The 72,089-nt window shown below is 37.8% G+C and overlaps 1 protein-coding gene across 1 annotated transcript; it reads right to left on the bottom strand.

The window, feature by feature from the left end:
* Nucleotides 1-17,455: 17,455 nt before the first annotated feature.
* On the bottom strand, nt 17,456-68,669 carry HECTD2 (HECT domain E3 ubiquitin protein ligase 2). The gene is made up of 20 exons (XM_058188076.1): nt 67,625-68,669; nt 55,904-56,033; nt 52,478-52,613; nt 46,402-46,405; nt 45,794-45,858; nt 45,069-45,114; nt 42,555-42,664; nt 41,888-42,036; nt 40,824-40,947; nt 38,930-39,026; nt 37,863-37,970; nt 36,815-36,947; nt 36,009-36,097; nt 26,593-26,751; nt 22,445-22,519; nt 20,771-20,858; nt 20,493-20,599; nt 19,610-19,725; nt 19,380-19,523; nt 17,456-18,558 (listed from the first exon to the last, which is right to left on the bottom strand). Exons 1-20 carry the CDS (start codon nt 67,883-67,885, stop codon nt 18,438-18,440), a joined length of 2,262 nt encoding a protein of 753 aa, XP_058044059.1. The 5' UTR covers nt 67,886-68,669; the 3' UTR covers nt 17,456-18,437.
* Nucleotides 68,670-72,089: the final 3,420 nt, after the last annotated feature.

The raw sequence follows: 72,089 nt of genomic DNA, 5'->3' as shown, positions 1-72,089 counted from the left end.
TTAATTTCATTCTTTATGTTTTCTGTGAAAGCAAACTCAAAATTTTCTCCTGCCCCATCAATCAGAAGTAACTGAAATTAAGGGGTAATTATGATATTTATTATAATCTCACTGAACTCCTCAAAGCAGAGCAAGAAAAGCAGAGAGGACACTTTTAATTAGCAATATAGAAGATTTTTGTTAAATAAGAATGACATTGAGTAAATATTAAATAAGCAATTGATGAGGCTCCAGCTAGTCCAGAATGCGGCTGTGCGGGTGATAGAGGGAGCACCTTGTTGCTCCCACATAACACTTATCCTGCGTGGCCTGCACTGGCTGCCAGTAGCCTTCCGGGTGCAATTCAAGGTGTTGGTTACCACCTTTAAAGCGCTCCATGGCTTAGGACTGGACTATTTACGAGACCGCCTTCTGCCACCGATAGCCTCCCAACGACTTGTGTGCTCCCACAGGGTGGGCCTGCTCAGGGTGCCGTTGACCAAACAATGTTGTTTGGCGGCCCCCAGGGGGAGAGCCTTCTCTGTGGCAGCACTGGCCCTTTGGAATGAGCTGCCTCTGGGGTTACGCCAACTCCCCGACCTCCGGACCTTCAAACGTGAACTTAAGACTTTATTATTTCATCGTGCGGGACTGACCTAAGTGTAATTTTAATTGTAATTTTAAATGGGTTTTATGTCGGTCTATGACCGTTTTAGTTGATTCGGCCTATTAAATATTTGTTTTTAATTCTGTTTTAAACTTGTTGTTTGTATTTTGTGTTTTAAATATGGCTGTAAACCGCCCTGAGTCCTTCGGGAGAAGGGCGGTATAGAAATTAAATTATAAATAAAAAAATAAAAAAATGAGAGGAATTTTTTTTGCTGCTTAAAATTTCACTACACTGACCTTCGATGGAACTAATATTGTATTTTCAGTTCATGCTGACTATGGAAAGTATTTGCTTCATATTGCCAAAAGATCCCATTGGACTCATTACTTGGGAGTCCTATTTGTCCAGTGAAGCTGGACAATGAGTTAATTGGTTTTTTATGTAATATAGGATGTGGCAACAAGACACATTAAGAATAAAGCTAGTATTTCATAAACCAAACGCATGTAGTTACAAGTTCTTGAAACTAGGTTGCTTGGGATAAAGCAATTATGTCAAGCCAAATGTACTGGTATCTTTAAAATATCTACAATACCAAACCTGAACAAGAGAAAAGGGGGACTATATTGTAAATGAGCCAATAATTTCTGGCAGCTGCATGTTGCTAGTCTTCCAAAGAAAATAAGCAGAAATTGTAGGAGTTGCATTTTGCTTGAAGCAATTTTGCTGAAGCTCAGTGTATAGCTGTTTAAGATCGAAACCCAGACCTGGAATTATCTTAATTGGGCATCGCTTATCATTTCTTTGTTACGGTGCCCATGTACTTTCCAAACTGTTTCCATGCCAAGAATAACATTCCTTAAAACAAGAGATGGAAAGCTTCTCTGTCTTCAAGCAATATGGATAAAGAGAAAAAGCATGAATAGCACGAATCACGTAGTTTCCAAACCTCTTCAACTGAAGTGAATCGCTAGAAATTTGAACATGATTTGGATTTATACCGAATCAATGTATTGATTCATCTTAGTCCATGGAAGAGAACTTCAGTCTTATCAGAAGTGAATCGGTAGAAATTTGAACATCATTTGGATTTATACCTTTACCTTATCATGGTAAGGATAATTATCCAGATCTTGCTACAGTTTCCCTCCTTTCTTCAAAGTCCAAGAGATGGAAAACTTGACATGGTGGAAATCACTGGCTACAGAAGGGTAATGTTTTTCCATTTCAAAAATTCCTGCATTGTTTATATCAGTTGATTATCAGTCTTGGTCCAAACTACTTTTTGCAATTTTTGCAACTCTTTTCTCACCCCATTTTTAGCCCTCAGTTACCGTTCCTTGATTTTTAGTGAAATAATCAACAACAATTTGTTGATTCAGGACATCACTGAGCAAATGTCCCAAAAAGACTTCACAATAGATAATGTCTGGCCCAGAGGTGGGTTTCAGCAGGTTCTGACCAGTTCTGGAGAATCAGTAGCGGAAATTTTGAGTTGTTTGGAGAACCGGTAAATATCACTTCTGACTGGCCCCGCCCCCATCTATTCTCTGCCTCCTAAATCCCAGCTGATCTGGAGGAAATGGGGATTTTGCAGTAACCTTCCCCTGGAGTGGGGAGGGAATGGAGATTTTGCAATATTCTTCCCCTGCCACGCCCACCAAGCCACGTCCACCAAGCCACACCCACAGAATCGGTAGTAAAAAAATTTGAAACCCACCACTGGTCTGGCCACTGAGAAAGTGATGCTTTTCTCTGAAGCATAGGAAGAAACAGAAAAGTGGGATGAAGGATGGGCTCACTATTTTCCCATCATCCAGCTCACTTAGGCAGTTACCAGATGTGGCTGCAAGTCTACTTGGGACATGAATTGAGCCTTGTATAGATATGTCCATAGCAATCAAGATCTGAGATGATGGACAGCATCAGCATGATCATTTTTGATTGACTAGATGGACTGTTCCCATTTTATACTTAGAAAAGCAAGATACTGATTTTGGATTTCGAAGAAACAGCATAGGAAGATTACCATACCGATGCTTTTGAATTTTGGCATTGGAGAAGATGCCCGAGACCACGGTGGAGAGAAAACAAATAAAAAAGATCAGGAAACACATCAGTGCAAAGTACACACCTGAGGCACAAATGATTGAGCTTAAACTATCCTACTTTGAATACAGGTAGTCCTCGACTTACAACAGTTCATTTAGTGACCGCTTGAAGTTACAAAGGCACTGAAAAAAATTACGTATGACCATTTTTCACACTTATCACCGTTGTTGCGTTCCCTGTGGTCACATGATTTACATTCAGATACTTGACAGCTGACTCCCATTTATGGCAGTTGGTGTGTCCTAGAGTCATATGATCCTCTTTTGCAAACTTCTGACTGGCAAAGTCAACGGGGGAACCAGATTCGCTTAACAACCGCTTTACTCATTTAAGAACTGCAGTGATTCACTTAACGAATATGGTGAGAAAAGTCGTAAAATGGGGCAACGCTCGCTTAACAAATTTCCCACTTCACAACGTAAATTTTGTGCTCAGTTGTGGTTGTAAGCTGAGGACTACCTGTATATGATGCGAAGACCAAGCTCTTTGGTCTGGGAAATGCTAGGAAAGGTGAATGGAAAGGAAAGAGAACCAGAAGAAAGCTGAATGCACTGAGTTGCAGCGATGATGAGTCCACCATTAGAAGATCTGAAAAACCAGGTTAGGGACAGATTGACATGGAGAAAAATCTACGTATATGGCTGCTAAGAGTCGGCAGCAACTTATAGTATAGCCTTTATAGTCATTGTACATTATGTATATAACAAAATTGGTTTTAGCCATTGGTGCTAAATCCATGACAAAAAAATACTAACATCATAAACAGTGTAAAGCATAATCCCTGTGCAAGTAATTAGTTGCAGGGGTGGAGAAAGAAAAAGAAAAACTAGTCATATGTTTTTGCGTGTCTGTGGAGTGATTGTGGTTGTGTTTAAGAGTCTGACAGTCCAAGGATAGAAACCAGAGGTGGGTTTCAGCAGGTTCTGATCAGTTCCGGAGAACCAGTAGCGGACATTTTGAGTAGTTCATAGAACCGGTAGTAAAAATTCTGACTGGTCCAGCCCCCATCTATTCTCTGCCTCCCAAGTCCCAGCTGATCGGGAGGAAATGGGGATTTTGCAGTATCCTTCCCCTGGAGTGGGGTGGGAATAGAGATTTTAAAGTATCCTTCCCCTGCCATGCTCACCAAGCCACGCCCACAAAGCCATGCCATGCCCACAAAGCCACACCCATAGAATCAGTAGTAAAAAAATGTGAAACCCACCACTGGTAGAAACAATTTTTAAATCTATTTGTTTGGCTGGCTATGCTTCGATATCTTCTGCCTGATGATAGAAGTGCGAAGAGACACTGACCAGGGTGTGAATTATCTCTGAGTATCTTCCTTAGTCTGCTAAAGTAGCAAGACCTGGCAATGTCATCCGGTGGTGTTAGAGGGCAACCAACGGTTTCTTGTGCCGAATTGATCAATCTCTGTAGTGCCTTCCTGTCCGCAGCAGTTAAACCAGCGTACCATACTATAATGCAGTATGTGAGGACACTTTCTATCGTGGACCAATAGAAAGAGGTCATCAGCCGTTCTTCCACCTGATTTTTTTCCGCAGGACTCTTAGGAAATGAAGTCTCTGTTGGGCCTTGCCAATCACCAGGGATGTGTTGTTTTTCCAGGTGAGATCTTGACTAATAAGCACTCCCAAGAATTTAAAAGAGGAAACCCTCGATATACAGTGGGGCAGGTTGCTCTCTGTGCTTCCGGAAATCTAGCACCATCTCCTTTGTCTTATTAGTATTTAGATGTAAGTTGTTTTTTGAGCACCATGCGGATACCTTCTGGACTTCTTCCATGTATGTTGCTTTGTCCCCTCCAGTTTTGAGACCCAGCAACGTTGTGTCGTCTGCAAACTTTATTATGATGTTGGATGGATCAGAGGATATGCAGTCATGTGTATACAGCGAGTACAAGTAGGGGCTGAGCACACAGCCCTGAGGGGAGCCTGTGCTGAGCTTCAGGGTGGAAGGTGTAAAGGAACCAACCCTTACTGTTTGTGGGTGATCTGTCAGGGAGTCTTTGATCCAGTCACAAATGAGGGGAGGGAAATTCAGGTCAGTCAGCTTTTCAATGAGAATGGCGGTAAAATGGTATTAAAGGCCAAACTTGATGGCACATAATCTTTGAAATATGAATTTTCCATACCTATGGTCTTTTCACGGAATATTATTGGTTAAGTTTCTTTTTACTTACCATTGTGAAAGAATTATATAAAGTCACAAGATTAAAAAAATGAAATTTTTTAAAATTTCCTTATAAAACTTGGAAGACAATAAAGATGCTTGTGAAAAAAAGAAAGTACTGCAATAATTTCTATATTCAATTAAGTCTGTCAGCCTATTAAAGAATTCTCAAGTTGATTAATGTAATGGTTTTAACTGAATACGTGAATAATTAATTTATTGACTAAATGGGCAGGAATTTCAAGTTAGTTAAACTACAATGGAACACATTAAGGATTTGGCTTATGAATAAAAGGCATTCTATTCCCTGATAGTTGGAACAGCCATTACTTTTAGAATAGGAAAAAGAGGAATATTTTCTGAAGATTTATATTTTTTAAAAAAGTATAGAACGATCCTATTCAGCTGCTGGAGTATGCCACCCCAGAGGAGTGCACCATTGTCAATACCTTATTGGTTGAAAAACAATAGAGATGAAATAAAAATGAAGAGTTCTTTGCCCTTTTATTTTCCTTCTTTAGTGCTTTCTAAATTGCTTTGGTTTAATTTGGACTCAAATTCAGCTGGTTTGGGGCTATGAAGTGGAGCTGAAACACTGAGATGATTTTGATCCTTCGGCATCTCCCAACAAATTCTCTTCCCAATCTTTGAATTGCCAAGATTTTGGAAAAAAGAAGCCATGGAGCCTGGGGAGGAAGTTGACTATGTCAAAGTCATAGGTCATATTTTTATAGTGGATAGAGGGACTTTGACCAATGAATGCTATGGTTCCTGGAACATTGTCCCAGGGAATATGATAGAAATGTAAGGACGCTTTCTCATGGATGTGAGGATAGTCATCCTGTATGTAATAGTGCTCCCTGAGCTTGATTGTTTTCTTGCAGACATTTCATTACCAAACTAGATAACATAATCAGTGCTAATAGGGGATTGGGGTTTGCTCTCATTTTATATGCTAGAGGTTTGCTCTGTCAGTGTTGGTAAGAGTGGCCTTAGTGGTTCCTTGATTGGGCTGTTGTTTATGTTTGCTTGTTTGGCAGTTCCTTGATTGCGGTATTGTTTGCTTCTTGATTGTTGGTCTAATGTTAATCTTGGATCTAATCGTTTTATCATATTCTCTTATTCACATGTACATATGAACTTGTTCATGAGTCCAAACAAACATGCAAAGGAACCTTTTTGAGAAACGTGCCATGCTCATAACAGTGACCAAGGATACGAATTAATTAAAGGATACAAATTAATTCTATTGTAAATATTTTAAAGAAAGAAGACTGTTTATTTTGTACATCAACAGTTTGGAACGGAGAAAGGAGCACTGTGTTCCAAATGCAACAGTAAGAACTGAGTTGGGGGAAAAATAGACATGCAGTAGTTTTTTCTAAAGGACTAGAAAGGCCATTGTTCTCAGGCCAGTATGGAAAATGCCAAGGCAAGGCTTGGACTTTGTACATAGGAAAGCCAAGTGTTGGGGAGACAAGACCCAGAGAAATCAGAATAGAGATAATTGTGTCCTACCAAGGGGGATTATTTTATTTCCTTGTGGGATATAGAAATACTGGCATTTATGGTGAGCATAGGCCACCTTCTGGTATCTCATACTTTTTACCTCATATTTATTTTGAACCTTCTGGCTCTCATTCTTTTCACCTCAGACTTATTTTGTGAGTTGGTAATATGATGCCTGGTACTAACATCGAAAAGAATTGTTTTTCTATGGGTGATGATGGGGCCATTGAGTAGGAGTGAAGCACTATGAAGGATCCTGGAGCCAAAACAATTCGGTTGAAAAAAAATATTGAAGAGCCTGAAGAAAGAAGCAATGGAGGAAAATTAAATAAGGGTGTGCATATGGAGCTGACTGAACTTGACAAAGTACTCTGCTGACATTTTGATTAGGAAGCTAATGAAATGTGGGCTGAATGAAGTGACAATTCACTGAGTGACTTTCTGACTTGAAAACAGTATTCAGAGATTGAACGTCAGGAGTTCTTTATGTAATCCAAGGGAGATTTTGAATGGCATGCCACAAAATCTTGCTCTTGGTACAATCCTTTTTAATGTTTTTTATTAGTAACCAAAATAAGGACCTGAAGGGAATGCTTATTGGTAATCCTAGATCTATGACCACAATTGGGATTGGAACTTCCATTGCTAAGCAATGCGATCTTTAAGTGAATCATACCTTGTTTTATTACCTTTTTGTCATGGTTGTTAAGTAAATCATGTCAGTTGTTAAGTGAATTGCCTGGTTGACTGGGGAATTCTGGGAGCTGAAGTTGACAAGTTTTAAAGTTGCCAAAGTTAGACACCCCTGGTTTAGTTTCAAGATTGATGGTTCAAGATTTAGATTCAAAATTGGATAGTTCCATGATTCTGAGGCATTTCAGGTGCTGTTTTAATCAATTAATTTATTTTTGACCTTTCATAAATGAATCATGCTTTTTTTGCTAAGATCTAAACTGGCTAGTTTCTTGGAGCTTAGGATAGCATTTCCATATATTTTAAATTGTCTTGGGGAAGATTCTATTGTTTTTATCTGAAGAGCTCTTTGTTACCATGCAGGTTTTTGCTTTATTCTTTCTGCCATTCTTCTCAGAGCAAAATGGAGACTTTAGCCATGAAGATGTCAATAAACTATGAACAGCTAACTACACATGGATCTAAAATATTCAAAGGTAAATTGAAGTTTGCAATTTATACCTCAGTAGGAATTGGTGGTAACCAAATATGCTACTTTGGAGATCTTCTATCTAGTGGGAGTGCCTCTTTACTTTCTTGTGCCCTTGTTCCATCTGCCAATTTAGAGCAAGATCTATATTAGAGAAAGAATATGTTGCAAAATTCTATTAGTCTTAAGTGGAAACTGGAATTTCCCTTCATAACTCAATGAATTGAGGATAAACAGCATTTAATTTAATAAATAACATTTTGTTTAATAAAGAATAATCTCAATATTCTGAAAACTTGGATTATTTTACTATTATAATCTTTATTTGAGTTAAGATCTTTTAGTGGCCAAAATAGCAATATTCCCATATTTAGTATCCATAGGTTTGGAAAAGCTCTTGGTTCCACAAAGTCTTTAGGGGGAAAAAACCATCAAAATATCTAGGTAAGGAGTTAGCATGATTAGTGGATTAATTGTGTTGCCTGGTAGGGGAAGAGGAAAAGATTGGGACTGAAACAGAACGGTATAATCTGGAAAAAAAAAAACACGCCACAGCCAGTGGATTCTTAATAGAAGCACTCAGCAATTCAACCTTAAGTGGGATGGCAGAATTTCATTCTTGCAATTTTGGGCTAGTTTTCCACCATAATTTCATACTATATGTATTTGCTTGATTTGTGCAAGCAAGCATGTTGAGGGGGTTCATACATGATCATAACGCAGGGTGTTTTTTGTGGGGCTGCTTTCAAGTTAGGCACCAGATTACAAGTATCTGCCATTTTCTTGGCAAAATTTCAAAAGGGTTTGCCATTGCTTTTTTTTTTTTTTTTTTTTTTTAGGGCTGAGAGAGAATGAGCCTAAAATGGGATTAGAATTCATGGTCTTCTGGTTTCTACCCTGGTACTTTAAAACAAACTAATTCTCATAACATGGTTAGTGTGACCAATTGTAGTTTACACTGTGAATCTATTCCTTATTTGATAGTCTAAGAGTCAATTTTTCTTTCCCTTCTCCCCATGATTTTGCTACAGCTATTATTCAATTAACGTTAGCTAAATGCTGTTACTTGTCAGTACAAACATATCAAACCTATTGTGCACTGTTGCGGTTTGGCACTGTTTTTTTTTACTTCATTATGTTGGACTATATAGCAAGTAAAAGCATACATACAACAGTACAGAATTAACAATATAACACAACATCAAAATTATAAGAAAGGAAAGGGGGGGGCAGCAACTTCATTAGTCAGAGTTTGGTGACAAGAATATGTTCCATATTTTTTTAAAGGTAAACATTTTCATGCACTAAAACCCAATTTATCGTGTTCAATGCGTTTCTGTAAAAAGTGGCACAAAATTCTTTCTGTGTCATTGCAATAGACAAGCTCAGCTACTTTTCAAGAAATTGAGAATAAAGGAGCATTGAAGAAGTACCCCTAATCTGGAGCATATGGTGGTCTGAAATGACTTAGAGGATGGATTCCATGCCAATATTTTCTCTTTTCTTAGTTATGCCAAAGTGAGGCTTGGAGACAAGATCACAGACTTGTTAAGTTGCTCCAAGCAACCATCTCCCTCCACCCTACCTACACACCCGAAACTCTGAAACTGCCCTTGTTTGCTAGAGGAACTCAATATATTGTTCCTTTACATGTTGCTCCTTCTGGCAGTGGAACAAAGGCTCTGTGGAATGATAAATGTGCTATTAGACTGCTTGAAATTGTTAGGCTCTAATTGCAGCCTAACAATTTTGTATTGGTCTAGAACTCTGGATTTTGTTCATTAGATTGTCTATGTAGCCCTTCCACAGAATTTACCCGGTGATTTACAAAAGCAATACCGACTTTGATCTTTACATTTTGAAAAGACTCTTGAGAGAGCTGCACAGAGTTGGCCGCTGTCCAGAAAACACAGCCCAGCTCCCTTCTTACCCCTGTTCAACTGCTGGACGTCAAAGACAGAGTTGTCAGTGGAGGTAGACAGAAATATTAGTTTCATGCTCTTTGTAGAAAAGGGGAAACTAAGACAGGAATCCTGTTTTTAACGGTGCTCGCTCTCGCCTGCAGATATCCCTGCAGATTATTCGTATGGTGGTACAAATAAATATTAATAGAATTATTTATTCAGTGCTAGGCAGTCAGCCAGCTACTGTTAAGTTCAGCTGTGCCTCATTAATCAGGAAGATACAATCACTGCATAGATCAGAAGGTGTCATGTTTAATGCTCAGGAATTTTTTATTTTTTTAAAAAAACGAGGTCATACAATTCTTACAAAAATCCTGGGTGGGATGGCAGACAGGGGAGTGCTTTGGGCTCTTCGACATCTTGCAGTCATTTGAAGTCTTAGTGGCAGCTGGGAGAGTGCCAAGTTTTGACATTCCAAATCCTTTCATGACAGATAGAGGGCTTCATTGTGGGTCAAAGTGACCCAGCTTTGCAGCTAATGCTGGAAAGAATTAAATTTCATTGGCTTGAAGATCATAGTGGCAAAAATAAATACATGTATAAATCATGGCATGGTGGAAAAATGAAGCAATTAAAGTTTCTGGAGGGAAAAGATCCCCGTTGTACTTCTCTTGTGGGTGTCAGATGGTCGGTCCCTAAATCATCTTCAGCTCTCCTTGCAGGGAAGAGTTGGAAGTCATTTCTGACCAGTTATATTTGGACTTGCACCCTTTCAAATGAAATAAATATAGCACCTGATGAAAGTTTTTTATGGAATCACCATGCCTAAATATAACCAACAATTTCTACCAAAGATTGGAAAACAATCAAGAGAGGAATATTATGGATTGAAAGCGGACAACAATTGAAAGTTCCTAATATTATTTTTTTAGGCTAAATATTGTGATGAGTTTGGTCAAACAGTTAAGGCCCTGAGCAGAGGTCAGGGAGATCAGAGTTCTAAGCTTTCCTTTTGGCTTAGAAGCCAACTGGGTGATCTGGAGTCAGTCATACTAGGTAGAAGGCAATGGCAAACCACAATTGAAACTTCTCTTATAACACTACATAGAGGAAGAAAATATTTAACACTGCAGTGTCAGAGCTCTCTGAATATGGCTTGGGATTAATTGTTAAAAAAAATAAATTATGCACTTTTCAAATTTTGGTAGTGATGGAGAGAAAGGAAGGGAAAGGCAGAAAAGATAGAACTCATCTTTCATGCAGTTGCTCCTTGTTTGTTTGCTTGCTTATGAGCCATCAAGTTGGTGTTGACCAACATTAGAATTTCTCCAGGATTATCCATTCCTAAACTTGCCCTTCAGGCCTCTCAATGGGGGATTGAGTCCATCCATTTTGCTGCTGGTCATCCTTTTCTTTTCTTTCACCTGTCTGAACATTATAGACTATTCAACGGAATTGGGTCTGTTGCGTCATGTGTCTAAAATATTGTATTTTGAACCTGGTCATTTGTGTCTTGAGTGAGAACTCTGATTTATTTTATGATTTATGTCTTTGTAGTTTTGGTTATCCATGGTATTATTCTCAGAAGTCTTCTCCAACATCAAAATTCAAACGCATCAATACCTTTTCTAGCTATTTCTTCTTCTTCTGAGCCATGGTGGCACAGTGGTTAGAGTACAGTACTGCAGGCTACTTCTGCTGACTACCAGCTGCCTACAATTTGGCAGTTCAAGTCTCACTAGGCTCAAGGTTGACTCAGCTTTCCATCTTTCTGAGGTGAGTAAAATGAGGACCCAAATTGTTGGGGGCAAGATGCTAACTCTGTAAAGTTGCTTAGAGAGGGCTGTAAAGCACTGTAAGTGGTATATAAGTCTAAGTGCTATTGCTATTGAAAGCCCAACTGTAGGAGAAAGAGTGGCAGAGGGACAGAGTTAAAAAATGGATTAGCCTACAATCCCAACGTAGCCACAAGTGGACTGTGTCCAACCCCCTTGAATTCCTTAGGTGCTTATCAAATTCTAAGCAGATGCTGTTAGTAAAGAACTTATGTGCATAGGTTGCTTGATAATACAGCAGTTTAATTGGACCTTCATGTGTGGAACTGATCTTATGCACCTGGCACCAACTTTGGCATTGAAAGAGTGTCACAAAGAAATCCATTCCCTACAGCATTCTAGTTTTTGCAGGCATAGACGTCTCATAGCATCTGAATATTTTTTCCAAGGCCATTGTTGCTGTTTCATCAAGGGCTAGTTTTTGACATATTTATTGATTTTGGGTTCCTTTAGGGTTCACAGTTGCTCCTAAAAGGTGGAAACTATCCACCATTGTAGTGCCTTCATTATTATTTCTAAGGCTGGTTGATTCTAAGTGCAGGTGATTGATGTTTTTTCTCCTGATTTTAAAACAATTCTTGTCTTCTTCCAACCCAGCATTCCTCAATATATATTAAGCATTTAAATTGAATAAATTATGTGAGAGTATCTGGTAAACTTGTTTTTCTACTTGGAGTTAATTTGGTTTGCCACTTTGAATGTTCCTATCCAGTGTAGTTTTTTTCCTGAAGGCAATGAGATGTTCTGGGAATGACAGTTTCCTAAATATATTTCACAAATTGACATGGTTGACACAATGAATTACTTTCTCTATGTCAGTACATACTGACATATTTTTATTTCCTTATTTATCACATTTTGGAAATTGCCCATCTCCCTCACAGATTTATGGAATTGGGTTTTTCTTTCTTTTTCAATTAGCTAGTGTTTATCAGCAATAATGTGTTTTATTCCTTGGTCTTTTCTAAAAGCAGCCTGACCATCTGATATTTCTTTTTCTTTTGATCTAATCTGCCTTAGATGATCCTAAGCATTATTTTGGTAGCATTACTTATGCGATATTCAGCACTTGAACTCTTGCGCCTGCGAGGTGCCCCCGCCTCGCAGGAATGGCCCGCCGCACTATCAAGGGCCGGCCTCAATGACGGGTCTTGGGACCCACAGAGGTGGCATGCGAAAAAAAAGAGCCTTTGGGGGTTTTTAGATAGGGTTTTAAGGGGAGGGAGGGTTAGGGCGGGCGTCGGGGGTAGCCCGTCGGGTGGGGAGCCAGTCCCTGCGCGTGCTCGTGACGGTTTTTTAACGGGTTCGGAGGTTAGGGGGGGAGATTACGTTCCTGTTGGTGAGGGTGGTTCGATTTGCACGGTAAGTGGGAGGGGCAGATATGGCGGAAGGGGGGGATCATATCGTCCTAGGGGGGCGCGCGCTCGATGTTTGCAGGCGATCGCGCGCCCCGATCCCTCGTCCTTTTCCCGTTCCCCGGATGGTCAAGACCCTCAGAGCCTGGGCCTTCGGCTGATGTTATGCAACGCACGGTCCGTAGTCAATAAGGCCCCCCTAATCTACGATCTTATTCAGGGGGGCGCTGCGGACCTTATAGGCGTTACGGAAACCTGGCTGGGCACGGAAGGGGGAGTGCCCCTTGTCGAGATGTGCCCGCCGGGCTTCCGTGCATTCCATCAGCCGAGGGCTCAGGGTAGGGGTGGGGGGGTGGCGGTTGTGATTAGAGAGAGTCTAGAGCCGAGGGAGACCACTGTACCTCAGATTGCCGGGTGTGAATCCCTCCTTGTGAGATGGGGCCATAGGTGTCAGATGGGTTTGCTGATCACGTACCTGGCTCCTTGCTGCGTGTCAGCTGCCCTGCCCGAGCTCTTGGAGGTGCTGGCTGGAGTGGCAGTTGAGACCCCCAGACTTTTAGTCATGGGGGATTTTAACTTGCCATCTTCCGGCTCGTCATCAACGGCAGCTCGGGAGTTCATGGCTCCATGACGGCCTTGGACCTGACCCAAGTAGTGGATGGCCCTACTCACATCGGGGTGGCACTCTGGACTTGGTTTTGTCTCTGGTCAGTGGTTGAGAGATCTGGACTTAAAGGAAATAGTCATTGAACCTTTGTCATGGTCAGATCACTCTCTTCTTCGCCTGGTTGATTCTAAGTGCAGGTGATTGATGTTTTTTCTCCTGATTTTAAAACAATTCTTGTCTTCTTCCAACCCAGCATTCCTCAATATATATTAAGCATTTAAATTGAATAAATTATGTGAGAGTATCTGGTAAACTTGTTTTTCTACTTGGAGTTAATTGGTTTGCCACTTTGAATGTTCCTATCCAGTGTAGTTTTTCCTTGAGAAAGAAGGTGTTTTGCTTCTCATCCAAGAAGCTTCATCAATTCTGGCTGAATGGTGAAGGTTGGATTAGTTCTGAAGGATGGTGTGGAATGGAATGATTAGCTCTGATAGGATGTTGTGAAAGCTTGCAGACTCCTTTCTTTGATAGTGGTATGCAGTTTGAGCTTTTCCAAATTGTTCGCATCTGTGTCATGTTCCACTTTTGATGGACTAGCTTAGTTACAATTTTTATTCTTCTTTTATAGCTTGCCATATTTTTGTAGATATTATATTGATTTCTGTAACTTTCTATCTTGATAATGACCAGGACTTTAATCTACTTCATCTTCTAATATTATAGGTTCTTGTAAATAACCAATATTTTTCAAGGTATTTTGGATGTTGACTTGCCTATTGCATAGGATTTCAATATACTCCTTCCATTTTGCTTAATCTATGAATCAGTTACAATTTTTATTCTTCTTTTATAGCTTGCCATATTTTTGTAGATATTATATTGATTTCTGTAACTTTCTATCTTGATAATGACCAGGACTTTAATCTACTTCATCTTCTAATATTATAGGTTCTTGTAAATAACCAATATTTTTCAAGGTATTTTGGATGTTGACTTGCCTATTGCATAGGATTTCAATATACTCCTTCCATTTTGCTTAATCTATGAATCAGTTACAATTTTTATTCTTCTTTTATAGCTTGCCATATTTTTGTAGATATTATATTGATTTCTGTAACTTTCTATCTTGATAATGACCAGGACTTTAATCTACTTCATCTTCTAATATTATAGGTTCTTGTAAATAACCAATATTTTTCAAGGTATTTTGGATGTTGACTTGCCTATTGCATAGGATTTCAATATACTCCTTCCATTTTGCTTAATCTATGAATCAGTTACAATTTGTCCATGGCCGTCCTTTAGTTTGAGGTTGGAACTTCCTCCTGACTTAAAAGTGCTTTTTCATAAGGCAACTGGATAGTTTTTTCCTTGAGAAAGAAGGTGTTTTGCTTCTCATCCAAGAAGCTTCATCAATTCTGGCTGAATGGTGAAGGTTGGATTAGTTCTGAAGGATGGTGTGGAATGGAATGATTAGCTCTGATAGGATGCTGTGTGGGGGAGGAATGGAAGGATTATCAGAACTAATCCTTCCATTCCCCCCCATCCAGCCTAAACTGATGAAGCAAAACATCATCTTCTTCCTCTAGAAAAAAACATAGTCCAGTTGTCTTTTGAAAAAGCACTTTTGAGAAAACCATGACCTGGATGATTGAGAATTTCCACAGATATTTAATCTTCTTCTGAATAAAAACTTCTTTTGGAAAACTGTCTGTGTGTCTGTTTCCATCGTCAATGTCATTTTAATACTGCAAAACTGCTGTGTCATTCAACCACTCTCTGAAACTCTTTAGGCTCCTTCCAGAGAATTTTTTCTTGGCTTCGGCTTCTCTTTTCTTCTTGACAATGTCCACAATATGTTCTGACCTCTAGAATGGTTTCTTCAGTTTCCTGCTTTGGCACTCTAGGCAATAAACTCTGCCTACATTTTCCTCTTCCTATTTCCAGTTTGGGCATTCTGTTCTCCAACCACAAGCAGCACATCTGTTTTGTTGAATTCAGATTGAATTTAACCACTTGGTAATCTTCCCATTTTCTGCAGCAATGGTTGGAGCCTAATGTTGGATAACTGTCATATTGAAGAGGTTAGATATTATAGCATAATAATATAATATAGATATTATAGCATAATCAAAGCATAATCTTTGAAAAAGCTTTAACGACCAGTTCCCTTCCCAAACTTTGGTCACTAGCCATGGTCATCCCTGTCTTCAAAAAAGGAGACCCCTAGTTGAAAATTATAGACCAATTTCTTTATGCTGCATCACCTGCAAAGTAATGGAATCAATCATCAACCAATCCATTACCCTCCACCTAAAAACAAACAACCTACTCTCTAATAAACAATTTAGTTTCAGAAAAAAATTATCCTGTAATTTACAACTTCTTCACTGCAAAAACATATGGGCTACAAATATTGATCAGGGCAAAACAATAGATGCAATTTACATAGACTTCTGTAAAGCTTTTGACTGAGTGGTACATGAGAAACTTCTCCTAAAACTAAAATCCTATGGCATCTCCGGACTCCTCCACAATTGGATAACAGCATTCCTGTCAAACAGACAGCAAGTGGTCAAAACAGGCAGTGCCCTATCAAATCCTGTTCCTGTCAATAATAGCGTTCCCCAAGGCAGCTTTCTTGGACCAACACTCTTCATATTATACATTAATGATCTCTGTGACCATATTATAAGTAATTGTGTTCTCTTCGCTGACGATGTTAAACTATTTAACACTACCAACAATACAGCTACCCTTCAAAAAGACCTTGACTTTGTGTCGGAATGGTCAAAAACTTGGCAACTGCAAATCTCAACCAGCAAATGCTCTGTCTTACACATTGGAAAAAAGAATCAGAACACTAAATACAAGCTTGATGGACATTACCTTGTTGATGATCCTCACCCCGTTAAAGACCTTGGAGTTTTCATATCAAATGTTCTAAGTGCCAAAGCCCACTGCAACTACATCACAAAAAAGGCTTTAAGAGTTGTAAATTTAATCTTGCGTAGCTTCTTCTCCAGAAACACTACACTACTAACAAGAGCATATAAAACATTTGCTAGACCAATTCTTGAATACAGCTCACCTGTCTGGAACCCATACCTCATTTTGGACATTAATACAATTGAGCGTGTCCAGAAATATTTTACAAGAAGAGTTCTCCACTCTTCTGATAACAACAAAATACCTTATGCCACCAGACTTGAAATCCTGGGTTTAGAAAATTTAGAACTCCGCCGCCTTCGACATGACCTGAGTTTAACTCATAGAATCATCTGTTACAATGTCCTTCCTGTCGAAGACTACTTCAGCTTCAATTACAACAATACATGAGCACACAATAGATTTAAGCTTAATGTGAACCGCTCCAATCTTGATTGCAGAAAATACGACTTCAGTAACAGAGTTGTTAATGCCTGGAATGCACTACCAGATTCTGTGGTCTCTTCCCAAAATCCCCAAAGCTTTAACCAAAAACTATCTACTATTGACCTCACCCCATTCCTAAGAGGTCTGTAAGGGGCATACATAACAGCACCAACGTGCCTATCGTTCCTGTCCTAATGCTCCCTTTGATTGTATCCAATTTCATATAGTTATTACATACTTAAATATATGCTTATATATCGTATAGTTATTTCATGCTTATGCTTATATATACTGTTGTGACAAATAAATAAAATAAAAATAAATAAATAAATATTTGAACATTGATTTCATTTTTGTCAAGTATGGTCTTTGCTACTAATAGATCTCCCAAATCAACAGATATTAGCAAATACAACCATGCACAACACAATAATCTTGAAACCATTATAAAGCTGATAAGTTGTGTAAAACAAAGTACTTGCAGAAAAATGAATAAGCCTGGTAATATGATTTTTTTTCTCCGAACTACTGACTTGTACAAATTCCCAGAGAAAGCAGCAAAAGGAGCCATCACAGCTGCCAGTCAACCTTCTATTTTCAGCGGTTGTCATCCAAATATATTCATTAAAAGAATATCCTGGAGATAATGCTTGGCTCTAGCCTGTAATACTTGGAGGAGATCGTGGCAACAACTTTGGAAATGAATCTCAGGTTTTAAGAACCATTTTGGCTATTAGCTATCACACTTGAAGGTAAGAAATAAAATAAAAGCTAGAGCATTTACTATAGTTTGATTACATTCCTTTTTATATAAAAGTTGCTTAGTTTATTTTAAATCTTTTATAAAAGACAATATGGTGTTATATGGTGTATAAAAAACAATAATGTGAAGATGCATAACTTAAAAATATAAAAACTACTTTTTCGTTGTGCCAAAGTGATTTGTTTTTAATCAAGTAACAAATCCAAATTTGTTATTATTAAACATTCAATCCTGTTTAAATTGGAGTTACAAACACATAATAGCCAAATCTATCAATCTGGTATCATATACATGCAATTTAAAACTTACAGTTGGTCCATTAAATCTAGATAAATTTAAGATGGTAAGATAGCAGCCTTTGTATTCTTATACAATCAATTCTGTTCAGTTGTAAAAATCTTGAATATTTAACACTGGAAACCCTGTAAAAATAAATCTTTATCTGTAAATGGTATTATCAAAAACATATTGGCCCGTGGGCAATTATTTACATGATCTTAAATTAATAATTTATTCTGAAAAGGAAAACCAAAATAATATTTAATATATCTTTAAAACATTATTTGTTTCAATTTGTCTCACATAAATAAGAGTTACAATTTGTTATTAATTGAAAATAGGCTTAACTGATCATGAAAAATACAATTTCTATATTGTACTTCCTAGTGGAATATAGAGCATATGAGCTATATCAATTGTGAGCCATAATAATTTACTCTGAACCTCATCCCTGTAGTGCAAACAATTTGAGGTGATAAAGGTTAATTCTTGATGGTTGTCTCTCTTAGATTAGATGACTGTATAGCATCATATATTTGATAGTTCTGACAGGGTTCTATCAAATATTGCAAAGATTAAGACTTTTATACAAAATTTCTATAAGAAAGACTAAACATATTTCTATACAGAAAAAAGAATGCACTCCTTAAAAAACAACAGCAGTTCACGCAGTTCTAAGTAAGACTGTCACAGTATTGAGAGATTGAAACATAAGAAGCTTTAAAGGCACAGTAGAAAGCAGGTGCTACATCCGCTATGCTTTTTAAAAGTTGTCTTATTCTAAACCAAAGCCTTCTGCATTTGAAATCCCAATTGTTAACTTTTGCTTCAGTTCCTTTTTTGTCTTGTATGGAGGCAGGCAGAGCTGGTTGAAGCAAGTATGGGCAATAGGTAACCTATAATAAGCAAAAGAAAATATGCATATTAAATACGAAATAATTTAGATGACTATATTAAAATGTGACTCTGATCCAGCATGGGACATGTGCAAATATGTATGCTGTACTACAAATAAAATGGCTCTATTCATTTGAATTCAAAGTGACTCCTCCATTACAACAAAGGAAAAATGCTCGTAGAACAGAAGTAGAATTTCTTTACCAGCAACTGACAGCTCTGAAGTGTATGATGTTTATAGCAGTTACTTCAACCCTCCTGATACCGGGGAGTAGCTAAATATTATGATGGATTCCCCTAATCATGGTCAATTGCAATGGGGAGCAAAGGACAAGATATGCAGGATTTCATCAACGTGCAGTCCTTTATACTTGCATCAGGCAACAGGATACTTGTACAAGCGTAATTATGACATTTATGGGGTAACCTGCCCATGTCAACGTTTTGGCATCATCACATTTGCTGAGATGGTGCTGACCCTATTTTTGATTTAGCGGTGGAGAAAAAGGGGATGGCAGTCTCAATCCACTTTTGTGGAAGGACTGAATAGGAAAGAGGAGCAGATGGATTGCGTCCTGGCCCTTAAACATTCTTTTTCCTTTGATTTATTTTTAGTGAATTCCTGACAAACAGTTTTATAAATTTGACCTGGGGCCTGGGCCAGTTAAAGAAGCAAAAATCTACTTTTAGATATCCAGATAGGAAGTAAGTAAGCAAGCAAAACTTTCAATGACTCACTCACTGGCTTACATGCATTAATTTCGTTCTGTAATGTCTGATTACAAGCCAGAATAATAACAATATAAGCCAAAGTTTTTACCAGTTTGTGGATGTTTCACTCTTTGAAATTTTAAAACTAAGGTCTCCCATTCCTCCTACGGGTACTCTGTCACTTCCTGTAGCAAAATGTAGGAGCTTTTTTTGAAGTTCAAGAGGAAATTCGAGTACTACTTCCCAGAAATTCCTGAATTTTATACAAAACAGTGTCAGTTCCAACTCAAAATCAGTTTCTATATTTTCGATTAAAGAGTTCAAGAAAAAAAAAAATACCGGATAGTAAGATCAGTTTTCTGATAGCCATCATACTGTGTGTGTTTCTGGAGAGCATGCATATCCAATTCAGGGCTTCCACATACCAGGATTTCAACTTCTTCAGGATGAAGCAGCTGCAAAATAAAATGGATTGCATAAACTGGTGAATATTTTTCCCTTGTAGTATTTGAGGTTTCTTAATCTTTCATTTCTGGCTTAACAAAAGGCAACATTATAGGGAAATCAAGGATAGATAACACTAGCAAAAATTATTATTAAATTAAGGTTCAGGCTAAATATAAAATTTCATAACACTGGATTTAAATACAGGTTATATGAATAAAATAATTATTAATTAAACAAAGATACAATATTTGTCAAATTCAAAGTTGCTTATAATCAAAATTTCTTCAGTGCAATCTTACCAGTAGCTTTCCACTCCAGTATGCTAGATTTAAACTAATCTAGTTACACTCACTGCTAAAGACTTACCGGTACATACAATCTTATGTTTCTTAGTTATATAAATAGATTAATCACCAATTTGCTTTCTTTTGGCAATTGTGGTTAGAGCAAGAGTAAGTAACATCTACACTGAAAAAAAATCATACTTTACAAAATGACAAGCTTTTCATTTTTCCCCTATAAGCATATCTTTCTTACAGCAGTAATTTAACCAGGGTTTTCTAAGATGATCATTCAACTACAAACTACTGTATATAACTTCCCCATTTGTCAGAACTTCAGAACCAGATTGTAAGTACCTTTGGGGGGAGTTTCCTTTCAAACTTCAAATGGTCACTAAGCGACCCGTTATAAATCAAGGACTATATGGATGCATAGGTATTCTCCAAAATATACTGCATTTTACCTTTCTGTTCAATATTTTTTTTATACTTGCCATCAATGCATAGGAAGCACAGACACTGTGAAATCCATAATAAAATGCAGCAAACTGTTTGTAGATTGATTTATTGAGAAGAAAGTCTACATAAAGCTGCACATACTCTGAAAAAGAAAATAGTTCAGATTTTCTTTTAGCCAGTATTAATCACAGGTGTTTACTGCAGTGGATTTGAAACTCTAATATTCAGTATTTAAAATTAGTGCATTATTAGATTTAATTTTGAAAACAGCTGAAATTAATTCAAATGATTTTTGTATTATATTATACTATACCTATTCTATTTTCATTGGTAACTGGTATTTTATCACCGCCAGGCTTTAAGTCGTAACATTTTATGACACCAAATTCCTCTTGAAAAACCTGATAAAACAAGATATTCTAGTGAGATGCAGTGACAGAATAAGATTGGAATACCCCATTGGAAATTAAATCTGCTAATTATTATGGCCAATGTTCTTTTTCCCCTCACAATATTGCTGGCAGGTTAAAAGCAATCAGAGGACATCAAGCACAGTGTCTCTTGAGCCCCTTAAGAAAAAGTAGGATATAAATAGTCCTCAATTTACAACAATTGAAACCCCAAATTTCCACTGCTAAACAAGACAGTTGTTAAGTGAGTTTTGCCCCATTTTACAACCTTTCTTGCCATAGTTATGTGAATCTCTGCAGTTGTTAACTTAGTAACACATTAAGTGAATCCGGCTTCCCCATTGATTTTGGTCAGAAGGTTAAAAAGGGGATCACATGATCCCGGGACACTGAAACCATTATAAGTACATGCATGTTGCCAAATATTCAAATTTTGATCACATGATCAGAGATGGTATAATGGTCATAAGTGTGAAAAACCATCATAAACCACTTTTTCAATGCCTTTGTAACTTCAACTAGCTACTAAATGTTGTAAGTCAAGGACCACTTATACTTATGTACAAAGAAAAAATCTGTTACTCAGAATTTCTTTCAGAATGTTAAGTCTTTCAGTCAGATCATATGAGATTTGGTAAATGTGTACATTTCTATTAATTCTAAGAGAAATTAAAACTCATTTACACACAAACAAAGTGCTCCTTGGCTGTAGCTACAATTATTCTTTAATTCTTAAAATGCTAATTGCACTAACATTTATTTCATGGAAAAGGTGTTCTGAGCTGTACATGGACAGTAAGTAGAGGCTATAATGCCTTTCAAGAGTTTAGTGAAAGATGGAATGATTAAAAGCTGAATGCAGCCAACCAGATTAAAATAAAATCTGAAATCATTAAATAATTTTGGCTGACTTGCTGTCCCCAGCTGCAATAAAAAAAGGATAAAAAGCAAGAAGCTAAAAAGAAAGATTAATAGCCAAAATATTCTAAATGATTGTAATAAATCGCTTGGGAAGATGGGAAAAACTATATTTGGATAATATAGAATTTTGGATAATGGGAGTATATTTTGAATGACAGTTTTCACTTCCATCTTTATTCTTAAACTAATTATATGCTGCTGTTGTCAGAAATAATAGAAAAGTGTTTTCCAAAACAATATTAATATAATTTACAATAATGTATAATGGAGGGAACAATTTAATGGATCCCTGAATTTAGCAAGGGGGCTGGATTAGACAATTATATAATAATTATATACTGTGTTTTCCCCAAAATAAGACCCTGTCTTATATTTTTTTGAATCCCGAAATAAGCGCCTGGGCTTATTTTCAGGAAGGTCTTATTATTTTGGGGTGCGTGGAGCAAGATGGGGGTCATCTTGCCATCTTACCAGATTTCCAGCTCTGTCTCAGAGGACATGGCAAGGACCGACTGCACATGCGCTTAAATATTTTCGTGGAGGGCTTATTTTCGGGGAGGTCTTATTTTGGGGGGCAGTTTTATTTTCAGGGAAACACAGTAGTTATAACTTGTTAGACTCCTTCCAACACAAGCATTCTGATTTTATTATTATACCTGGAAGGTTGAATAAAAGTCTTCTTCAACATTCCCGTCGTAGGATAGCAGCTCATTTAATCCATGAGCTAACTCCTGTAAAAAAAAAATTGAAAATTAAAATACACAAAATGTCCTTCTTTCCTTATGAATCCTAGAAATGTTATGTAGCCTGAGTAGCCGCAAGCATTTCATATCAGATACCAAATGGCCCTCTTACTGCAGCAAATACGATTCACATCACTGCTTTTCCTTTTCAAACGGGTTAGTGAAGGCCACCCATTTTTACTTTCTGGATCAATGTTTTTTAAAAGTAAAAAAGTGGAAACCTACTATATATTTAGTGTTTCCTACACAACTAATACTATATACAGATAACACCCATTGTTTGATGGTATGAAAGGCATCATCGTAGGATGTAAGCAGTTCCAAGTAAAACTGCATAAAAGTATCTCTCCTTGGGAAAGACTTGGCAGGTGGATAAAAATACCAAATCCAGTCCAAACCTCTGGCTGATTATGTGATGAACCATAATGTATTAAATTTATATGCTGCTCAGTTCCCAGCATTTCTTGGAGGTTTTGAACATCAACCCATGCACAAAAACCCAATGAAAATACCTCTGCTCCCAATTACCTATTTAAATACATTTCTATTATGTTTTATTATTTTAAAAATGAATACTCTATAAAGTCCTTATTTTAATAACAAATGCTTCTTTGAGGATACAAGATCTGGGCTGCACGAATTCCTAATGACCACAAGCAACAAAGCAACAAAGAGATACAGAAAACCAAACTTTATTGCCATTTCAAGGTTTCTGCAGTCCAGACCTAGTTGCCCAAGTATTACAGCTTTCATAAAAAATCAGAATAGGATTTCTCCTATGGAGCTTTAGAAATGCAGCATTTTTATTAAAATCAAGAATAGTAATTCATTTGTTTGACATATTTAAATGCTGCCAAATCACAACAATTTTAAGAATGCTAGGTTATAGCTCTAGACTGCTTTAGATCTAGATTGCCATTTGATGAAAGTAAGAAATGAGTGTATATTATATCTGATGTAGTGATTATTCAGAGTTTTGTAGCACAGAATTGCTAGTTCTAAACATTAACAGCTTTCTGTAAATACAGTAGTGGAATGGACCATCGGCAACCCTTTCATTCCAAATCCTCCTAATTGCACATTATGTGCTCAGTGGCAAATGTTTTTCTGAGGTGGATGATAAAGCCTCTTGGAGAGGATTACTAAATGTTGTTTCTGATACCTAATATACTGAAAGTAGATGTTAGGTAGTTTTTCAGCTCCTGCAAAAACAAAAATGGTTAGGTTTGTTTTGTGACATTATATTAAGAAAGGATTTTATGTTGAACCTACACATATACATGGCAATGACAGTGGATTCTTTCATGGCCATATTTTTTTAATGCTGTTTTTATATAGTTACTTATATGTGATCTGAAATTTAGAATACTGTGTGTTGACATTTAGTAGGCAATTAAAATGACTACTGTATAATCCTGGAGGCACCAAATTTCTTGAGCTTATTCAGAGCCAGTGCAACATTCCTAAACTGATTACCAAAGGAGGGCCTCTAATCTGTAAAAGAGTGGAATCATGTATCTCCTATTATTGAAGGTGCTCACAGTTCCTCTCCAGGAATTATGCTGAAAGAGAAAAAGGCCATGTTTTTATTATCCTGTTATAACGTATGAGTAGTTCAATTTTTGGCAAAACATCAGATGATTACTTACATATGTGAAAGAGCTATCATCAACTGAGCATCACAAAATCTTAAATTGCCTGACACTTCCTCAACATGAAAAAAAAATAGTTTAGAATTGCAACTTGTTCATGATTCAGTTGCAAATATTATATACTGGTAGTTATTTGAAGACATTTCTAGATAAAATATGTGTCATGAGGGGTCCTTGATGTTCTCTGAACTTGCTTGTTTTCTTGTAGACATTTTATTACCCAAACCATCATCGGTGCTAGTGAGGAATGTGGTTTGCTGTCAGTTTATATTCTGGTGACTTCCCTGTCAGTATTGGTGGGGGTGTTTTGAAGGGGTTGGCGTGTGTGCTATGCTGATACCATGAGGTTGTAGTAGTTGTTGGTGGTTTCTGAGATATTCTTGATGCATGGCAGTGTAATTCTTTTTGCATTGGTTGTGCTGTATTGGTTTCAGGGCTCAGGGACTTTTTGATGAAGTTGCATGGATATACATTTTCTTGGAATATGTTATTTATTTCCTCTATTTCCTTTTCATGCTGTTCCGGATTGATGCAGTGTGTTTGGGTTAGTCTAAATAAAGTCCTTACGCAACTTCTCTTGAGGGAGGTTGGGTTGTTGCTTTGGTAGTGGAGCACCTAGTTCAGGGGTGTCCAAAGTTTTTTTGGTGAGGGCCAAATACAGAAAAATAAGCAAAGGCCCGGGCCACACCATTGAACGGGGGTGGGGGGTGGGTCTAAATGTTTTTCGTATCAGTTCTGTGGGCGTGGCTTATTTTGGGGTGTGGCTTGGTGGTCATGTGACTGGTGGGCGTGGCTAACTGCTGGGACATTACAATACAGATGGATACAGTCAGTCTACTAAAAAGCAACAATATGTGGATATCATCTTCATTTAAGGGGGGAAAATGTTTCATATTCATTCATCTTGGCCAGGGGTGTCCAAACTTGGTCCCTTTAAGACTTGTGGACTTCAACTCCCAGAGTCCCTCAGCCAGCAAAGCTGGCTGAGGAACTCTGGATTGAATCCACAATCTAAAGACAAGTTTGGACACCAATCTTAACTTTGTTTTGTATTTGGTATGAACTTGAAACTATGTTTGCGATATAGTTTTTGTCTGGAGACATTCTGCACACTTCCCCCCACCAACGCTGTTCGGCCCCTCGCCGCCCTCACCTGTTTCTCGATGGCTGTCACTGCCGACACGCGTGTCCGCCCCCTCCCTTCATTATTCCCTGCCCATGGTGTGGAGGCGTGAGGAGCCTCGCCAGGCAGCCCGAGGAAGGCGAGGGTAGAACTGCTGGGGTCAGGCACGGCCAGCAGCCTCTTTCCCGCTCGCCGCTTCCTCCGCCCCCTCCCTTCATTATTCCCCGCCCATGGGGAGGAGCCGCGAGCCTCGCAGCGAACCACCGGGCAAGCACCAGGAGGCGGCGGAAAAGAGCCATATTCAATTATATTTTCAGAATTTGCTGCGGGCCAATAAAAACTGGCCCGCGGGCCATAGTTTGGACACCCCTGACCTAGTTAGTATGGGTTTTTCTGTAGACTTGCGTTTCTAGTTTGCTTTTGTGGTACCTGCTGATCAGGATGTCCAGGAAGGGTAGTGAGTTATTTTCTTCTTCTCTATTAAACTGGATTCCTTTAAAAATTTTATTGATGGTTCTGTGGGTGTTCTCTAATTGGTCCTTTTTTATTGTGGGTGAAGGTGTCACCTACATATCTGATCGATATTTTTGGTTGTATTTGTGGAAGTGCTATGGTTTCTAGATGTTGCATGATGACCTCTGGTATAAGTCCTGAAAGAGGGGATCCCATAGGTGTCCCTTTAATTTGTTGATAGAGTAAATATATTCCTCAAATTGAAAGTAGGTAGCTAAGTAAGTTGGGTAATGAAATGTCTGCAAGAAAACAAGCAAGCTCAGAGAGCACCAAGGACCTCATGTCAACCTTGAGCTATAAATATTCTCCTTTATAAATATGTGTCAGTTATGAACATCAGGGTAATTGTTCATGTGAATAGTATTTGAGTACAGTGTATCCTAAAGCAATTTACAACTGAGTTTCTTTTTCAAAGATTGCTTTTTGTGTTTACTTACAATAGTGCTATATTTATTAAAATGGATAATTTTAATCATGCACTAGAAATAGAAATGGCTGTTTGATTTGGAACTAAAACAATATATATAACATATACAGCAAGTATAACACCAACACACACAATATAAACAAAGCAGAGGTGAAGCGTTACCTGTTATCACTGATGTAAAATATATGCTATTTCGGGGCTTTATGGTGTTATAACAATGTATGAATCTACTAATGATAAACAGGAACTTTATAAAGTACAAATAGTATTTTATGCTCTATAAACACAATCTGAAATTATGCAGTCAAACCACCAATACTGTACTCAAAATAACTCTTATACCTACCGGCATAACCCGACACAAGTCATCAATAGTAAGATTACCAATTCCTACAGGTGTATTCAGGTCACATGGTACAATGGGAGGACTAAGTAATTTTTTGTAGCAGCACAGTGGAAATTGAATATCCAGTGTGATACTATTGTAGACAGCTAGTCCCATAAGCTGAATAATGAATGTTAAGTTTAAAATCATATTCTCATCTTAGGGCATACTATCAGTTTTATTATTGTTATATGAGTTAATACACATATTAAACAGGGATGATAAAAATATTACATATATAAAAGCAAAAACAACTCACACATTAATTATGAAATCTCCAGAACTGTAAAGTCTACAAACTTGAAATTTGCCACGTATGTTCCTCTTGGTTTCTAGGTGCTCACTAAGAAAGGATTTTTCGAAATGAGCATCAGAGCATTAGTATTTCCTATATTATGATTAACACGCTCTGATGCTAAGGAGTTGTATTCCCCCTCCCCACCTCAAAGGAAATCTGTTCCATATGCAAAACACAAGCAGAGGAGTTTTACTTTCAGTTTTACTTTCACAGCAGCAAGCAGCTTTACTACAGAACAGTTAAGCTAAGCCACGCCCAGCCTCCTTCCTGTCTCCTTGCTCACACAGCAAATACTGTTTGAGTTTCCAAACACCCCTCAATTCTCTCACATTGACAGGATGCTAGCCAGATGAATATTGAGGGATGCTATGGGCTGGAACATTTTACTCCCCCTCCCCTTCCAACTGCCAGTTGCATTATATTAACACACTCTGATGCTATGGAGTTACACATTCTACATTAAGTTTCAGACTGCAAGTGTCAGTTTATAAAGCCCGAGCATATAGTTTCATAGCGAAGCATAGCCATCCAGCTAGTATTACATATTTAGAATACTGACACTGCATCTAAATGTAATCTAATTTCTATAACAAATAATCCACCAACAAGCTTATTAATAGGCCATGGAATTCCACCCTGGCATAGGAAATATTTTCAAAAAATAATCCCAGAAAGAAACAAGCCATTTCCAAAATGTTGCCAAAAATACCATAGATCCTAGTACCTATAAGCAATCAAGGTCTATATATAACATATCATCTGGGTGTAACATATCATATACCTGCTGTAGAAAATTGGTGCATCTCATGGAAACACTAGGGATATGTTTGTAGCTGCAACAAGATTTCCTGTATGAATTCTTATATAGTGTATTTCCATAATAAATATCAACTAAAATTATTTAACTATGAGTTTGGAAAATGGAAAACTACCAACACATTATTTTATAACCAGCTTAAGATGGAAATAGGAACATTTCTTTTTTTAAAAAAAAGTACATTCCAGATTATTTTCTTAATTGAAATTCCAGAGAAATAGTCATGTTCAGTACAAAAAAATTAGTGATGTTAATATAAACAAAATTATTGTACGATACAGCAATTTTTTTTATGATGAGCCACTTCATTAGATATTCTGACCATAAAAGCTTATATCATACATAATAACCAAAGCTGTATTTCAGATCCTGAAGATTCTTATTGAAATTGCAGTCATTCACTGAAAATTTAATAACTGCAAAATGGCTGAAAGCAGAGTAAATAAAGCTTAAAATGTAAATGAAATAAAGAAAATATAAATAAAGCCAGTGGTGGGACTGGAATAACTTAACAACTAGTTCTCTGGCTGGTAGGCGTGGCCATTTGGTCATGTGACTGGGTGGGTGATGTCACTCATCACATCCAGCCCCACCTCCTGGCCACTCGCCTCAAAGGCAGAGGTAGGGTTCAGCAAGTTAGGGCTAATCCCACCACTGGCTAGACTTGTCCCTGCCTGTTTTCAGGCTGTTTTTGGGCCACTTTCAGGCTGTTTTTCAACCCGAAATTGTGCAAAAAATGGCTCAAAAAACGGCCAAAATGTCTGTTTTCTGGGCCGTTTTCCATCCCAAAAAGGGTTGGAAAATGGCCTGGAAAATGAGCAGGGGCAGGGCCAGCCAGTGGTGGGATTTGCCAGTTTGCAGAACTGCGCAGAATCTTAACTACCAGTTCGCTCGAACCAGTGTCAACCAGCAGCAGCCCACCTCTGAATAAAGCTGAAAATGTGCTCAGTTATTCGTGCGCTGGTCATCTCGTGTTTGGACTACTGCAATGTGCTCTACATGGGGTTATCCTTGAAAAGCATTCAAATGCTGTAGCTGGCATAGAATGCAATTGCGCAGACAGTTTTAGGAGCTCCTAGGAATGGTCCATTAACACATCTAATTCAAGGTGTTGGTTCTTACCTCAAAAGTCTTTATGGCATGGGGTCAAGGCTACCTGAGGATCTGTCTCACCTCAATAAGATTGGCCTGGCCCACTTGCTCTGGCAGCAGCATGGTATGGACGCAGTCGGGAACGGAATTTTAGTTGGTGGGGTTTAGAAAAAGAGCCTTTTCTGCCATGGTTCCCCCACTGTGGAACACTGTATTGCTTGAGGTGAGATATACCCCCACCCTCTTGCCTTCAGAAAATGCCTGAAAACCTAGATCTGCTGATTGGCTTATGGCCCACCCTAGAGGTGATTAAAAAAAAGATCCTACTTCCACTCTGTTTATGTATTGCTTCCTTTCTTATCCAGTTTTTTAGTTAATGATTCATATTTTAACGTTTTCACATTCTAATTGTTTTGTATTGCAGTTTTATGAGTGGTAAGTCACCCAGAGTTGCTCGACAATGAGACGAGCGGCATAAATATTTAACAAATAGATTTTTTTTAAAAAAATGTATCTTTTCAAGCAGCTGATGGAATTCTTTATTGATCAGTGGTTAAAAATTAAGATACGTAGCTGTTTTAGTATGTTGACATGTTCCAAATTCATTCTATTAAAGATTATGTGCTTATATATACCATATGTGGATAGGCATTTTTATGGGAGAAAGAATTACACATAGTTAGATTATTAAAAAACAAAATATTATTTGTTAATGCATATATGTAATCTATGGGCCATGTTGGCACAGTGATTAGAAGTTTAGAAACAGGGAGACTATGCGTTCTAGTTCCACTTTAGGCATAAAGCCAACTGCATGACTTTGAGCCAGTCACATTTCTCAGCCCACATTAAAAAAGGCAATGGCAAAACCATTTCTGAAAATGCTACCAAGAAAACGGCAGGACTTGTCCAGACAGTCTCCAGAAGCCAAGATTGACTCAAAGGCACACACAAACACATGTGTAATCTATTGCACTTAAACGACTGCTTTAAAAATACATTTTTTGGCTATTATATTGACATATCAGCATTATAACCATGCAAATTCTAATTTTATTCAAAAAATTCCTCCTTAGGAGGTTTTATTTTTTGCGACCAAGTTCAGTCCCCATCATGACAAGTCAATATGTGGCCCTGAAGAGGGCTACATCCTTTTTTGTATGTGAAATATTATTTGTTAAATGCATATATGTAATCTATGGGCCATGTTGGCACAGTGATTAGAAGTTTAGAAACAGGGAGACTATGCGTTCTAGTTCCACTTTAGGCATAAAGCCAACTGCATGACTTTGAGCCAGTCACATTTCTCAGCCCACATTAAAAAAGGCAATGGCAAAACCATTTCTGAAAATGCTACCAAGAAAACGGCAGGACTTGTCCAGACAGTCTCCAGAAGCCAAGATTGACTCAAAGGCACACACAAACACATGTGTAATCTATTGCACTTAAACGACTGCTTTAAAAATACATTAAAAATGCAAAGAATCTTACTACGGGGTATCAACTGTGTATACAGCACCTTCTAGTGGACAGAAAAGGATACAGCTCCAACCAATCGGAATTCAGAGTAATTATCACAGTTCAAACTACTAAACCAATGACAGTGAGAATCTTTGTGGTATGTAAACATTCCTATAGGAGAGAATAAATGTTTTTAAAATAAAATTCTATTACTGTTCTCAAAAGATACTGTGAACTATGTCTAAAATTTTCATTCTTGTCTCTCAAAGACGTTCAAGTAATGGTTTTAAATAAATGTATACCTATATCATTACAGTAAGACAATAATTTCTCTATTCAAAAATTACATTACTGGTTTTATTTCAAATACTGAAATATAACAAAACTGGAAGGTCAGCTGGAGAAAACAAAACATATTCTAATTTCATTTTTAATTGAGAATTTATATCAGTTTTGTAAAATAGTTAACAACACAATTAAAATGTAACATTAATATTTAATAAAATACAGTGTATACAGTATATTTCCTTAAATGTAAAGCATACCATGATGATTATAGGTATATACTATTTCATAGTTTAGATATTTTCTCCTGAATTTCTTAATTTCTTTGAGCTTCCCTATTAATTGAGGAGAAATTCTCAATTAGTTCTCTAACCAGAAAGAGAATCTGATATGCTTTGTATGACTCTAAAAGGCTCTGTTATTGGGAGAATAGAGGCAAGGCTATCACAAATGATCCAAGTGTGCAATAGATTGACAAACAATTAGGTGATTTAAAGGTCTTTGTTTAAAACTTTGTCACAAAAACAAGTTTGGATTCATTTCTCTTGTTTTTACTAGCTCCCCTTGTAACCCTCGGGTGTGTAATGGGGTTCAAACGGTCAAGTGGGCACCGGAGTTTTCGTCCCATTAGCAATTCGCTGGGCTTTTTCCGTGGCTGTGCTTGGGGTTCTGTGCTGGACGGCTAGGAAAAGTCTATTTTCGTTGCCAGTCACCTGGCTTGAGCCTGACAATGCCTCCTTAGCGCCCGGACGGAACGCCTGCAAGGCCATTCGACGAGGGTGGAAAGGTGCAGAGAGGCATGTCGGATGCCTTCCTCTGCCAGGTACTCTTCAAACTGGGCTGCCGTGAATTGGGCTCATTGTCGGACACCAGAGTGTCCGCAACCCGTGAGTTGCGAATAGGTGGCGAGGGTTGCGATTACTGCTTCGCTGTGGTGGACTTCATAAGTATGATCTCTAACCATTTGGAAAATGCGCCCACCACCACTAGGAACGTTTGGCCGTGAAAGGGCCAGCAAAGTCAATGTGGATTCTTGACCAAGGCCCTTGGGGCTTTTCCCATTCTCTGACTGGGGCCGTTGGGGTAGCGGTCTGGACTCTTGGCAAGCTTGGCATTTCCCTACCCTCTCGGCAATCTCTGCGCCCATGAGTGGCCACCATACATAGCTTCTAGCTAACCCTTCATCCTTACGATGCCTGGGTGACCTCGTGGAGGAGGTCCAATACCTTGCCCTTAACTTAGCAGGAATTATTACACGATCACCCCATAACAGGCACCCCCTTGAGCCGAGAGCTCATCACGCTTTCTTAACAAATTCTTTGAACTGCTCGCCCGCAGCGGCCACCCTCTCTGTACCCAACCGAGTACAGTCCTTAACACAATGTCCCGGTATGATGCCGAGCCACTTCCTTTGATGTGACTGGGCCAGAGTCCAACGAGTCAATAAGGAGGATGGGTGTCCCCGGAGTGGGGTCTTCGGTCGCCCCTGGCAGTGGGCATCGGCTCAATGCGTCTGCATGCCCCACTTCTTTCCCCGGTCGATGCTGCAGCTTGTATGAGTAAGCGGCTAAAAATATAGTCCATCGAGTCAAACGTGGCGAAAGTGCCACAGGCGTTGGCCGGTCGCCAGCCAGTAATCCCAGTAACGGTCTGTGGTCAGTCACGATTTCAAAATTCCGCCCAAAGACATACTCATGGAATTTTTTGACCCCTGATACAATGGCTAATGCTTCTTTGTCTAATTGGCTGTAGTTCCTCTCTGGGAGGACATCGTTCTAGAGTAGAACGCTATAGGGGCTTCTGTGCCGCTTGAAGTCTATGGCTGAGTACAGCCCCCACCCCATAAGGGGACGCATCGCAAACCAGCACTAGGGGTAGTGAGTCGTGATATTGGATGAGCAGGCTATCACTTGAGAGCAGGTTCTTTACTGCTTCAAAAGCCCTATTTTCTGACTTTCCCCAAGACCAAACAGTATTTTTCCCTAAGAGCCTATGCAGCGGTTCCGCAACGGTTGCTTTGTTCTTTAAAAAGACCGCGTAAAAATTAACCAATCCCAGGAATGCCTGCAGCTCTGCTTTGTTTTTGGGCGCTGGAGCCTTCCTAATTGCCTTAACTTTGCTCTCAGTAGGGTGAATTCGCTTCTTGTCTATCCGTAGCCCAAGAAATCGACGATTCGACCCCTATCTGACATTTTATTTGTCTTGACTTTTAATCCGCTGTCCGGAAAATGCTCAAGACCTTTCTTAACCGCTCCCCAATTCCTCCATGTTTTCCCTGAAATTAGGACATCATCAAGTAGGGAACTACCCTGGGAGCCCTTGCAGTAGTCGTTCCATCAGGTTTTGGAACAGCCCTGGTGCCACACTAACCCCAAATTGTAATCGGTGCACTTGAATGCCCCTGTGCGTACAATCGTTTGGGCTTGGCTGTGCGGGCGTCTACTGGCAGTTGTTGGTAGGCTTGGGCCAAGTCTAACTTTGCAAAGACTTGCCCTTGCCCCAAGGAGTGCAATAAATGTTGCACCACGGAACCGGCACGCGCTTTTCTGTAAGGCTTTGTTAAGCGCCGCCTTGTAGTCAGCGCAAATTCTAATTGACCCGTCCGATTTGATGGGGTGACGATTGCCTCCCACTTTGCGTGATCGACTGGCACCAAGACCCCTGATTTATGAGCTTGTCCAGCTCCTTATCAATTTTTGGTTTTAGGGCAAAAGGACCTCCTCGCCTTAAGCCTAATGGGGGCTACCTGGGGTCTAAGTTGAAGGAAATAGGGGTCCCTTGTACTTGCCCAGGCAGTCCTTGAAGACATCTTGAACTCGTTAAAGAGAATGTCTTTCAAATTGCAGTCACTTCTGTAGATGCCAGTCACTCCCATGCCCAGGGCACGAAACCAGTCTAGTCCCAACAGACTGGGCAGAGTTCCTTCGACGATCGTGATGGGCAGGGTCTTTTTGTGAGGGCCGTACTCGACTCGGACGGGGGTGGTCCCTCGAACAGGGATGCGATTCCCTGGTAGTCGTGCACTCGTAGCCGCTTGTGCTTGCAGATGGCGCCGCGACGGACGGCAGCGACTTCGCCAGGGTGTCCCAGGACATGATGGTGATCGCTGATCCCGTGTCCACTTCAAGCCTGCACCGTACTCCCTCGATCTTGGGCTTTGTGAAAATCTTCTTTCTACTTTGGTCGAGGCGCGGCCTATAATGACAGTCGTTTGGTTAGACTTCGCCCCTTTCTTGTTTGAACCAATTGCGGGCCGCCTTTCCGGTTCCGCGTTTTGATTGGCCGATTTGAATTTTCGGCGGGAAGGTTGGGCCGCTCTGCAAACCTGAGCTAAGTGTCCTTTCTTCCCACACCGCCGGCATGTTGCGTCTTTAAACCTGCAGCGTTGGCGCTGATGCTGCCTCCACAGCTTCCGTGACTCGCCACGGTCCTCCGTGTCGCGTTTCTCGGTCCGCAGACCCTTCCTCATCCTCGCCTCACCTTCGGATTCGGACTGAATCTCCTCCTGGTGTACTGGCGTTGGCCTTGCGCCGCCTTGGATTGAAGAGGCTTTGCAGAGTCTCTGCTGCTTTAGTAGACATTTCGTGCTCTGGCCTCGCCCAGAGCGGTGGCTAGTGTCAGGTTGCTCTGGCTAGCAGTCGCCGCCAGAGGCGGATGTCCTTGACCCCTCGGATGAGTTGCTCAAGTAGCACTTCGCCTAAGTCTCGGTATCCGCAGTCCTTGGACGCTCTTCTTAAAGCGGCCATGTAGTCACCGATGGACTCGCCTCCATCTGTCTACGTTCTCCGAATTCAAACCGCTGCACGATTTGGACGGCGCCGGTGCGAAATGGTTCTTCAGCAAAGTCTGCAGAGTCGGCCACGATACCGATTGTATCGGCGTTGGCTCTGCCAGGGCTTCCGCAATCTCGATTACCTCCGCCCGCAATGGCTTAGGAAGTAAGCCCGCTTGCGTTATCAGGGATCCTGTAGTTCGTTGGCTTCTAGAAAGCTCAAACGGGTCATATATGTTCCCCATTTCTCCTTGCCCGGGTTGTACGGTGCGGGTGGCGTGTTTGCCATTTCCGCGTTTCTGCCCTGAGTTTGCTGGGTTCGGAACTAGCGTGCTTCAGCTCGGTTCTGGTTCTCCTTTAGCCTCGAAATCCCACCTTCGTCGCCAATGTTAAGTTCGGGAAGTAACGAGGCTGGAGACCAGGGTAGTGACAACAGCTCTTTAATATAGGGTGAACCCAGCAACAGGCTGGGGCCAAAACCTCTCCTTTTATACAGTTCTGCTGGAGGCTTCGTCCAATCAGCAACGTGCTGATTTCCCGCTCAAATATTTAAAGGCACAACTGTTAATACATAACACTATGCGTTCTAGTTCCACTTTAGGCATAAAGCCAACTGCATGACTTTGAGCCAGTCACATTTCTCAGCCCACATTAAAAAAGGCAATGGCAAAACCATTTCTGAAAATGCTACCAAGAAAACGGCAGGACTTGTCCAGACAGTCTCCAGAAGCCAAGATTGACTCAAAGGCACACACAAACACATGTGTAATCTATTGCACTTAAACGACTGCTTTAAAAATACATTTTTTGGCTATTATATTGACATATCAGCATTATAACCATGCAAATTCTAATTTTATTCAAAAAATTCCTCCTTAGGAGGTTTTATTTTTTGCGACCAAGTTTAGTCCCCATCATGACAAGTCAATATGTGGCCCTGAAGAGGGCTACATCCTTTTTTGTATGTGAAATATTATTTTTTAAAATGGGGTTTAAACACACGATCCTTATTTTTGCACTCTTAAATTAAAGCATTTCAAAGATATAACTAAAGGAAGGGCTTATTGAGCGATTGCTTCATTTTTGCAGTTTCAACAGTGATGGAAAAATAACTGTGATCAATCTTCTCATTTACAACCTTCTGTAAAACAAAGAAAATTTGAAGTAAGATAATAAGCACAGTTGCAGATTCATTTAGTGACTGCTCTGCTTAATGACAGAGTTGCCAGTCCCAATTATGGCTGCTAAATGAGGACTACCTAATATGTATTAGTTCAATAATCCTCAAGTCCTGCATAAAACTTTTAAGTTTGGGTCTAGAATCTGGTCATCATGACTCAATATTGAATTCAGAACTCTTCTATTTGAACATATTAATTTGTGCATACAATCTTTCTTTATTAATGCTGTGACAGTAAACAGCAACTAATTCTGTTGAAATAATTTATTTATTTTCATATTTGAACCATTCTGTCAAATATGAAAATAAATAAACTTTCTATCATAACTACTCTTCATCTCCACTGTACATAAATCTATAAATACAGTCAAATGCATTCTATGAAAATAAAAAATACATTAAAAATGCAAAGAATCTTACTACGGGATATCAACTGTGTATACAGCACCTTCTAGTGGACAGAAAAGGATACAGCTCCAACCAATCGGAATTCAGAGTAATTATCACAGTTCAAACTACTAAACCAATGGCAGTGAGAATCTTTGTGGTATGTAAACATTCCTATAGGAGAGAATAAATGTTTTTAAAATAAAATTCTATTACTGTTCTCAAAAGATACTGTGAACTATGTCTAAAATTTTCATTCTTGTCACTCAAAGACGTTCAAGTAATGGTTTTAAATAAATGTATACCTATATTATTACAGTAAGACAATAATTTCTCTATTCAAAAATTACATTACTGGTTTTATTTCAAATACTGAAATATAACAAAACTGGAAGGTCAGCTGGAGAAAACAAAACATATTCTAATTTCATTTTTAATTGAGAATTTATATCAGTTTTGTAAAATAGTTAACAACACAATTAAAATGTAACATTAATATTTAATAAAATACAGTGTATACAGTATATTTCCTTAAATGTAAAGCATACCATGATGATTATAGGTATAGGTATAGATTATAGGTATATACTATTTCATAGTTTAGATATTTTCTCCTGAATTTCTTAATTTTTTTGAGCTTCCCTATTAATTGAGGAGAAATTCTCAATTAGTTCTCTAACCAGAAAGAGAATCTGATATGCTTTGTATGACTCTAAAAGGCTCTGTTATTGGGAGAATAGAGGGCAAGGCTATCACAAATGATCCAAGTGTGCAATAGATTGACAAACAATTAGGTGATTTAAAGGTCTTTGTTTAAAACTTTGTCACAAAAAAACAAGTTTGGATTCATTAATTTTTATCTTATTTGTTTAAACATTAAGTAGAACTCACCATAATCTGGCTGAAAAATTTGCCTAATTAGAAGAAGAAACCATTCTTTTGTTAGGCCACCCATGTCAAGACCAGCTTCTCCTACAAATGTAACTTTTAATTTCTTTTTTAAATCCGCTTGCTTCCTTGTGAGCTATTAAAAAAAATGGTGAACAGTTAAAAACTATCATCTTACAAAATGAAACAAGTTAATAATGCTATTTGAACATTGTTTTGGAGAACAGGGAATATAAATGCAACATTTATAATACAACTAACACTCAAATGTAAAGAAAAGCAAATTTTTGTCTTAGAAGGTTCAGCTATTAGGAGTGTCATTAACCTTTCTATACAATTTCTATTTCTATTAGTAGAAATAATAGTTTTACTTTATTTAGCACAGCTCATATTCCACCTCTTTTACATATATTGTAAAAAATATGCAGAGGAATTGGAATTGATGTTTAATAGATTGAAAACTAAGCCTTGCAAAGAGAATAATGGAATAGAGTATGTTGACCTTTAAGAAAGATAACGTGGATATATTTGTGCTCATCAAGTACTTGAACAAATATCATGCAAAAAAAAAAAAAAAGCTTGCTCTCCATTATTTTGTTTATGTGACATAATATTATTGGAAAGCAGATTTTGGTTGAACTTTAAGATAAAAATCCTAATAAAGAAAGCGATTTAAAGAAAGTGGAACAATTCCCAGGGAAGGTAATGATTTTTCCTTCCCTGGATTGGCTCACGCAGAGGCTAAACAGCCATTTCTTGAGGATGATTTAATTTGGAACTCTGCATTTGGCATAGAGTTGGACATGAGGTCCTAAAGTGCGGGTTCTATGACACTGTGATTTACATGGTCTCTTCTCCATCATTTACTTTTTGTCCTCAAAGGCCAGAAATAAAGATTTCTGGATTTACCACAGCATAGTTGACCATTATATCTGAACCAGGAACTGTGGACAAATCAAAATGATTTATGACTTGGATATTACAAGGATATCAATCTGAACCCATCAAACTGGTTTTTTCCAACAGTTTTTACAGAAACCATTCTGCATACCTCATCCAATGAATCACTAACTAGGTGCATTCTTCTCACTTTCACATTTAAGAATAGCATATTCATGTCAGGTCTCTGCCTCCGAGAGACTTTATCGACAAGGCTTTGCTGTTCCAAATCCAAAGTGGTTGTGGAAGGAAAAAAAATAATGGTCATATATTGTCCTCTATGAATTATGAAAGATACTATGTTTCTGTAAACTGATTTTTACAACCTAAATATCTAATATTATTGCCAATTATACGTGTTTCTGCCCGATCTTAATTATGGATTGCTAATACTCTTATCAAATCTACATAGTTAACAAAATATATAGAAAAGCTGTATCACGTGCAATGTTAAGTTAAGCAATAAGATTTGATTGGAATAATTTTTGATATAGAAACATAAGTATTACCAAATAACTATAAATGTATGCATTCAGTGACATAGGCAACTTTCTTCCATGGATAGTTTTGACAGCAATTATAGTACTGATACAGAAATTAAAAATATGCTCCACACTTAGCTTTCACAATTTTCTAGCAATTAACTTCTCCTTACAATCCTTACGCCCACATATCTTATAATACACTGTAGGAAAGAGGGACACTGAAGTGAAGAATAGTTACATCTATCTGTACATGTAAAAGTACAATTCTAGCAACAGTAAAGTCATTCCACCCTGGCATTTAAAAAGAACATAATCCTTTACAGTTTGTTCCTTAATTGTTTTAGATAAATATCTTCCCTCTTTGATATTACAAGTGTTTCATCATACTTGTTGGCTTTAGTAGGAATTAGCTCAGCAAATAAGCAGCAGATATTATTTCAAATTGCAAGATACCTGGAAGAGTTCCCACCCATATAGAGAGTAAACCATCCCAAATACATTATTGTAGATAATGATTTATTAAATGTATATGTTGCCCAACTTGTAGCGACTCTGCAGTTAACTTAAAGCATAACTTAAGCTGTATCATATCAGGTCTAATTACAGTTAAAAAAGAAGAGACTGAATACGAAGTATCTAAAATGACATTATTTCAATTTTAATACACAATGATTTAATACATTAGAATGCTTACCCGTGCAATATTTATCATTTGTTGTTCTGAATCCTTTTGAATTATAACTTTTTTTGCTGCTATAGAAATAATGAATGGATATTGACAGAAGGAAAACCTAAATGACAAAATATTGCACATATGTGTATGTATTTATATTGAAAGAAACTAATGGAAGTAATATATAAAGACAATAAACTGAATTACTGTAGGTAAATATAGGTAATCCTCGACTTATGATCACAATTGCTAATTGATTCTGTTGCTAAGCGAGACAGCTAAGTGACTTTTGCCCCATTTTATGACCTTTATTGCCATAGCTGTTAAGTGAATCACTGCAATTGTTAAGTTAGTAGCATAGTTAAATGAATCTTGCTTGCCCATTGACTTTGCATGTCGGAAGGTACAAAAAGGTGATCACATGACCCCGGTACCATTCAACTATCATAAATCTGAGTTAGTTGCCAAGAATCTGAATTTTGAGCACATGACCATGGGTATGCTGCAATGGTCATAAGTGTGAAAAACAAGTCACTTTTTTCAGTGCCATTGGAAGTGCCATAAGTCACTTTTTTCAGTGCCATTGGAACTTCTAATGGTCACTAAATGAACTGTTGATGATTACCCATGTTAAAAAAGCAACTTACGAAAGAAGTTAACTGCTTAGTAGTTCATAACATATACATGTTTAGCTAATTTAAGGGACACAGATTTCCAATGCTGTATTTATGAGTAATGTAGTCTTTCATTTCATTTTCATAGGAAATCTTTTTATTGCTATTTCTATTCCTCTACAGCTTATTTCTCTGTCTGTTTCGTCTCTGTTTATCTTCATTTGCACTTTGGAAACTTGAAATCACACTAGATAGAGGTAACTTACTTGTATCCTATTGAAAAACCACTGAAAACATGTTAGAAGCCATGAAGAAAAAAACTGATATCTGGGGAATCTCTAAAAGTTCACCTATGAGCCAAAGAAACACTTAATAATTATGAAAGAGATACAGGCAATCTTTGTCCTCCTTCTCTTACAGAACATAACTCTACAAATTATACAACGAATAAAAATATTTATTTATTTGTATACAAAAAATAAAACCTCCCTTAAATGAATATTGATATTCTGGACAGTTGAGATGAAAAAGAATTATTAAACCAGCTTTCCTTCAGCACAGTACTTCCAGTACATCGGACTGATGTTTCAGAATTATGGTCATTGAAAAATATAAATGAAGTATTCCAGGACATATTAAGCTAATTAGATAGAGAAAATCTAGAGCCTAAAGAATAACTTGATATGACTAATAAAGAGCCCTAAAGGGACTACTGATAGAAAACATACAGAGAATAAGTCAGCCTTAATGGCATTACAGGCAGCTATAACAGCTATAAATGACACACAAAAAAGATCCTGAATATTTGATCTTCAACTAACGTCTACTCAAAAATTGAAATACTTTTTACATTCCACACAGCATTTTAGAGTTTTAAGAACATTAAATGATTGTTAACATTTAATTCTCTCCTTTCAATGTTTAGAGAACTACACACAAAAAGACTATATTGCTTTTACACTAAGTTTCTTGGAAAGTTGTTTTGAAAAAAAATTCTTTATCATTTGTATTTCAAAATCATTCAGATTGTGCTAAATACTAATAATAAACTGATTCTCAATACTGAAAAAACATTTACAGTTTTTTTGTGAATGGATTTGCAATTTATTTTGAAAAAAGCACATTTTAGCTGTCAGAAAATGAATTTGTTGTGAACCAAAAGCTAAAGAAAAATTATAAGGAAATTATAATCTGATGCAGGCTGATAACCTGTGTATCACTAATAAAGTATTATAAGATAGTTATTTTATAAATAAAAGTTACTAGTAAATCTTTATTTTTTTTAAAAAATAATCCCTTACCTATGAGAATTTCCATAACACTGCCAGTTATGATAATCTTCCATGAGATCAATATGATCTAGCGTAGAATTATAAAAATCCGTATATGGAATAAGAGAAGGATTAGCTAGATTATTTGAAGCATCTGAAATGACATATTTAGTTATTAGTAATAATGTTTGGCAACCTTGTTTAAAACAATAAAATTAAGACTTGTCAAAAAAACAACAACACCCAATAATATTTTTGATGCAACAATATTCTCTAACAGAAGGGATAAGTTTAGACTTTTAAAAGTATGAGTGGAACCAGAAAACTTTACAGTTTTTGGTGGTAACATACAGGTAGTCCTCGATTTACAATCACAATTGAGCCCAAAATTTCTGTTGCTAAGCAAGTCAGGAGAGGTAGCCTCATTTTATGACCTTTTTTTTGCCACAGCTGTTAAGCATTCCCCACAGTGACTTTGTTTGTTGGAAGGCAGATGAGAAGGTTACAAATAGTGACTCTGGCATCATGACCCTGGGACACTGCAACTGTCATAAATATATGTAATTGCCAAGCACCTGAATTTTGATCATGGGGATGTTGCAATGTTGTAACTTCAAACAGCCAATAAGCGAATGGATGTAAGTCGAGGACCACTACATGTAATTCTGATCCTTTTAATATGTTAGTAAAGATGAACACTTAAACAACTGCAGCATTCTTTTTTTAATTAACAGAATCTCTCTTTTATATTCTTAGATAACTGAAACAGGATCATTGCTATAATATATTAATTTACAATGGCATTCTTTATAACAGCTGTAATCACAAACCTTCCAAGCCATTAGAAATATTGCTACTATTATAATGTAGAAATTTTTAAATATTTTCTCTTAAAAGTGGCTAAAAATAATTATAAAATACTGTACCATATAAAGACTATACATACATGTTCTGTTGAAATGTTTTCTGCTATTATGTAATATGTTGGTTTAAAGAGAAAAAGACTAATTTTTATACTGACATAATTTGTGATGATTTAATGCCTTATAGCTATGAGAATTCAGAAAATATTAACTGCATCTAAACAAACTTACTAAATAAAGACAAAACTTTGGTTGCTGATGGAATCCACCAGGTACACTTCTCCATAGGAGGCAAATCTTCAGGTTTTGCCGGAAACAGACGCAAAGAAATAAACTGCATGATTCTATCTATAATTTGCTTGATTCGCTTCTGTGACATCCTATAAAATATATTAATATTGTTTTATAATAGCAGGATTGCTAATAGAATTCATAGTTCTTACTTCTTAATAACAGTCCACAAAATATTTCTATGAAACATTCATGAAGAATATAAATATTTTACAGAAAATTTATTCAGCAGAATTATTAATCCTTTCTATGAAAGAAAAGTTACTTTTTTTACCTATTGTTGCCAATTCAGCATGTAGTTGTAACTACATAACTATATCTATAAATTGGTGAATGTATGTCATTGAAATCAGTTCGCTTTTTGGTTTAGGCACAGAATTTCCTTTCCAGTAGTTTGAGAAAGTCAAGATCACTCGAGACAGTTTTTGTTGTAATAATGAATAAAGTTTAATTGATATAAAACATAATTCATGGAGTTTATAAATCTTAGTAAGATTTTCTTCAATAGCTGTGAGTACTTCAGGGTATTTTGACTACCATACATAAATAATAACTACTTATAACAACTGAAAACACAAAACCCATAAACAACAGAAAATAGCCTTACTTCTTAAACCAGTGAATTAGATAGTGATGATCATCTTCGGGTAAGGCAGCAATCTGTCTTAGCAAGTGAGCAAAAATAACATATGTTGTTGTGTTACTAAACAGAGGATTCTGAAAAAGATTAAAAACACTTCATTAGTACATTGTAAAAAAAACAAAATAAACTATCTGTCTCCAAATTATAATAATATTACTGGAATAAGTTTAAGTTATTTTGATTGGTTCCGATAAAGTATAACCCAATTGAGGATTTTTCTCATTACAGAGCAACATATGGATTGTTTTATGATTATTTTTCTCTTAAAAAGTAACATTTTCTCCGACTCCTGGTGACTTCATCAATGAGTTCAATTTACTGAAGTAACCATACAACACCCCTAGAAGTTAAAAGGCTGCCTTTTCTTTTGTATTGAAAATAGACAGAGTATTGTATGATTCTGTCAGTGATTAATTGCTATACAAGTAACCTTAACCAACAGTGCTATTGAGTTATAATTGAATTAAGCTGGAAACATAATAAGATGAGGCTATCCCTGTTTTAATCATATCACTGGGATAAAAGCATACATTAAGTCAATTCACTATTTCAAAAATGAACTAGCACAGCAATAACCTTTCAAATACAGCAGTGCAGACAGTTTGTTTTGTACTTGAACAAGAGATAAGTTTGTTAAGATAAAAGTCAAGATAAAAGTTCCCCTCAATAAATTTCACTCCAGAAGAAGTGCTGAAGTGCTAATTGCAATCATAAATTATCATACACAAATAAATGTGAATACATGTATTAGGATGTTTCAAAGAGTGAGATTGTTGTATTTGATGCTTGTTGTTAGAATTCTCTTTGGGCATAAGCATGGTAAAGATGCAAAGGGGAGGACTGTAGGAGATGACCACGCTGAGTCCAAGGGAGGGGTCAAACACTTCATAGAAGAATAGAAGAAGAATAGAATTTTTTATTGGCCAAGTGTGATTGGACACACAAGGAATTTGTCTTGGTGCATATGCTCTCAGCGTACATAAAAGAAAAGATACGTTCATCAAGGTACAACATTTACAACACAATTGATGATCAATATATCAATATAAATCATAAGATTGCCAGCAACAAGTTATAGTCATACAGTCATAAGTGGAAAGAGATTGGTGATGGGAACTACGAAACGATTAATAGTAGTGCAGATTCAGTAAATAGTGATTTAAATAGTGTTGAGGGAATTATTTGTTTAGCAGAGTGATGGCCTTCGGGAAAAAACTGTTCTTGTGTCTAGTTGTTCTGGTATGCAGTGCTCTATAGCGTCGTTTTGAGGGTAGGAGTTGAAACAGTTTATGTCCAGGATGCGAGGGATCTGCAAATATTTTCACGGCCCTCTTCTTGATTCGTGCAGTATACAGGTCCTCAATGGAAGGCAGGGTGGTAGCAATTATTTTTTCTGCAGTTCTAATTATCCTCTGAAGTCTCTGTTTTTCTTGTTGGGTTGCAGAACCGAACCAGACAGTTATAGAGGTGCAAATGACAGACTCAATAATTCCTCTGTAGAATTGGATCAGCAGCTCCTTGGGCAGTTTGAGCTTACTGAGTTGGCGCAGAAAGAACATTCTTTGTTGTCCTTTTTTAATGATGTTTTTGATGTTAGCTGTCCATTTGAGATCTTGCGATATGATAGAACCCAGAAATTTGAAGGTTTCTACTGTTGATACTGTGTTGTCAAGTATTGTGAGAGGTGGAAGTATGGAAGGGTTTTTCCTAAAGTCTACCACCATTTCTACGGTTTTGAGTGTGTTCAGTTCCAGATTGTTTTGGTTGCACCACAAGGCTAGTCGTTTGACCTCTCGTCTATATGCAGATTCGTCGTTGTCTCGAATGAGACCAATCACTGTTGTGTCATCTGCGAACTTCAGTAGCTTAACAGATGGATCATTGGAGATGCAGTCATTGGTATACAGAGAGAAGAGAAGTGGGGAGAGCACACAGCCTTGGGGGGCCCCTGTGCTAATTGTACAGGTATTTGATGTGATCTTGCTTAGCTTCACCTGCTGCTTCCTGTTTGTTAGGAAGCTTGTGATCCACTTACAAGTCTGTTCCGGTACCTGTAGCTGGTTTAGCTTAGTTAGGAGAATGTCTGGAATGATGGTATTGAATGCTGAACTAAAGTCTACAAAAAGGACCCTTGCATAGGTCTTTGGAGACTCAAGATGTTGTAGGATGTAGTGCAGCCATATTAACAGCATCATCAACCATGAGTTCTTGTGCTCCCACAAGAGACCTAAGTCCAGCCCATCTTGAATTCCTTTCTATTCCTACTTCCCACTAATTTCCCCTAGAGTTAGTAGCTCAGATTCTTGTAGGGACCTTAAGCTAGCAATAAATCTTTATATTCATTTGAACTGCCAGAATCTCCTGATTTCCCCGCACTTGACAAGGACTGGCATAATGAGTGTTAGGTAAATTAACATGATTTGCAACAGAAGATGGCATACAAAGACCCCTCAGTAAATACTTTTTCCCCCTTCTTACCTGTAGAAGAACAAAATATGCTCTGAGATCATCTTTTGTTTGTGGCCTGAAAGAACACGAATAAGTGAAAAATGAAAGGCACAATCTAATGCTCAACTGTAATTAAGTGGAATTACAGCTACTTTATACTAGCTAGACTGTGCATAAATAATGTAGTTACTTAACTTAAGAATAAATATAAAGGCATATCACATAGACATTAATAATCTCTGATTATGTGACAAAATTATCTCTAGTTATATGTAACACTTTGGAATGAGATTTTTCATCAGAAAGAGAAAATATTTTACATTTGTTCATGTGAGTTTTTATTTATCAAACTCACATGTTAAAATTATATATTAATAAGCTTGTAAATTGTGAAATGCAGAGAATAGAAATATGTCACAATTTTGTACAGAGTCTAATATTGATATCTGCTAATAGACTTATTGCAAAAACTGTAAGATCAACAATGTAACTACTCAATTCAACTCACTCCTTCCTCTTCTTGTTCCCACAACAACCCTGTGAAGTGGGTTTTGCTGAGACTGAGTCACCTAGAGGGCTTTCATGCCTAAAACGGGATTGTGTAGAACTCACATTCTCCTGGTTTTTAGGCCAGCACCTTAACCACTGCATTAAACTGCTTCTTATGTCTAATAAGTTATGTATTTAAAATTCAAATTCTGTGGAAATTGAAATGTCATATGTTATAGACATATATAAAAGTTAGTTGTATTTACCCTTTCCATTCATGCAATAAACCGTTAATTATTCCTTTTAGGACACACTTCTGAATATCTTGAGGCTAGAACAAATGAAAAAGGAGTGAAACAACGACCCAAATAGATTTTTATCAATAGCACAGTTGAAACAATTATTATTATGAAGTGGTCAGATCACAATTGTAAAAATGAGAACTTAAAAACTTTTACATAAAATGCAATATATTTTTAAAGCATAATTCTGAAATGCAGAAGGAATCTCAAAATTAACTTTTTTCAAAATTACAGATTGATGATCTTTTTTCTAAGATCAATTTTTCTATTTGAAACTCACTGAATTCAACCCCCCCTTGTGTCTTTTCCTTTCTTTATAGAAATATAAGCTGATTTTTGCTTTTATACAGTGGGGCAATCAATTTTCTGGGATCTAACATAGCATAGGAAAAAGCAATTTTGTTCTATTTTCGCTGGCACAGACACCATGGGCTGGTCTTTCGCAGTTTCCAGGGTGGCTCTGCAGGCCAGATCTAAGCACCCTGTGGTCCGGATGCACGGACCTTGAGTTTGATACCCCTGTACTAAATCATAATGCTGAAAGTTATCACTAAAGGAAAAGGTGTACTTACTGAGCTATTAAATATTACAATTTAAAAATAATCATAGCTTTCTACATGCTCTTAAGGAGTAAACAATTGTTAGTGGAATTTTACTTTTAAATGTTCATCATATTTATAAATCACTAAAGTATTTAATATCCCAAGAAAATAATTTCAAATGTTACATTCTAATAGTATCTTCTTTTGAAGCTGGGTGGTAGCAACTACTCAAAATTTCTCCACTCTTATGTAGGTAGATAAATTGCTGTAACACAACAATACATTTGTTGATCACTTTAGCATCTTCCTATTAAAGTAATTATTATCTTTCTAGATTTTTTATATACCCTATATTACTATGAATATTAAACTTCACAAAAATTAGGTCTTACCCATAACTATTTACAAGATACATCATGTTTATTTTCATGCATGATAATACTCTTTATTATTTTTGTTTTAGCTATATTATTGGATCTAGAGTTTAGGACTATACAAATATGTGATTCAGAGATTTGGGGGTGTAATTAGATTGAATCTCCAAATTAAATCAGATTTCAAAACTGTCTTTCTAAATTGCATTATCATGTCAAATACATAATTGGAGACTCTGGATTTATTTGGCTTTTTTGTGGAGGTGCACAATGCCCCTTTTAAAATCAAACTGGCTCAATCCAAAGATTTGATTTTACTATAAACTTAATTACAAATAGAAATCTCATCAAATGTTTCAAAAGAATTTAGCCTACTTAGTATTCATACATATTAGAAATCCCTTTTCTTTCCCCGCTTCCTTATTTCCTCTCTTTTTCCCTCAAAGTACAGACACCAATATAAAAGTGGTTGCAATTAATTTGTAGTCTCTAACTTATGAACAATAATTTAGTGCTGAAGAAAATAGTGCATGATTTATACTGTTATGTAAACAAATGAGTATTTTCTCAGAAATTCTTCAATATGTACTAGTGCACTGTTTCTATATAAGTATTTATATATCATATATATGATTTTTATTCTTGCATATAGAATGTTTTTCTTTCTCTATTCATTTGTGCTAGCAAATCAACAGCCAACAATTGATATTTTCATTCAATATTTTATATCAACATAGTATTTTTTTTCTTCTCTATTTTGCATCTCCTTTTTAGAAATGAACTGCTGACAATGCAACATTGATCAGGTGAGTATTTGGAAAGAAGCTGAAAGAAGGAGATAATTCACAAAGCATTGTGAATCAGCATGTACAGTTCTTTTTAAAATAAATACATAAAGCATATAATCCTCAGAGCTTGGGTCTTAGGTTGATGCTGTGCAATGCCCGCTCCGTGGTTAATAAGGCTCCCTTGATTCATGATCTTATCCAGAGGGAGTCCGCGGACTTTACGGGCATTACGGAGACCTGGTTGGGCACAGAGGGGGGTGTTCCCCTGGTTGAGTTGTGCCCACCAGGTTTCCGCGCATTTCATCAGCCGAGGGCCCAAGGTAGGGGTGGGGGGGTGGCGGTTGTGATTAAGGAAAGCCTAGAGCCGAGGGAGTCCACTGTGTCTCAGATAGCTGGTTGTGAATCCCTCCTTGTGAAGTGGGGCCATAGGAATCAGATGGGTCTGTTGATCACGTACCTGGCTCCTTGCTGCGTGACTACAGCCCTACCTGAGCTGCTGGAGATGCTTGCCGAGGTGGCAGTTGAGATTCCCAGACTCCTGGTCATGGGAGATTTCAACTTGCCATCGGCCGGCTTGTCGTCAACGGCAGTTCAGGAGTTCCTAACTTCCATGCCGGCCATGGACCTGATTCAAGTAACTGATGGCCCTACACACACGGGGGGAGGCACACTAGACTTGATATTTATCTCTGGACAGTGGATTAATGATCTGGAATTAGGAGATTTAGTGACAGAACCGGTGTCATGGTCAGATCATTTTCTCCTTCGCCTAGACTTTCGGACCGCCGCTCACCACCGCGGGAGGCGGAGCCAATGCGTTGGTTCCGTCCCAGGCGCCTGATGGACCCGGAGAGGTTCCAGACGGAGCTTGGGCGTTTCCTGAGGATCTTGCCCACGCACGACTGAAGAACTAGTTGCGGCCTGGGAGCGGGCGCGGCTGGGGCTTTGGACCGTGTCGTGCCTTTGCGGCCTCTGACCCGGCGTAGATCTCACTTGGCTCCATGGTTCTCTGAGGAGCTGAGGGAGATGAAACGCCGGAGAAGACGCCTAGAGAGCACCTGGAGGTCTAGCCGTTCCGAGGCTGATCGGACACTAGTGAGGTCTTTTACTAAGACCTATCTAGTGGCAATGAGGGAGCAGCGTTTCGTTTCCTCCCTCATTGCATCGACAGAATAACCGCCCAGCCGCCTGTTCGGGTGACCCGTCCCCTCCTTCGCCAGGAGGGGCGGGATGACCCCCTGCAGGGACGGGCTGAGGAGTTTAACGGTTATCTATACGATAAAATCGTTCAGCTTCGGGATAGTTTAGACCAAAATTGCAATGGTCCAGATGGGATGGAGGAGGCACGTCTTGTTGAGGTAGTTTGGGATGAGTTTGAGTCTGTGGCTCTCGAGGACGTGGACAGGTTGCTGGGAAGGTTACATGCGACCACATGTTTACTGGACCCGTGTCCTTCCTGGCTGGTGCTGGCTACTCAGGAAGTGACACGAGGCTGGCTCCAGGGAATTATAAATGCTTCGTTGATGGAAGGGGTTTTCCCTGCCGCCTTGAAAGAGGCGGTGGTGAGACCCCTCCTCAAGCCTTCCTGGACCCAGCTATTTTGGGTAACTATCGTCCAGTCTCAACCTTCGCTTTGTGGCGAAGGTTGTAGAAATGTGGTTGCGTGGCAGCTTCCCAGTACCTGGATGAAGCTGTCTATCTAGACCCGTTCAGTCCGGCTTCGGTCCGGTCACAGCACGGAGACAGCTTTGGTCGCGTTGGTGGATGACCTCTGGAGGGCCAGGGACAGGGGTGTTCCTCTGCCTGGTCCTATTAGATCTCTCAGCGGCTTTCGATACCATCGATCATGGTATCCTGCTGCACGGTTGGAGGATTGGGAGTGGGAGGCACCGTTTATCGGTGGTTCTCCTCCTATCTCTCCGACCGTCGCAGACGGTGTTGACAGGGGCAGAGGTCGACCGCGGGCGCCTCACTTGTGGGGTGCCTCAGGGTCGATTCTATCGCCCTCCTGTTCAACATCTATATGAAACCGCTGGGCGAGGTCATCAGTGGTTTTGGGGTGAGTTATCATCTGTACGCTGACGATACGCAGCTGTACTTTTCACCCGGACCACCCCAGCGAAGCTGTCAAGTGCTGTCCCGGTGTTTGGAAGCCGTGCGGGTCTGGATGGGGAGAAACAGACTCAAGCTCAATCCTCCAAGACGGAGTGGCTGTGGATGCGGCACCCGGTTCAGTCAGCTGCAGCTGCAGCTGGCTGTGGGGCGGTTATTGGCCCCAACGGAGAGGGTGCGCAACTTGGGAGTCCTCTTGGATGGGCGGCTGTCGTTTGGCGATCATTTGGCGGCCGCTCCAAGAGGGCCTTCCACCAAGTTCGCTTGGTGCGCCAGTTGCGCCTTCCTTGACCGGGATGCCTTATGCACGGTCACTCATGCCCTCGTAACTTCCGCCTGGATTATTGCAATGCTCTCTACATGGGGCTGCCCTTGAAGTGCACCCGAGGCTGCAGTTAGTCCAGAATGCAGCTGCGGGTAATAGTGGGAGCAACTCGTTGCTCCCATGTAACACCACTCCTGCGCAGTCTGCACTGGCTTCCTGTGGTCTTCCGGTGCGCTTTAAGATTTTGGTCACCACCTTTAAAGCGCCCATGGCTTAGGACCCGGGTACTTACGGGACCGCCTGCTGTTACCGTTTGCCTCCCACCGACCCGTACGCTCTCACAGAGAGGGCCTTCTCAGGGTGCCGTCCGCCAAACAATGTCGGCTGGCGGCCCCCAGGAGTAGGGCCTTCTCTGTGGGAGCTCCCACGCTCTGGAATGAGCTTCCCCCTGGTTTACGTCAAGTACCTGATCTTCGGACCTTTCGCCGTGAGCTGAAAACGCACTTATTTATTCAAGCGGGACTGGCTTAAAATTTTATTGGGTTAAAATTTTATTGGGTTATTTATATTTTAATATTTTAATTCGTTTTAAATTTGGCCATTTTATAATATGCTTGTTTTAATTTCTTTTAATATTGATATTGTGATTTTTTACTTGGCTGTACACCGCCCTGAGTCCTTCGGGAGAAGGGCGGTATAGAAATTGAATAAAATAAATAAATAAATAAATAAATAATCCCTACCAACCATTTCGAACAGATGATAATCTTTCAATTTCCCATGCAATTTTTTACAGAAATGATTTTGTCTCAATTTCAAGTGAATCATCTGTATCTCCGTCCATTTATGCAGAATTTCACAGACCCAAAAGCAAGCAATATTTGTTCCAGCCCTTACAGATAGTCTGCAACTAAAGACCAGTAGTATCTATAACAATTTTGTGTTGTGCAAATTAATTAAAATTCAGAAACATTTCAGTTTGAAAATATTATTTAGATACAATGCTGTACAGTTGTTATTGGAAAGTTATTTAGATCTGTTCTCTGTTTAAAATGAATATATGTTCAAATTCATATTGTCACTATCTTTCTCAGGTAAACTTATTTCATGGTTCAGTTCAGGTTTATGTGGGCAGATTAAATTATGCAACTAAATTAAATAATTTATTTTTGAAAATAACATTACACTACAATATATAAAAATAAAATTAGCATTTATTATTTATGTTCTGCAATGATTATTTCAAAGGCAAAAAGATATTTCAGATCAAGTGGGGAAATTCATGTAGTACTTATCCATATACTTTAGTTTAGATTTAATAACCATTTTAAAAAATCCCTCCGCTGTTTACAACCATCTGTTCAGTTATAATTTTTTAAAAAATGAGACAAATTCAAAGAGATAATAAATCCTGATAATTATTAAAGTGTACTTTAGAAATATTGACACTTACAACAACTGTATAAACTCAGAAACTACCCAATATCTAAAATAATAACTGGAAAAAATTGAACTGTAATATAAAGATATTATAGTATTCTGCACAAGATTACAAAGCAGAAAGCAAATAGTATGAACAGCAGCACCTTCAGTAACAGCAAGTACAAAAGCCCTGAACAACTGATGCAACTGTTATCTGCAAAGGACAAAGTGGAGAGAAATAATGGTTGATGTTTTCCTACTGTGATGATTAAAAAAATGAATGTTTGGTAAGATTAACTGGTTTATGAAGCTTACTATCTTGTAGGGATGAGATTAAATATCTGTGAAGATATTACTCCAGGTATCCACATGGGAACAATAGATGATCACCCTGCTGATATGAGTTAGCAGCCCTACATGATTGCTAAAAGGGAGATGCAATTTTGATTGTATTAACAGAAGTTTAGCTTGCAAACCACAGAAGGCCAATCTGGTCTAGTAGTTAAGGCACCCGGCTGAAAAAGTGGGAAACTGTGATTTCTGGATCTGCTGCAGCCATGAAAGCCAGCTGGGTGACTTTGGCCCAATCTCTTTCTCGTTTTGAGGAAACTAGGAGGAGAAAAGTGTATTGGTATGTTCGCTGCCTTGAGTTATTTGTAAAACTAATGAAGGCAGGATACACATAAATAAATAGTCCTACTATACAGCATTTTGTATTGGTGAATCCTAATTTTGAGTTTCTGGGCATTTGTTTTTATAAAAGATTCAGAGGAAACAAAACAGATGCAGAAGTTAAGAAGAATAAGAGGAAACTATGTCTCATGAGAAGAAATTAAGGGAACTAGATATGTTTATCCTTGAGAAAAAATGACTTTCCAACACTTTTCTTTAGCACAAGCCTGTATGTATATGTACAGTCTTTTGAAAAACCCTCTAGGCCTCTAGGTGAAAAAGTAAGCACTGGTTTAGTCAGAAATTTTACCCAATATTTTTGAAGTGAGAATAAATTACAGTAATTTCTGTGATAATTGGTTTATTACTCACAAAATGCTCACCAAGTAATAATAACAATAATTACTTTAAGCAGACCATAAACTGATAAGTTGAACTTAGTTGTATATCAAATATGTAGCAACACTGCTTACCAAAACTCCTTCATAGTTTTTGTTTGGGTGAGATAGGAAGGTTCCAGTGGGATTGAAACTTTCATTTCTACTGGAAGTATATCCACTGAGGTGCGCTTCTTTTGCCTAACACCAAGGCCAAGGGACTGTTCTTTTGCTAATTTAAAAATAAAAGAGAAAAAGGAAACAAAAAAAATCAGTATTACAATACTCAGGTAAATAGCAAATGAAAGCAGCTATCCAAAGTAGTGCAACCTTGACTAAATATTATTAGAATAAATATTTATTTTAAGTTAGAATTCTTATTTAAGACTTTAAAACTAGATTATGATGGGAAATAACTGCATATTTCTACAAGTCATAAAACATATAATTTTTCTGATATTGAATCAGATATTGAATCTGAAGAAACAATGGCAGAAAAAAGGTTATAAAATTTACTTCTGATCCTGGAAAGATACTTAAGAGATGATGTTGCTTCTAATCCTAGACTCTAAACTGCCTCATAATTCTTTTTCATTCCAGAACTTCCTTGAAATGGGTTTAGAACTCTGCTGGGAAAGAAAACCAGCATCTTTACATAATAAACAGTTCACATAAACATATATTCTCAGTTAAAAAGCCATTATAAGAATAATACAATGTAATTAAAATAATACTGGTATATTCAAAAATGATCTTATAAATGTTCTAATTATTTTATTGGCATTGCAGAAAGGTTAACCTCTTACATAAAGAAGACAATATGATTTAGAGTTCAGTTGTCTGGAGATCTAATTGAACTATTTATATGTAAATAAGAACTAGAAGAGAGCAATAATATGCAACTTCCCCCAATTTTAAAGTAGTCACAATTCCTTATAGAATTCAAAGTCAGGAAATTTTAATTTCTGTAGAATTTGAGATCAAGCTGAACCAGTTTTGATCATGTCATGTTTTCAAGGGATAAAGCCAAAAGTTCTTCAAATTCAGGTATCATATGGAATACGCACTTCAGAGTTTAAACGGTATAAAACAAAAGGCTTTAGGAAATAGCTCAAGAGAGGATGCAAGATTTGCAAATGAATGCCAAATCTGATTTAATGATCACATAAATATAGGTTGCTCAACTAACAAATATGTGAACACAATAATCAAACTGTATTTCAATATAACTGCAGAATTCCATACTGGAAATAATACATTTTCAACATAAAAATGGAATGAATGAGATTTCTTACTAACAGCCAAGAATGTATGTTTGTTTATTCATGTCAAAAGCATCACAATTAAAATAAGGCATAGGACATGACATAATATTTATAATATAATCCTATAGTCCTCATGAAAGGAGCCTCTGAAAAATGTGTGCTGTTACCACATTCTGGCCCCTACTGGACAGCAGTTTATAGCTAGCTAATCCTTTCAATCCAGAAGCATCCGTAACGTAGTGAGATGCACATTTCCACCTGTGACACCCAACAATGGGCAAACCATAGAACCACATTTTAAATATACGATTTGATTGTTAAAAGCATTATTAGCTCGAATAATTCCAGAAAATGATATTATAAGATGGCAAGTGCTAGACTGGGATCAATCACATATTCCTCTCCAAGCTAGTTACTAAATTTTCAGCTCTTATCAGTTGTAAGGTCTCAAGGTATGGCTCTGGATTTCTAGACTCTTTTGTTATGTTAACTGAGAGGCTGCAAAAAGATGGAGATGGGGTAAGAAGGTGGGAAAAATAAATATTCGTATATATACAATATACCCATTATAGCAAAATAGAGTCTGTACAGGTAATCCTTGATTCACAGTTACAACGGACAGGAATTTATGTCATAATATGTGGTGGTTATAATTTCAGTCGAACCCAATTTTATGTTGTTAAGACAATCCAGATTCCCCAGTGTGCATTCTGAAATCAACAAAAAAGGTCGCAAATCACAATCATATCACCATAGGTCATACATGCAAGTCAGTTGCCAGATGCCTGAATTATAATCATGTGATCATGGAGATCATGTGATGGCCATAAATGTGAGTACATGCCATAAGTCACTTTTTCCAAGGACATCATAACTTTGAATGTTATAAATGGTCATAAATCGAGGACTACCTGTAGCTGCTAACTCCAATGATTTGATTTCTACACATTACTGTCAAAAACAGCTAATGTACCTGAAAAACTGGTAAAATACAAGATGATTGGAGGACAGCTATCTTTAACAAGCAAATTTTGTGTAGTGAAAACTCAACTGTCATTTTTTTCTAATTCTTTTTACAAATAGGAAAATTGTACATTTAATTCCAGCTCTTGACTTTGTGATAAGTTCCTATATAATATTTAAATTACTTGTAACTTGTAATAAACTTTAAGACCCCTTTTTCTCCTACATTCCTCAAGAGATTATGAGATAATTAATTTTATTATAAGTGTGTGGTCTTGACAGAGGCAATTTGGATGTGTGTATGGAGTATGTATAGGAAGGCCCAAATATTCAATATTCAAATTCTATATTAAAATATAGAATTCAGATCATTTCTATTCTGCAGTTAAACACATCCATATGGATGAAACATGTTTCACAATGTCATGATTCAACTCTGCTCTTTCATAGTTGCTTTGATTATTATATTTTGTTTCACATGTTTAGCCTGTGAGGCTAAAGTCCCTATTTAATAAAATGTTAAATCCTTTAAATGAGGGTATGTGAAGGATAAGAATGAGAAACCACTTTGTAATGGGCTATAAAATAAAATACTACACAGTTCCAACATTTGGCATATTCTCATGTTCGTTTGCTTATTCATTCATAATTCTTCTGTTTATAAAGACAGATTCAACTCCAGTTATTCTTACCATATTTTTCGGAGTATAAGACGCACCAGAGTATAAGACGTAGCTTAGTTTTTGGAGAGGAAAATAGGGGAAAAAATGCCTACCAGGTATTCATCTGGCTAGCGTCCTTAGTCTGGCCAGCTTCAACATTAGTTTGTTGGTTTTTATCCCCTGCTTGGGAAAAGTGCACCTTATACTCTAAAAAATACAGTATATGTAATTTTAAAAAGACTTTCCTAAACACACTAACAATTATGAAATCTTTTTTGCAATCAAAGTTTTATAAAATCTTTGGAAGAACAAATACTGTTTGAAAACATAATTAAGCAGCTGGCAGGTTACTATTATTACTATTCATTAATTTACATATGCAAACTAAATACCATCTGTGTTAAAATTCATTCCAGTTACTGCATCCTACAATCCCTACTGAGCTATTGTAACTTGTACTTACTAGACGGTTGTTTCTTACTGTGCTGTGTCATGTTAATACTTCACACAAAGAGAGTTCTACAAAAAGTACTGAAAGCATTGTTATAAAACTAAATAAAAAGAACATCTTCAAATACCAAGTACCCCCTTCAGCTAGAAATGACTAAAAATTAAATCTTTTATTTTCTCACCATTTTTTATATCAGTAATAACTAATTGTTCAGGTGAATTTTCATTTACAGAATCTTCTTTCTTTTGGCTGATAGTTGAAATGAAACTGCTGAAAGGAGAAATATCATTTTTGTGTCCTCTCTCCATTCCCTGAAATTAGGAAAAATAAACAAAGTGCTTGACAATGTACTTTGACAAGTCTCCAGTTCATAGAACATTACTTTTCTTATTAGCAACTCAGTGGCAATGGTTTAGAAAAAAGGAACACATTAAAACCTCCATATTTAAAAATAATACAACTTGGAATGCAATACAGAAAAAAAATTCTATAGTTCATTGATGAATGAGAATTCAAATGTAAGTCAGTGTTACATATTTAATGTTGATTGATTTCAAAATGAATGTTGAGCCAGGGCTGTATTGTTACTTGGCATAAATCCAAAAGTAGAATGCATGATGAAGGTTATTTTAAAGTTAATGTGAAATGGGGTGGAGAGGAGACTAATTTTAATTCTTTTACTCTAAGAAATAAATGTAAGCTGCTAGGAGGCCTTCTCAATTGGAATAGCATATAAATTCTACTAAATGAAATAATAAATGATGGAAAGGCAGAGTAACATACTACCTGCCAAAAAGATGTATACATTTTTAAACAACATTTTTCAGAGTTTCTTATATAATGGTTTGATAGGAAAAATAATGGAGAGACAGTTGTAATAGGTTGCTCTGTCGGCAGCCTTTTGAATAGATGTTAAAACTGTGAGGGATGAACGCAAAGACTGTATGAATATACATTATTATTTTCACACACATTGTAACATCCATCAATACATTTATCCAATTTATCCTATTTTCCACTTCTCTCATTCATCCCTTTGTTTCTTTACAATACAGAACGTTTGTATGGATTCCATCATATGGAACACCATACAGGTAGTCCTCAATTTATAACGGTTCGTTTAGTGACCATTTGAAGTTACAAAGACATTGAAAAAACTGACATGATCATTTTTTCATATTTATGACTGTTGCAGCAACCCCATGGCCATGTGATTCAAATTCAGATACTTGGCAACTGACTCATATTTATGATGGTAGCAGTATCCTGGGGTCAAATGGTCACCTTTTGCAACCTTCTGACAAGCAAAATCAATGGGCTATCCATTATTCCCATCTTTCCTTCCTGATTCCCAATCTTTGTAAGCAGTATTCTTGATCTCCTATCTTTTAGTCCTGTCGATGAGACATATTTGTGTGTGTGTGTTGCAGAGTTAAGGAAACTGATAGATGGGTAGTTGTATCAAACTGCAAAGCAAAGGATTGCTGGGCATGGTAAACAGATGCTACACTAAAAACGGAAACAGTGACAGAAAATTCCTCTAAGCATATTTCCAGGCATATTGCATTTGACACAGTTCACTTACTCATACAGTCTAGCTTTGTTGGGTGGCACATATTTTTGGTGCAAAATACAGAAAATTAGCCCCATTCTAAGTATGAGGGAAATCTTTTAAATGTTAAGTTTTGTTTTTCAGAGCTGGATGAAATTGAAACAATTCATACAGATATTAGTATTTCCAAGTTGCAACAGTTGAATTAATGTTTTATTTGTTAAGAATTATATTAGTCTTTCCTCTAGGAACTTAAGGCAATTTACTTTATTTACCTCCCCTTATTTTATTGACAATGGTGTTCTTGTGATGCAGGATTAGAATGAGAACAACTGGCCCAAAGTCCCTAAGTAGCTTTCTGTGGCTGAGGATGGCTTGAATCTGGGTCTATCTGTGCTAATCTAGTACCTTAACCAGTATGCCACAGGCTCTTCTGTTCAAGGCTAGATTTTCTTCACACAGAAAATCTCCTATATGCCTCCCATCATTATAATAAAAAATTTGTTAGGGGCAATTAAAAATTAAAAATAAATAATTTTTAGAAAGCAAACATTTCAATTATTAGTCCCTTTATCCTTCTAGAGAATGGGTGGCTGCAGATCAAATCAAATCAGATTTCCATGGAGGCCTGTAGATCTGTCTTCAAAGAGAATGTAGTGGCTTTTGATCCATAATATTTATTTATAGGTAATGAAATAGAAGTAAATACTTGACTTACATTTTGTCCTTCTCCAAAATTAAAATTTAAATGAACATTTTAAATTTTGAAGTCCACTTCAGTTACCAACTACAGACTGCAAAAATCCAGATGACTGCCAAGATTATACAAGATTGTCTGGCTTTTTGATCTGGTAATGCTAAAGTTCATGTATCAAGAAAATGTGAAAATTTATGGGGTGCTTATAGGCAGTAAGCTGTCTGAAGGCTAAATATGCCAGAAAGATATGTGAATATTCCCCAAAGAAACCACGCATTAATAAATGTTGTTTTTGAATTAAAAAAACCTATTACATTCCATGTGTTAAAAATGTACATTCCTTTAAAAGCTTTAGAGGAGTCCCTAATGCTCTGTCTATGCACTGTTATTTCAGCCTTTACTCTAAAGAAAAAAAACCCGACAGAAGCTAAAGTGTGGGAGAGTAGGGTGGAGTAATTATGAATGAACAATATATTTTTAATACTAAATGCTATTCAGGTTCTACAAACAGCTTGAATGGAAACTAAAATTACAGTATTAGAGACAAAAGCAGAAAGGTGGGGGGCAGTGAGGGACCAATTTTGAATGTGCAGTAACACTTTGAAACTATCTCAGTTATGATCTAATAGAACTGGAAGAAGTTTTTAATAATCCAAGCAGATAGGAGAAGAGGGAATAGATAAGGGACACATAATTGGAACCTATCCAAGAAACAAGTCCTTTTAACTTGTGTGATATGCAGGTAGTAATCATAGAAGCACAGTTCACTAATTACATAAATGATAATTCTCAATTAATAAAGGCTACTAGTTAAGATGCTGGATTGAAGAAGAAATTCAGATTCTGGTCTACTCAGGCATGGAAGCTCAGTGGGGATGGACTTTTGGCAATCACTCTCTCTCAGCCCTAACTATTTCACAAGAATGGTATTGTGGGGAAATGGGGTGAGGTAGTAATATCTATACAGGCAGTCCTCAATATATGACAGTAATTGAACTTGCCCATTACCATTTTATGTTGTAACCATTGTAAAACAGATTGGTCATGTGACCCATTTGATTTTACAGTCTTTTTTGTGGGTATTAGATGAATCATCATGGCCATTAAGTGAACCAGTGGTTTATGTGGTATTGCTGAAAACCGGAAGAAAGTACTGGTTTTTGGCAAAATTATTGTAAAGCATGATCATGTAACTGTGGGACACAGCCAATGATAGTTACAGTCCTAATGAATGGGAACTACAAGTGTTCAGTTATGCAATCACCTTTTGCGACCTTCTGACAAGCAAGATCCATGGGGAATCCAAATTAATTTAACAACTGTGTTACTAACTTAACAATGTGATGATTCACTTAGCACCTGTGGTAACAAATGTAAAATGAGGCAAAACTCACTTAAAAACTGTCTTGCTTAGCAATGGAAATTTTGGGTTTAGTTGTGGTCATAAGCAGACTACCTGCATAAAAGAAAATGTTAACTTTTACTGACTTCACATACTGCACTATGCTAAAAACTACAATGACTGACATACTTAGCCAAAATATAGTAAGGCATTACATGGTTTAATATAAAGCCATTCAGACACTCTTAACAAGGGATTTCCCAACTTTACTCTAGGGATACATGAAAATGTAACAGAATCTAAAATGTCACTTAAACACAACTAAACAATAGAGCTTTGCCTCCTATTCAGGGGGTGTTGGATTCCACATCCTAAAAAAGTTTTAAAATTCTTAGTACTCTGAGCATTGGCATAATTAAATTGAGATAGAAAATTAATTGACCCAGCCCTAGGAAGACATGAATTCCTAAGGTAAGGAAGTACTATTTTTATAGCAATGATAAGTTTAAATTATCAAAAGCTGTGTCTAAGTACGGTATTCCATAGATACAGCTAATAAAATAAAATAAAATAAAATGCAGACTTTTGTGGCACAAAAAAACACATAAAAATATTTAACAGTTTTATAAACATTTATTTTAATTTTTAACTTATATAACAGGTTTTGATTTTTCTAGTTATAGTACGGACAATGTCAACTCCTAAGCCACTAAAAACTTTGATTTGATTATCTTTATTGCCCCCAAATTTGGCAAAAAATTACATACATATTTTAAAGAACTAACTGCAGTAAGGTCTAAAAATATGCCTTTAGAGAACCTAACTCTGAGATTCACTGATAACTAGTTTACTATAGCACAACAGTCCACACTGTTTCTGTGCTCCCATACAAACCTACAGATAGTCCTTGACTTATGACTGGACACAGTGACCATTTGAAGTTATGATGAATCTCTCCTGGACTACTTATTACACAGCTCCTCCCAACTGTCAGGTGACCACTTTTGGCATTGGTCCTGTATTTACAGTTGTTTGCAGCATCCAACATTTACATAACCATGTTTTACAACATTTTTTTCCGAGAACTTTTTTCAGTTTTTGGCAAAAATAACTCATAGTGAACAATGGACTTGCTTTATGATTACGTTTGTTTTACCACTAGGAGGTCATTTTTTTTTATTACCATGGGTGTTCACTTAATGACCGCCACAAAAAAGGTTGTAAAATCAGATCAGCCACAGGGTGATCCTCTTTGTGACTGTGATGACTTACAACTGTAATGGACATTGGGGACTACATGTATCATACTTGTTTGAGTTAGTACTCCCACACAAGGTAGCGAAGTGAATATTTTTCCATTTTCAGAATTTTAGAAATTATCTGAAGTAAATGAGATACAATGCTTCCTTTTTCTATATTTGTTTAATATGTTTTATAAGCATTGACGCTTGTTACCAAAATATCATTGTGTTCTTGAATCTGTTCCTCTCCCTGGATATGCTAGAGCATTTACTTAACATAGTTGTAATTTTTACACATTTTATGGTTTCTGCTTTTGATAATTCTACTCAAACCATTCAAGAAAATAAATTTAGTATGGATGAGTATTTCAACAGACTTCTTTCAAAATTGGTGTGTTACAAATAAATCTCCTCATGTTACAAATAAATTTCTGAGCATTTACTAAAGAAGTGACTATTGACTTCAGTTTTATTTATTTGATATACGATTTGCAAAATGAAAAGCAATATAAAAATTGAAATATGCAATAAATCAAATTGATGGCATTTAAATAAGAAGTTTGCCCAATACAGGTAGTCCTTGACTTACAAACACAGTTGGAGCCAGATCTTCTACTACTAAACAATTGTTAAGCAAGTCGTCACATCTGATTTTATCACAATTTTTACTGTGATCATTAAATGAATCCAGTTTCCCCCACTGACTTTACTTGTCAGGAATCAGCTGGGAAAATCAGGAATTGCAATCACCTGACCACAGGATGCTGCAGCTGGTGTAAATGAGAACCCAAATTGTGATTGTGTGGCTCTGGAGGTGGTGCAAGTCGTAAATTTGAGGACAGATCGTAAGTTTATCAATACCATTGTAACTTCGAACCAGCATTAAACAAGTGGTTGTTACGAAATAAACACTATTAGTTTGTCCTGATATTGGTAAAATATTATTTTCGTCCAAATAAGGCAGAAAACGGGCTCACAGAGGAAATTATTCCCTACCTTTCTAGACCCTTTCTGCGCCCCTTTCTAGACCGGGATGCCTTATGCACGGTCACTCACGCCCTCGTCACTTCTCGCCTGGACTACTGTAACGCTCTCTACATGGGGCTCCCCTTGAGGTGCACCCGGAGACTTCAGTTAGTTCAGAATGCAGCCGCGCGGGTGATAGAGGGAGCCAATAACACCGATCCTGCGCAGGCTGCACTGGCTACCTGTGGTTTTCCGAGTGCACTTCAAGGTGTTGGTTACCACCTTTAAAGTGCTCCATGGCATAGGACCGGGATATCTTCGGGACCGCCTTCTGTTACCACATGCCTCCCACCGGCCGGTACGCTCCCATAGAGAGGGCCTCCTCAGGGTGCCGTCAGCCAAACAGTGTAGGCTGGCGACCCCCAGGGGGAGAGCCTTCTCTGTGGGGGCACCTACCCTCTGGAATGAGCTTCCCCCAGGGCTTTGACAACTTCCTGACCTCTGGACCTTTCGCCGCGAGCTTAAAACATATCTATTCTTCCGAGCAGGACTGGCTTAATAGGGTTTTTAAACATGGATTTTATTGGGGTTTATTTTATAATTTGTATTGTATTTTAAATTTAGGCTTTTGGAATAAGTTTTTTAAATAGGGTTTTTATTGTGTATTGTATTATTTTTATCTGCCTGTTCACCGCCCTGAGTCCTTCGGGAGAAGGGCGGTATAAAAATTAAATTATTATTATTATTATTATTATTATTATTATTATTATTATTATTATTATTATTATTATTATTATTATTATTATTATTACCTTTCCTTTTTTACTATTGGAGGGAAGGTTAATCTGGAATCTTCTCATACGTGCAAAAATGCCAGGATTGAAGATGTTGCATTATTACTATTACCATTATCATTGCCATGGTTATTTCTATTATTCTGATCAGTCTGAACTTATTCTTGCCATCACCTCTACTAGGTGCATTCCTCCATACTATTTAATAGAACAATCCTGCCAAAACTATTAATTGCATTCCTATCAAAAGTCATGTAGCCATTTCTCTGCTGTGGTGAAGAGAAAAAAATGCAATTTCTGTTTGCTAATTTATTACCTTTCCTCACCAATAGGTAGATTTCCCTTCAAAATTAAGATTCTTTAAATGAAATCATCTGGCTTTCTTAGCAAAAACAGAGCTCGCAGATTCTTCATAATGTTAATGAACAATACTATCAGCTTTGATGGGACCCTTTTCTTTCACAATTTTTCATACTAGATGTCTCTAAATTTCCTGCTGGAACACTGAATTAATAGTTTAGAATAAACCTCCCATTCCAGTCTCTTAGATCTGGCCTAAAGTTTACTAACCAGAAAGTTTTCTAATCAAGTATGCTTGTGTAGTGATAAGCATCTATCTGAAATAGTTGAAATCCCATGATATTGAAGCAAATACTGTAAATGAAATACCATATATGTAATTCTGCATCTTTCAACTATATCAATAGTGACTACCAAAATATTAAGGAAAAATACATAATGTAGTGTAACAAATGCCTCACATGAACTGGTCTTGATGTCTTTTTAAAGCTGGCCCTTAGAATTTTACATTGACCACGTTCAAAGAAAGTTCTTTTTTACATGTATTTTATGCTTATTGGTTTATACCATGTTTCCCTAAAAATTCAACCTATTCAAAAAGTAAGGCCTAGTCCAATTTTTTTGGGAACTAATATACACCATATCCCAAAAATAAGCCCTAGTGAAGGGGGTGGGTGTGGATAGCACAGGAAGCAGCCCTTCCCTTCCCCAGTCACCTCATGGCTGCTGGGCCCCTTAACCGCGGATCAGCTGATCCAGCGAGGGCCAGGAGTTCTGTCTCTCCGAGTGCCTGAAGATATTTCCAGCACACTCTTGCTAGCCTCAGCCCTGCCCACGGCGCCAGGCAACCTTGCAGCCGAGGCCCTTCTGTTACAAGTCACCTTGTGGCTATGAAGCAGGTGGTGACCATGGTTTGAAAGGATTTCCTCTGTACCCTTTCCCTTCTCCACTCCATCTACCTGCCCACCCACTACACCTGGGCCTGCTGGGCACCATCCTCCCCAAACCAAAACCCCAAATCAAAACCAGCAGGGAAGTTTTGGGACAACACCTTTCTAGCATCCACCACCCTGGCAAAGGCAAAACTGAAACAGGCAGGGGCCACATGGGGCTCTTCTGATGGCCTCCCCAGACCCTCCCCGCTCAGCCAAGTGTGAGTACGGGTTGAGTTTGGCATTTCACCTTCCTGCCTTTGGCAAACTTTTGGCTGCATGCAACAAAAGCATCAGAAGCAGTAGAAGTCTTTCTTTCTCCCCCCCAAACTCCACCAGAAATGAGTCTTTGTGAGACTTGTCGTGCCGCCACAGCCTCTTGGAGCAGGACTCAGCATGGCTTGTTGTGCCGTTGCATGCACGAACAGCAGCACCGCTGTGAGCTTCAACATACTGGCACAGCTGGCGTCCTGCTGCACATGGCTGCGCCAGTATGTCGAGCCTCACTGGGGCTAGCAAGAGTGCACTGGAAATATCTTCAGGCACCCAGAGAGATAGAACTCCCTGCCTTTGCTTGATCAGCTGATCCGTGGGCTGCAGTTAAGTGACCCAGCAGCCATAAGGTGACCCCGCTTGCGGCCTCCTGCACCTCAAAAAACAAACAAAAAACAACAACAAAAAAAACCCCCAACATCCCCGAAAATAAGCCCAAGTGCTTCTTTTCATGCCTAAAAGAAAATAAGACCCGGTCTTATTTTCAGGGAAACACAATAATAGTCTCTGATATTTGATTTTGATACTGGAATTTGGAATGGTGCATCTAACTTTGTCACTGAATTAGTTATAAGTCAACCGTATTATCTCAACATGAATTATACTTTAATGTAATTAGAAGTTTTAACAAGAAAGATAAGCCTAATAAAAAGTAATATAGAATAAAAAGAAAAGAAAAAGGCAGAAATCAGAAAATCTATACTTTTGTCTACATTTTTAAATTCAGGAATTTTCTAAACACAGTATAATTGATTCAGTGTTACTTAGAACTACTAGTTCATCTGAGGATGTTCAGTATTCGATGAAATAATAACTAGTGATTCTCTTTCTCTGCTGCCTTCCCAGACATCAAACTGAGTATTTTTCTGGGAGAAAGGCTTAAAGTAAAAAGCAGTTCACAAACAAATCCAGAAAAAAAGGAAGATAGTTGTTTTAAATATTGAACCTCACGCATGAACTAATATCGCCATTAAAATATAGAGTTTCTTTTGTTTTATTTCTGTGCTAGTTGGAACTGGCAAATACCCTTTGCAAATATATCATACAGTGGTTGCCATGTTCAAAATGCCTTTCTACCTTCTATTCTATATAGTTATAAAGAAACTATATTCTTAGTAATATAGCACCATATTAAGCTACTGATAATTGAAGGCTTTTTCCATTCTGCTATGCCTGTAATATTCAGCACAATCAATTGAATTTGAATGACTATGGCACTGTTAGTGAAGATCTCTACTTCAGATAATTTCATCTTCTTAAATGTTTTTTAATCATTTAACATTGGATATAGGATGAATGTGTATCCCCACTATAAGTGTTTTTTCCACTGTGGAGATGCTTAAGCAGTCTTTAAAAAAAAAAGTTATAGCAAGTACCTTTCTTCCTTCTATCTGTATTCCTTGTACATCATTAACCCTTTGTTGCTTGTTTTTCTTTTTTTGTGCCCTAAATGTAGGTTTTTGAAGCCTATGTGTTCAATACTATCATATATATTAGACTTGTTCCTTTATATATATATATCATAGTATTGAATACATAGGCTTCTATTCCCTTTCTGCTTCTCTTATATACCATAATCACGACAGCGTGCACTAAAATGTGACAGGGATATAAAAGATCCACATGGATCTTTTACATCATAACTAATAGACATTTGTGGATTATCAGTTTAATTCATAAGCAAACAGTTCCAATTCCTCATTCCTTTTGTAAAAGTTATTTAAAATCTAATCATATAAAAATAAAACTTATTTAAATTAATCTGAAGCAGCAAATATAGCTGAGAAATTAAAGTTATATGGTAATATTAATTATATCAATTAAATTAAAATATTTTAAATTACAGATGTATACCATATGTGTTTGTAACTATCTTGCCCAGATAAGATAAGTGATCAAAGTACAACTTGCCCCTAGATTCATCAGTTATAAGGAAACTCTGGCTTGCTTTTCCCAAATATTTCTTTTATAATTCTTAATTTTATTAACTATTTTTTGGTTATGGTGAAATATAGCTTTTGAAAAGTAGAACAGATGCCTGGTGTCAGAGCAGCAGTTGTAAAGATGAAATGAAGTAACCTGGAGCTCTATTCCTTTTCAAAATAACACTACAATGGTTTATTGATATTTTCTGAGCAAAAATACAACTGAAAATCCTGTAAACAGGAAAAATGCACTTCTAAAGCCAAGCCTCAGTGAGCAGCAGACAGTTATTATTGTGAGGTACTCCTGAGCAGTTGCCTCACTGATACTTTGAATACTTCCTATTTCTTCTCAGAATAAATTAGATGGAAGTGGAAATAGGCAGGAATTAACAATGCATCCCTCCAATTTTCTATTTTGGCTGTAGCTGTAACTAGGTAGCTTTTGTAAGAAAGGAGATAGTTGGGCAAAAGACTGGTTGACTTGGAGAAATTATTTTTAAAAATGCAGGTATTTTAAAATTTGTATTTTTTGCTGATTTGTATTCTTTGCTTTTATCCAAGTAATTCCGAGGGGGGGAATCACAAATGGGAATTGTTTTCTATAGTTTCAAATGTAGCAGTACTTTGATACTGTTATTCCCCATATCCTCACTGAACTGTTTTGTCTCTAAATGACCCTTAATCTAGGACATTAGTTTATTGAGAAGAGGGGGAGGAGGCTAGAAATCAGAACAAGTGACTATGGTGGAAAATAACAGCTCATGTTCAACCTTTTTTTGAGCAGTAGTAATTCCCCTGCTGTTTTTCATCATGTATTGACAGGCATGCATCTTCCCATGGGAAGTAAACAAATATACTGTCAGATCAATACATGATGCAACACACGGTAGTTCCAGAAGCTAGTTTCCTATTCTTGCATAACCTTCTGCCCTCTGCATTAAAACAACAAAAAGCAAGTTCAGAAAGGTCACAGATTTGTTAATGGGCTACATTAATTTTGAAGGAAGCAATGTGGAATATTATAAACTGATCCTTAACACCATAATATTAGGGACCTATCATTAGCCTGGTACTCTCCATGGTGACTTGCAGACGATAGTTCTCAACTCACAAATCTGGAAGACACCAGGTTGCAAAAGAAGACATACATTATAAGTTATGTATGCAAATATTTGTTTTGTAGCAGCCTTCTATGTTTGGTACTATAAACTAATTTAGATAAACTTGTGGAATCGGGTTACATTTGTTTGTTGGAGAAGTGATGGGAATCATCAGGACTAAACGGGTGTCTATTTAATATCCAAGACTTGTTTAGCAGTTTTGATAGTAACTGGATTTTTGAAGTTGTTCCTGCAACTTACTTCTCACTCCAACCCTTCTAGATAACTTTTCCTTGATATTTATCCATGGGAGGAAAAAAGAATGAATAAGAAAAATCCACACCCACAACCTTTTTTAAAAAAAAAAAAGAGTTTGCTTTGCTCTCTCTGCTTAGATGGAATACTTAGTTTCTAATGACAGCTGAAGGGACTGGAAAACTAAGGCAAAACCAGGAGATTCCAAATCTAAGGAAGGACTGAACTCTCTGCCAAGCAAAAGACCCAACTTGGCCCCATCCACTTATCAGGGAAAAAAACCCATTTCCCTCCCCGTATTATAGCCACTTTATGGGTGAATATGTTAGCATACTCGATTCATGGCAAGGTTTAATAAACATACTTTTAGCTTCAATCCCCAAAATTCCAACTGCCCTTAAACACGGTAACATCCCCACCCCCCAAAAAAACCAAATAATGTATTTATCCATGCAGTCTCCTTGGGACAAGGCGGCATCTCCGAAAGAGGGAAGCCTCTTACTCCGGTCAGGGGCCGATCCTTACCCCAGAAGCCGACCTCGGTTCAGGCAGGTGAGGAACCAGCTCCTCGCCTTCTCCCACTTCTCCGAGTTTCCCTTCTTTTTTCTCCTCCTCCTCCTCCTCCGCAGCTGCCACCCCTTCTTCCGGCGGCTGGGATCCCATCGCCTCCGCCGGCGGGGGATCCACGCTTTCCAATTTTACGTCGCCACCCAGCACGAGGCGTTTGTCGTCGACCGCAGGCAGGAGATCCGAAGCAGCGGCAGGCGGCGGGTTGGGCAGCGCCATGGCTCCCTCCACTCCTGGTTTCTTTCCCACTCGGTCTCTCTCTCTCTCTCTTTTCTCCCTTCCTGTCAGCCGCCTCTGGGGCTGCCTGCCATCCTCTCCTCGCTCCGGCTCAGCTCTGCCCGGCTCGCCTCCGCCTCCTTCGCCCGCGGTTACCTCAGGCAACCCTCCGCTCTCGCCCGGAGGCGGCGGCCACTGGAGCGGGGCTTTAACGCCCCCTCCCTTATCTTATCCGTCTCCCCCCTCCCTCTCGCAAAAAAAAAAAAAAAAAAGGGAACTCCAATCTAGCGCGTGCCGCTTCTTCCCCGTCCCGCCAAAAGCGCCCGAGCGGAGCGACGCCGCTCCGTCCCAACCGCCTCAGGACGAGCGTCGCGGAGATGCCCGCAGCGCCTCTCTCTCTCTCATTCTCCTCCGCAGTCTGAAGAGGGCCTGGCTAAGCGCTCCCTGCCCTGAGCGGAGCGGAGCGGAGGCGGCCGTGGCGGGGTGTTTTTTTCAGCGCCTTGGTCCAAGCGGCCCCGCTCTGGTCCAAAGAGTGAAGGGAGCGGCGAGACGTGGCAGCGGCGGCGAGCGCCTGCCGCCCTCCCTCATTGCTTCCCCACCGAGCGGCGAGGGAGGAGGAGGAGGACCCGCCAGTCCAATTGCCAGACTGCGGCGGTTCCTCTCGCCTGCCTCGCCCGCGCGACCTCCTTCCGTCCGCGCTTCCCCACCCTTTCCCGCTTCAGCAGCCTTCGAAAACCCAGCCCGCCATGTTTTGTTCTGGGAGGCAAAAAGAGTGAAGGCGACGAGAAGGGCCGGGTGTGTGTGGGAGAAAGAGTCGCCCCCGGTTACGAAAACTCCGTATTGTCGGAGAGGCTTCCCGAGCTGGAGCTCGGAGAAGGGAGCTCTCATTACGTAACTGCCGCAATTCAGAGATTATCATCATCATCATTTTTTTTTTAATAGCGCTGTTTGACGTCACGCAGAGCGAAGGCGGACGACAGGTTGCTAGTTCGAGCGGGGAGGACGCGCGCGGTTCCTTAGCTTAGGGTGAAACCTAAATAAGGTCACCGGTTGTCCTTCTGCCTTTCTCTTCGTCTTTCTTTCTCTTCTCCCCTTAGGTTTTAGTAGGGACCTGCTTTGGCTCTGCAGACACTGGGGCTGCAAAAATCCGGACGGCCACTAGACGATGGCAACAAATTAAAAGAGTTTTGTGCGTAGCTTTGCGTTGCAGTCACCTAGTGGTCGCCCGGATGATCCCCTTTCGGATCTGATCCGTCTCATTGAATATGGTTTATTAGAACGGCTCTCTCTATATATTTTTTTAAAAGGCTGATGAATGTACTTTTATTATTTGTATATGCAGTACATATCTTTGAGGCCTCTTATGAAAGTATGTAAATGTTTTAATTGGGTTTTATAGGGTTCGCTTTTTACGAAACGGAAGGCGCTTAAAATGGCAAATGCTGTGTAGCACGTTTTAAATGTTAGCACATCTTTAACAGTTACCAAATACATTCGTTTACCTAAGGAATGCAAGTTGAAAAATGCAGTTTCACCTCAAATCCAGTAGCTGCGCTATGCAGTTATAGAAGTAAACTTTTATTTTCTTAATAACTTTTTACGCTATAAAGATAAAAATAGTCAAAATAAGAGAAAGAAAAAAGGTTAGGAAAAAAGGTTAAGGAACAATGAAGCCAAAAGTGACGAAAGAAGTAAAAATATAAAGAAATTATTTCCAATTTTCTTTTATAAGTATAAACTTAAATTGACTTCTTATTCTAAGATTACAGCATCAATTTTATTTTTTCTGTTTCCTATTATTTTTTCTAATCATCAAACATATATCAAATTTCATTTTTTCTGCCTCAAGGTCCTATTGGCATTAAAATAAATTAATGTGCTTTCTATAATTAAAATTATCAATTTTGCCATCTGAGCATGTTCTATCATCTTCAGAAACTACACTTCCATTGTGGCCATTGTCAAATCTTTTCACCGATGTGCATATAAAAGTTTTGTTGCTGTTATAGATAAAAATGAAGTTCCATAAGTTTCTCCAGCTATTTTTCATTATCAAAAAAATATTGTTGGCTTCTGTTGTATATTAATTGAAGTTCTTCGAAATTAAACCCCAAAGGTCCTTTTTTAAGAGGCAACTGGACTTTCTGGTTTTTCTTTGAAGATGTTTCCAAGAAGCTTCTTCAGCTCTGACTGGATGGTGGGAAGAAGCTTCTTGGATAAGAAGCGAAACATCTTTAAAGAAAATCCAGAAAATCCAGTTGCCTCTTGAAAAAGCATCTTTGGGACAACCATGACCTGGATGACTGAGAATCTCCATAGACACTTCTGAATTAAAATATGTATTTACCATAAATCCAAAATGTTTTAACTTTTTTACATATCCACCAAGCACAATAAAGGGTCCCTTCTTGTTTCCAGTCTTCCTTACTTCCTCTTTGGGTGTCAGGGGACTTGTTCACATATCCAATATATATTTGAAGTGATTATGATGATGAAATACATGTAATTGTGTCTAATCCATGGTCTAGCTAACAATACATTTTCAGATCTTGTATGGCTTCTTTCAGTTGTTTCATGATCTGACTGGAGTCAGCTTTGAAATTTAAAGTATCTCTATACACTAGATACTACAATCAAAATTTCAGCCCGTTTTATCATACATTAAAAGTTTATACATTTTAGCAATGTCTATATCATTTATATATAGTTCTGTTTAAAATTCATTTTACAATATTCAATATTCAAAATAAAGTCCTTTTATCTACTTGAAATCTTTCTAATGTATATAGTAAAACCATTGACATGTATATGAAATAAAATCTCATTTTTATTTTGAAATCAGAGAAAATTTCAGTGTCACCAGAAGTTGACCATTTATATTTATTATTTCTATAATATGTCTTGTGAAGAAGAAAACCTATAAGAAAAAAGTATTCACTTAGAAAAACATTGCAATAAAAAGCCCTTAGTGAAAACTTGTTTAAAATGCCTCTGTTATATGATGCTGGATAGCTGTAAGACTTGCTCTCATTCTGCTCATATCAAGTCAGGATGGCAAAGAACATTCCAGATTAAGTGAAAGCTGTCCAGATAGACAGATAAGCTGTTAGTCATTTCAAACCCAAAGAAGCATGAACAAGTTTTGGATGTTAATTAGAAATTACAGATTTCATATTTTTGAGTTCAGAACAAAGCATCCCATGTTCCAGACTTTTGCACTAACTTGGGGACAAAATGGAATGTTTTGTTTCAGTTATTTTAAGCATTCTGGTGCTTCATGACTGATTTATTTTTAAATAATATTTTTCCAAGCCAAGGAAGTCAGTCACTAGACAATAAAATGGCACTCATAATTTCCATCCCTGTTGCCCTTGTCTGGAGCTGATTAAGTGCGGGAAGGATGCAATGATGTGAAGAAGCAGTAAAGCATATACAGTATTGTTTACTATTGGTTTTAATGTATTGTTATTCTTGTATATTCTGTTACTTTCCTTTGGGCAACTTTTTGCAGCTGTTTGCAAACAAGTACTTAATACTATTATTAAGGAATTTTAGTCCTGCTGAATTTTTTAAAATTATCCTTTTGGACAATTTGTGTGTGATAAGAAGCATTCATAATAGTAGACCATTATCTCAATTAACTTTGTCAAGCTGGTAATAAATAAGTCTCCGAAAACTCATTCCTGCATATTTTCTACATACTTTTTCAGAGGATCTTTGGTTCTGAGATCTTGGCTATTATCTTTGCAAGTTGTAGACATCTGTTCCATGTTTACACAACAGTTCAGATTCACTGCTTCTGTTCTTGCCAGGACAATACACTATAGATCAAGAAGTTTATTTCGGTTCCAGCTGTTACCATGGAACATTTAAGTTCCACAGAAACAATTAGGGGAATCTGCAGCAATAGTCTTTGACTTCAAAATGGTGATTATTACCAAACAATAGAAAATAAAGGTAAAGGAGTCTCTGCGGATTTTACTCCACTAGTTATTGACGACTATATGGGGCGGTGCTCATCTCTCCTTCAAGGTCACTGAGCCAGCACTCTCTGAAGACATTTCCACCGTTCTGTGGCCAGACTGCGGAGCACTGTTACCTTTCCATTAAAATGGTACCTATTTATCTACTTGCATTTGCATGCTTTCAAACTGCGAATTTGGCAGGAGCTGGGTTGAGGACAGGAGCTCACCCTGTCACATGGTGC

Source organism: Ahaetulla prasina, chromosome 6 (genome assembly GCF_028640845.1).
Source record: "Ahaetulla prasina isolate Xishuangbanna chromosome 6, ASM2864084v1, whole genome shotgun sequence".
In the NCBI taxonomy this organism is placed as follows: Eukaryota; Metazoa; Chordata; class Lepidosauria; order Squamata; family Colubridae; genus Ahaetulla; species Ahaetulla prasina.
The sequence above is the reverse complement of the archived record's forward strand: the minus strand, read 5'-3'. Positions and strand labels throughout refer to the sequence as shown.

What these genes read in the sequence shown, in the direction of transcription:
- HECTD2 (XM_058188076.1), bottom strand. Translation starts at nt 67,885, where the DNA reads ATGGCGCTGCCCAACCCGCCGCCTGCCGCTGCTTCGGATCTCCTGCCT. An exon ending in CAAAGTTTTGTCTTTATTTA is followed by an intron (nt 40,948 to 41,887) that starts GTAAGTTTGTTT and finishes ATGTCATTTCAG; the next exon opens with ATGCTTCAAATAATCTAGCT. An exon ending in GTGCTTCCTATGCATTGATG is followed by an intron (nt 19,726 to 20,492) that starts GCAAGTATAAAA and finishes TTTATTTTGCAG; the next exon opens with CTGCTTCATCCTGAAGAAGT.